General features: G+C 46.1%; 2 protein-coding genes across 2 annotated transcripts in view; both read left to right on the forward strand.

The window, feature by feature from the left end:
• Nucleotides 1-35,871: 35,871 nt before the first annotated feature.
• Nucleotides 35,872-60,027, forward strand: CNR2 (cannabinoid receptor 2). Its single transcript, XM_046663524.1, has 2 exons — nucleotides 35,872-35,936; nucleotides 57,802-60,027. The coding sequence occupies exon 2, from the start codon at nucleotides 57,844-57,846 to the stop codon at nucleotides 58,933-58,935; it is 1,092 nt and encodes a 363-aa protein (XP_046519480.1). The 5' UTR covers nucleotides 35,872-35,936; nucleotides 57,802-57,843; the 3' UTR covers nucleotides 58,936-60,027.
• A 2,888-nt stretch (nucleotides 60,028-62,915) lies between these two features.
• The window catches only part of FUCA1 (alpha-L-fucosidase 1), a 13,039-nt gene continuing 11,889 nt past the window's right edge, over nucleotides 62,916-64,065 (forward strand). Inside the window, exon 1 of the mRNA XM_046663456.1 lies at nucleotides 62,916-63,355. Coding sequence (XP_046519412.1) covers nucleotides 62,937-63,355 — 419 coding nt within the window. The 5' untranslated portion in view covers nucleotides 62,916-62,936. The remainder of the gene's footprint in view (nucleotides 63,356-64,065) is intronic.

Below are 64,065 nucleotides of genomic sequence, written 5' to 3' on the forward strand. Positions count from 1 at the left end.
CACCTTGCTTTTGGGAAGAGAACTTAGGTGTCAGGATAGGTTATGGATTCAGATTCCATCATACTATATGCTTCTGTCAAAAACGTATGACAAATTTAAACTACAACACTGACTGAAGGGTCACAGTATAGCTGACCAGCCCTACAGAATAGGTTCTCTGTAACAACTTTTTGGTTCTTACAGTGCAATGATTTGGGAAAATCCTGTCACCATACTTCCTGTAGGCCAACAGTTGTCTTAGTACCTTTCTGAGAGATGAGATGTTGATAGGATTAACTGTTTATTTAGGTTACCCTTAGCTAGTAAAATTTTTATTGTTTAAAAGCCTTTTCTACTCCCACCCTCAGTTCTCTGAATGCTTTTACCACTTAAGTCAATCCCAGACCAAAAACTACCACAAAGACACCTGGGCTGAGAACTTCCAGTGCCAGTACAAATGAGAATTTGGCAGTCCCTAGCATTGTTCATAGAAATTACACTGGGGATAGAACAGGAAAAGCCTTAAGACTCAAATGTTGTTTTCCTCCAAATCAGTTATTTCCTACAGTATGCATGAAAAAAGGTCCTTGTCCTGGGATTCACTGCTAGTGTAGAACTTTAAAAAGGATTATTCTTGAACTAGCTTCAGCCTATCACTTGGAACCTATTAGAAAGCAAATATGGTTTTTGTGATGCCTTTTTCTCCCAAGGTCCCCTTGTAAAAACTACTTTATATATTAACAAATATTTAAACACAAGGGTTCTTACCAGTTTGAGGAATTCTTTTGTGCCAATTTTTTTTCTATAAACCTAAATATACATTTTAGAATGTAGGAAAGGGAAGAGGTAATTAAACTATCAGGTGGACTCGGCAGCTTTATGAAGTTTCCGAAGTATCCTGTGGCCTTTTACTGTTAGCCCTGCTGGGAGCAGGTTGCTTTTTTAACTCTTTAACTGTTGAACTACTCCAGATGTCTTCATCAGTCAGTAACATCGGTTGTCTCTTAAAACCAACAATCCTGGGGGCCTGTGCCGTGGCCGAGTGGTTAAGTTTAGTGCGCTCTGCTTTGGTGGCCCAGGTTCTGTTCCTGGGCGCAGACTTACACCACTCGTCAGCAGCCATGCTGTGGCAGCGACCCACATAGAAGATAGAGGAAGACTGGCACAGATAGATGTTAGCTCAGGGCGAGTTGGCCTCCTCAAAAAACCCCGCAAAAACCAACACTCCTATTGTATTTCAATTGGGTTAATTATGTACATTTTAAGAATAAATGTCAGGCAGTCATAATTTTTTATAAAATAAAAACAAGCCACTGGGGAGAAAAGCAATTTTATTTAATTTCATGCTTCAAATTCGTATATGTACGTTAAGTACTATATAAACTTGTCTTTAGGATATTGTTTGACTTGGGCAATATTATCTCATCTGAATTTATTTGGAGAAATACAGCTTATTAGCCATTCTGCATAAAAATAACAAAAAAACGCTGCCAAATTAGAAACGATCAAATTTTTAACTGATCCCACACACACATTCTTTTACTATTGGGTTGTTAACTGTTACACTTAGCATTTACCTTTAAGGTAGGTAAAACATTATCAAGGTAGCAAGGAAGAAATGACATCATGTGTATAAGTGGCCCCATGGGTTACACTTACTGGTGACAAAAATACACTGGCATTGTGCACTATACTTGTATCATAGGTTACAAAAACTGTTGACAGCCAAAATGAATCTTTGAAAGGACCCTTTAATAGTTAATCTTTGGGTTTAAGGAATAAAAAATAGTCCCATACTGCATTTCACATCTCTTAAAAATAGGAAGTGTTTTAGCAGCTTAAAACCTTTCAGTTATATAAAACTTTATTACACTAGGATTTACTTTGTAATATAGTTTACAACCAAATCAATTATACATATCACTGGCACTTTAGCACAAGGGCAAACTTTAAAAACAGATTATTTTGGACCTTTAAAATTAGGCCATAGTATAAAAAAGTCAATGGTCTTACATTCAGCGAATTCATACTAAAATATTCTATTTTTGTAGAATAAATGCCAACAAAACTTTACATATGCTACAAGTTTATTACATGTATTTACATGGCTCTTTCCTAGGTACTTTAAACTTTCACATTATACAGCTCCCTGCTTTAAGCGAGCTTCGCAGGGATGATTTGCGGCCAGATCACTGTCAGAATAGCTTGTGCGGTGCTGTAATACAAAAATGTATTTTCAGAGCTACTCAGTGACCGCCAAATATTCTTTCTATAAAAATGGTTTTGGCGCATTTGTTGGCAAACACATACCCCACTGTATGTAAGAAACAGGGCCACTGGGGTATACTGTCTCATCTAAATAGCCCCTAGTGCCCTTTCCACATTCACCACGGTACACTTTACTAAAATGTAACTAAGAAAAATTCACATTTTCTCTTAGCAGTGCATCAGATTGTTGGCATGGTACTGGTTTGGGTATTTCTAGGACATTAAACTTTCAAATACTCAACTAGTTTTCAATCCCTGTGTCTTAACTAGATGCTTATAATCAGACTGACTAGCTTTCAACAAATAATCTAGTGGTCCACGAATGGTAATCTTAAATTAGTATTTTCCCCCAACAAGCAATAGAAAAAGTTGATTCCTTTATCATTCCCCAAATCTAAATTTGAATGGTTTCACTTGAGTTTCAAATTGAAAATACTTAATATCAAAATATCAAGTACAATTATCAATAATTCAGATATTTTAAGTTGCACTGATGCTACCATTAGATCACAGTGCACACAACACAACGAGATGAAGTCTAATTATATTTTTCTATGTTAATTAGCAGTTTTACACAAACAGATTAATTCCCTATTGAATCTGGTCTGAAACAACTGACAACTACCCTTAAATGTAACTAAATTTAAACATTAGCACTTTATTTTATACCTGTACTTTAAGTAAGGTTTTAAGTTGAAATGTCATTATTTCCTTATCAGAAGGATTAAAAGAAACAGGAACCCAGTGGCTTGGTGGTTTAGGAAGAACACTTGGGGATGGCGGCTCACTAAATTTGGCTCCAGCATAGTTCTGATTAGTTTGAGACTTAAAAAGCAAGCTGGGACCTGATATGCTAGAGTGATTATTTGGAAAATTTTTGTTCTTTCCCCCATTTTGCATGGCCTGCCATGCAGCTGCTGATGAGTTATAAGTATGTCCTCTTTCTTTTTTCTTATGAACAATCTTCATCTGGGAATTCTGATCCTTGGTCTTCTGTCTATTAAGCTGTTGTTGGTTCTTACTAACATTTCTAGATTGAGGGGCTGGAATGTTATACCTCTCTCCGCCACCCATCTTCAGCTTCTTTGTCACCTGTAAGTGAATGGAAACAAATACTGAATAAACTTCCAATAAGAAAAGTTCAAACCTTTAAGAAACTTCAGTAGACCTTACTTCTAACTATATGTTGACACATCATTAGTGCACAGCCTTTATCACTTCCTAAGAAAAATGAGCTTCCCCAAAAATCTGAAAAATCCTCTATTTGAAAATACAAACAGTTGGTTTAGGACGAGTCCATCATCACAAGTTTGCCCCATTACAACGTGGACGTCTTCATACCTTTCAGTCTGCTTTTCAGAGCGCAGGATTTCCACTACGTGTCCCCTTCCTTGCTGCCAAGCCCAGGATAACAGATGTTGCTTTCTGACGGATCCTCTCCTTTGTCTCAATGCAGAAGTTTTCATGGGCCGATCTGCCGAGTTCAGCCTAGGCGCTGAGGCCAACATCTGAGTCTCCTCAGCACACAAGTTTGAGAGAAGTCCTAGCTAGAAAAGTAGAGATTACTTCATTATTTCAACTCAAAAACACGGGAGAAAGTGGTCATTTATATTCACTACAGAAATAGTTAAAATGGCTACTTCCTGAACTAAAAGGCAGAAAATAAGCTGTCTCTGAGATGGCTTTCTTTGACCTTTTAGCTGTCATCATTTAAGAACTCTGCTCAGCCTCAAGATCCAGGAACTCCTGGGGAATTTGGGGACAGTGTCTCCAAGTCCCGCAACAAGTTGCTTCTATCTTCTTCCTGGGGACCTTTCAGATGCTCACACGGGTTTTGTGGCCAAAATGTTAAAAGTCAATCCAGGGCAGCAACCACCTTTACAGCCATTGCCAAGAAACTGGCTTAGAATTAGTTTTCTAAAGAGACCGTGTTTTTACAGTCTCTCCAGAATTCTTCAACCATTCGACACATCACCTATCGTTTTCGCAAAGCCTCTCCCAACGTGTCTACGTCATGCGAAGTGTTTCCTTCAGTTCCCAACACTCGCGACTCCTCCCCGCTGCAAGATGAGTTTTCACGAGCCGGAACCACCTAAGCCAGTTTTCCCCCTCGAGTATGTAAAGATGCCTGCCTACAGGGAACGGGGAACGCTCAAGACTTGCTTTCCATCTGATACGCCGAGAAGCCAAGTTACCAAACGAGCCGCCCTCTCTCCGAAAGGGCCAGAGGGCCATCTCACCAGCCCTGGACCTCGACTCACGCCGCACGCGAGCCCGGAAGTGGCTTCTTCCGACGGGGCGGGCTCCCGAGGGGCCCTCCCCTCCCGGGCCCCGGCGCCCGCCCGCCCCCCAGCTCGCCCCCCCAGCTCGCCTCCTTCCCCAACAATGGGGAGCGCGACCGCCAACATGGCCGCGCCCGCGGCGCCGCCGCCACTCACCGACTTCACGCTCGGGCCCCGGGCGCGGCGGCTCCTCTAGGCGGCGAAGCCCCCCTCCCCTCCCAGGGAGCGATGAGGCACGGAACGAACAAGGCCCACGAGCGCCGACGAGCTAGCTGCTAGCCACCTCACCGTCCCGAACCGACCTCCTCCTTCGGCCTCTACCGACAAAATGGAGGCGGCGGCGAACGCAGCAGCGGGGCCGGGAGGCGCCACAGCCAATCAGAGCGCGCCGACGCGGCGCCCGGCCAATGACGCGCGGGCCGCCGCCTGTTGCTGGGCGGCGGGGCGGGGCGGGAGGGGGTGGTGGCGAGGGTTTGAAATGCTCCCGAGAGGAGCATGTCGGGAACGAGCGTGGCGGCCCTCTGCCGGCCCCCCCGCCGACCTCTCGCCAACCCGGGGTTCCTCCGGGAGGCGCCCCCGCCGCTGCCGGGGGCCGGGACGCCGCGCGCTCCGCCGTCCGCCCGGCTGCGCACGCAGCCCCTCGACTCCAGAGCCGCTCTGCCCGCGCGCGCCCGGCGCCTGGGAAGGGGCGGCCGCCCCTCCTGGGGCTCCAGCCCGGGCCCGCGGCCCTGGGAGCCGGTGTCCCCCCCGGGGGAATCCCTGAAGGGGCATTCGGTTCCCGAGTGACGTCTATTGAGCCGCGTACCCCATTTTTACGAATGGGAGAGACTTAAAGTTGCTTCCCGAGGCCCGGCCCCGCCCACTCTGCGCCGACGCCCCTCTCATCCCGTCCCCCGGTCACCGGCACTTTTCGCAGCTCCCCTGCGCCTCCCTCCTCGGCTCCCGCCCCGGCCTCGAAACTCTTGAGAAGTTACCTCGCGTGCGAAGGCGCTTCCGACACGCGCGCGGATCCTCTTGGGTGTCTCCACGGGTCCTTACCTTCAGTTAGGGCCCTCCATCATAGCCTGTTGTCACCACTTGTGACTACGTCTGTCTGTCCGCCCGTCCCTCACACCCTCGAGCGGCAGAGCCACAGTGCCTCGCACAGTGTAAGTGCACACGAAACGTTTGCGGAGAGATTGGGGGCTAGTTTCCCCTTTGGCCCAATTTAAGTAAAGAGCGGGAGAAAAGATACAGGTCAGTTGATTATGCCAGCGAAGTGCAGCGAAGCGGAAGAGGTCAACTTCTGTGATGTAAATGGATAAACACCCCAAAGTGAGGGTTTTAGAAAAGAACACCAATTTCTATGAACGTGTGAACATTTTCGTTATAGGCTCTCTATATACTTTTTATAGGTCCCACATAATTCTTTTTTTAATCTTCAGTTTTTCGCTACCATCATCCCCCACCCCTGTGTTCTTCTAGCCATGGACCTTAAGTTTTCTTAAGAAAACTGCTTAAGCTACCGCATGTTAAGAGAGACGTTTGTTAATCAAATTAATTTGGTAGAAGGCAGAAGGGATATTTTTGAGCATGGGACTTTCTGGTGCTAATCATATTGTAGTAAAATAAGAGGTACGTGGTAAGTTGCTAGCTTACTGAAAGCGTAATCCATTAACTAAAAATTCAAAAAGCTGGCTTAGTCAGCCGGCCAGATAATAGCCAGGCTGTATTTAATGGATTCAAAACTTTGACTTCAGAAAAGACTCTTAAGGTAGGTTTCTTAACGTAATTGTAAAGTGAACAGTATGAGCTCTTTTCCCAATTCTTTTTTTTATCATCATTCAAATTCATCCCTGCTACACTCCCACCCCTCCCTCCTTTCTCTCTACCATCCGTGGATCTGATTGTATTACTTTTTTTTTGAGGAAGATTAGCCCTGAGCTAACATCTGCCGCCAGTCCTCCTCTTTTTGCTGAGGAGGACTGGCCCTGAGCTAACGTCCGTGTCCATCTTCTTCTATGTGGGATGTCTGCCACAGCATGGCTTGCCAAGTGGTGCCATGTCCGCACCTGGGATCCGAACTGGCAAACCCTGGGCCACCAAAGCAGAAAGTACGCACTTAACCGCTGTGCCACCGGCTGGCCCATGTGTTACTTTTTTTAAAAACACTTCACTGGTCCCAAACTGTATTACAGAATTCAGTCGCCCTTGGAATCTTATCTGTATAAACACATAGGTAATGTATTGGATATTTATAAACACACATAATGTACTGGATACTTAAAATTTAGCACCGCTACCCTGTGCTAAATTGTCTTGCTTGCATCATTTCATTTAATTTTCACAAATTATGGGGTAGGTGCTATTTTGATCACTGTACAGGTGAAGAATCTGAGGCTCAGGGCATTTAAAGCTGAAAGCCACACACTAAGATTCCAGAGCCCAGGCTCTATGTCCCCGCAGTGTCTGTGTCTGAGCCGCCTGTGCCCTCTCCAGTACCTGAAAGCTGCTTTGCCCAGAGCAGACCCTTCCTCGACTGTTGCCTGGGCTGCTGGGGCTGCTTGGGCAGTATGAAGCCAACCAGGTTCTCTGCCAGTAGGTCAGAGTCGGGGTGCCCTCGAGAGAGCTCTGTGAAAGCCTTAAGCATGTCCCAGACTCCAGCAGCCTCTCACTAGACCTCCTGCCTCATTCTTCATTAATATTCACCAAGTGCCCACAACAGCCAGAATTAAAGAGCAGCAATTAAATCATGCCCTCTTGAGGACATCCGATAAGCCTCTGCCTGTCCCATACTGGTCTTTAAAGTCCATTCCACCAACACAATCCAATTAGTGGTTCTCAGTTCAAATAGGAAAATATTGATGCAAACAGACAGCTCTCAGGATGTAGATGAGCCACCAATGCTGGGAGCCAAATGCATAATAAATCCGTGGGTGTTTAATGCCAAATATGTATTTAACAAAGATTTATCTGGTGCCTTCTTTGAGCCAGGCACTCTGCCAAGCCCTTGAGATACACCGGTAAATAAGGCTCCATCCCAGCCCTAAAGGAACTCAAAAGCTGTTCTCTTCAATGTTTATCAGAGAGGAAAGCTAGTGTCTGGGAAGATTCATTTCCTTGGTTTTTCCCCTGAGAGTCAAGGACAGACAGTGCCTATTGTAAACACAAATATCAACCTGCTGACATCCCTAAGAAGAGCAGGTTGCAGATGCTACACCCGGACTCTGTGGCTTGGAGGGGAAAAGGATTCCCACACTCCTTGAAATCTTTTCCCAGGAGGATCGGTTTTGAATGATGTATCAAAATCAAGGAAACCAGTTGCGTAAACATTGCCTACCTAATCTGTAAATAGAAGTGAGGCAAAAAGGTAGTTCTGAAAGTCCACCTTTGGAGGACTAGCAAGTTGCAGACTCACGGTTATTCTATTTTCGACCCCACGAGTGCCAGAGCAGTTGGGGCAATCACCCATGTTTGCCAAACCTTTCGAACAAGTCTCTGGTTGGACTGACTGGCTTTCAGCCTGGATCATTTACCTCCCAGTGTGTCTATCTCAAAACAAACTGGTTCGGTTATTTTTCTTTCTCGAGCTCATCTCTGAATTCAGAGTACAACTTTGAACACTTGCAGGTCTATCAGCTGATGGCTTATTTCAGTTAGGAGAGGCAAGTTCTTGGAACCTGCCAAAAGAGTAAAGTGGAATGCCTGCCAGGTGTCGTGATGTGCCTTAGGGCTCTGATCTTGTTGCCACACTGGTATCCAAACACACGCCCCTGCACACACCATGCATCTGTTTCCTGGGGAGGCATCTGTGTGATTCCCCAGTTGCTCACACATTCCCGAGCAGTTGCAAATCAGTTCTCAGCCGTTAGACTCATTTCAGTCTAATTACTAAATGGGGCACAGGAAGTCAATGCTGAACTCCCATACTTCCTGTGACTCTGACCCAGGGGTTCTCAACCTCCGGGACCTTTAAAGGGTTCTGATGCATGGACTCCCACCCCAGAATCAGAATCTGTGAGGATCGGTGCTTGGGTGTTGCAACTGAAGGGTGGAGAATACGCCACTTCAAACTATGCCATTTTGGCTTAAGGATTATTTTGAGCTAAAAGCACTTGAAAAACAGCAGGTGCAAGAAGGGCACTCTGACCCCCTTCCTCTTTTCTTCCTGAAAACAGGAGAGAAAATTCACACGTGAAAGACACCCTCCTATACCAGGAAGAAAGAAACATTCTTATCACCAGAGATAGGGTGGTGAGGCCGAGAGAATTCTGTACAAACTGAGTTTGTCAAAGTAATCCTTATCTTCTTTTAGCTTCTCCATATATTTTAGTTACTTTTCCACAATTGGACCTCTTTGTTTAACCTATTGTAAAAGCATTCAGGCTTTACCACTTCTTTGGGTCTTCATTTCCTTATGAAAGCTCCCATGTCACTTAAAATTGATATTAAATAAATTTGAATGCTTTTCTCCTGTTAATCTGTCTTATGGTCATTTCTCAGACCCAGCTGAAGACCCTAAGAGGGTAGAGATTTTGGGGAGAGGGTTTGCTTCCCCTGAACAGCTGATTCCAGTGTCTCACTCTGGTTGGGAACTACTGCTCTAAGTTTTTCTAAGGGCAGTCCCCTGATGTGGGAGTGTATGTATGAAGGGGACCCCCTTTGTCCTCTGTAATCCTCAAAGGTGGTGATCACACCAAACAGTCAAACCAAAAAAGTGAGAAACTAGCTCCTGAACACCTGGAGTTATTTAGATTAGCTTTTAAAAGTGTTTATCGCATAAGTGGGCTCCCAGCCTGTACCATCAGACTCCTTGCTAGTCTGTTGATCCCAGCTATCCATTTCCTGTCCCACTCCAGGGTGTGAGCTCCCAGTCCTTCAGGCCAGAAGTAGTCTGAACAGGGGCTGGCCCCGTGGCCGAGTGGTTAAGTTCACGCGCTCCGCTGCAGGCGGCCCAGTGTTTCGTTGGTTCGAATCCTGGGCGCGGACATGGCACTGCTCATCAAGCCACGCTGAGGCACCGTCCCACATGCCACAACTAGAAGGATTCACAACGAAGAATATACAACTATGTACCGGGGGGCTTTGGGGAGAAAAAGGAAAAAAATAAAATAAAATCTTTAAAAAAAAAAGAAGTAGTGTGAACAGAAAGGTGGGCAGCAACCTCGAGAAGAACAACCAAAACAGGCTCAGACTGGCAATGGATTGATAATAAGAGGAAATCTGGGATATCCAATACTCACTGAAAAAGAAATGGTGGACTCTGGGAACCACCTGCTTACATAAAAGACCATGACAATACCTGTCTCCCAACTATTCACACCCTTGGCATGAAGAAGAGACACAATCCTCAATTCAGAAATCGCGGAAGGCTCTAAAGAGAATCAAATGAGACGTGGAAACACTCAAGCTCCCACACCAGGGTTGCTCACCTCGACAGTCTCTGAATTCCTATGGACAATTTAGCCTTATTACTGCTTCATGGTGCATTGTATTGTAGCACCTAGCGTTTTTAACATATTCTAAATCTACACTATCAGAGTGCTTTCACATTTATTATCTCCCTCAATCTTGGCATTAGCTCTACAGCACAGGCATTATTACCATTCTACAGATGAAGAAACTGAGGCTCACAGAGACTGGTTCGAGCCCACAACAAGGATTTTTTATCTTAAACATTTTTATTGGAGTTTGTCTTGTTACATAAGTAACATGTATTCGCTGTAGAAAAGGCAGATAAACAAAGAATAAAATAAAAATTACTCAACATCTTACCTCCCAGGGGTAATCACTGTTAAGGTTTGAGAGCGCGTCCTTCCAGTCTTTTTTCTATCCTGAGAAGCAGTATGGAGCTCTAAGAGCACAGACTCCAAAGCTTGTCCAGAGGCAAATCTCGGCTCTGTGGCTTACTAGCGTGTGCCCTCGGCAGGCTTTTTACCCTCTCTGTGCTTTAGTTTCCTTATCCGTAAAGTGAGGATAATAACAATACCTAACAGTTAGTGTAAGGAGCAAATAAGTCAACAGCTTTGAAGTACATGGGACAATGCCTGGCACATAGAAAGCCCTTATTATTGAGCTTTCTTTTTTTTCTGTTTATAAAAATGGGTAATAAATGGTATATTCTTTTGTTACCTGATTTTTTCCACTTTTTAAACTCAGTATATTGCGAACGTTTCTGTGTATTTATATATATCTATATCGTTGTTAACAGTATTTTATGTGATGATCATCTGTCGTTAATTTCGCCATCCCCTACTATTGCGTCCAATTTTTTACTATTATATGCAGAGCTGAATATCCATATAGATAAATCTTCATTTTTTAAAATAAATTTCCTTTAAATAAATTCCTGGAGGTGAAATTACTAGGGTAAATATATAGGGAAGACTTTTGATCTGTGCCACCACCATTAGGGTAAAAGTCAAGTCTCAGGCTCCCGGCTTTGAGGTGACTATTCTCCCTTCCACGTTATCTCCGGCTGCTTCTCTAACACTGGATCTGTAAGAGGAGTTGGTGAATTTACATAGAAGGGAAATAGTGGAAGAGTTTTTAAAGGTATTTTAAAGATTGCGTATTGTAGATAGCCCTGTTCAGAAGTATGCCTGTGGGACAGCTCCTTCTCCGGGAGAACATGATGCTAATGAGAACTACTTGTTCAGCGTTGACAGCCTCCATCGCTGTCGAGTTGGTGGTTCATCAGCTACAAACATCTGAAATTCTCCGCTGACTCAGGTAGGCCGATGTGTGTCCTTTGGCTAATTGCATGTGTTTGGAAAGAAACTGTGAGTCAAGCTCCCGTGACCCAAGAGCCCGTGTTTTGCCACAGCAGAAAAACATACAAATTGACATAGTTTTAACAGATGATTAAAACCACTTGGCCTCACTGACACCATGGGATGACCTCCCCTCTTGGGAACAGCAGCCACCAAGGGAGTCTCCTTAAACCCGCAGCTTCTAAGGCGTGGGGAGGCGAGGTGTCTCTTGACTCCAGTCGCATCTCTTGACTCCAGTTCACAATGGCTGAATTTTCACACCATCTCCTTGCCTTTAACTGGTATAACTTTCTTCTATTTTGTTATAACTGTTACCTTGTATAATTCAACGGTATGATCTCTTGCATATTTCAAATGTACCCCTCATTAGATAATTGTAGTAAGTATTGGGCACTTTACTATGAGCAAGACACTGTACTAAGCACTTTATATGCATTATCTTATTTAGTTAATAAATAATAATTTTATTAATTATTAATTTTATTAATTATTGTTATAATTATTACTTAATTCTCATTGAGGTTAGTAGTATTATTATCCCCATTTAACGGGTAGAAAAACTGAGGCTCAGAGAGATAGGTTAAGTGATTTGCCCAGTCACACATAGAGAATTCAAAGCTGAGTCGGTGTGATACCGAAACCTGTTCTTAACCACTTTGTTACGTTGGCATAGTCTTCAGGGTCAATATTCCTGACACGTTCTCAGACTACAGCTTGCTCTGGAATGGAGGTAGCCACCATTCTGAGTCCAGGCTATCATCAGCCCATTATGCTTGCACATATATTCTTAATGCCTTTTAGAAAGCAAGCAAAGAAAAACTAGAGTTTCTAGTCCCCCATATGTGGGGTTATTTTCAAAGGGATCCTGCTCACAAGAGTGGTTCCTGCAATGAAAGTATGTATACTGCTAAGAGGCAGAAGCTGAGGAAGCTTTGCAGCAGCCAGCCCAAGAAGCACTGCCCACTGCAGAGAAATTGCAGCTGGGTGAGCTCATGAGGAGGAGTTGCTGACGAATCCCTAACAGTGCCCACGAGAGGAAGAGGCGGCTTTCGGTACCCATCAAGCCGGGAAAACATGAAACCATCTAGCAAGAGCTCCAGTCCAGAAGGAACTTTCTTGCTCTCCTTTACCCTTCTTCTCTGACTGCAATCCCAGAAACGTCAAAAAGTATAGTTAGCAAGCTGCAGAAAGAGGAATAAAGAAGAACAGAGCATTCAACTCTCAATGAAATTTAGAGTTCTGATTAAGTCATACACCACAAAATGACATTTGGGTTAACAACAGACCAAATATATGACAGTGATCCCATAAGATTAGTACTGTAGAGACTAGGTGTGTAGTAGGCTATACTGTCTTGGGTTGTGTAAGTACACTCTATGATGTTTGCACAGTGATGAAATTGCCTGACGCATTTCTCAGAACATATCCCCATCGTTAAGTGACACATGACTGTATTACCTGGACTGGCCAGTTTTAATTACTGAGTCAAAATTGAGTTTAAAATTTAAAGTGACCACAGAATTCTATTACCCAAAAGAAAAGATGATGATAAAAATGACAACTGGTATAGCACAAACATCCAATCAGACATTTGAGTAATCAAAATTAGGGCCATCTGGAGCATACTGGCTAAATGTCAGCCCAGCCTAGGGGTAAGCACATAGGTAACCTCCCAGCCCAGCCCCGCCACGTCTTCATCCATTGGCTGGAGAAGAACTATCGACTTTGAGCAAATTTTAAAAAGAATAAGGTTATGCACCTAATAACAGGCCATCAAATAAATGAAGCAAAAATTGATAGAATTGAAGGGAGAAATAGACGTTTCTACAATAATTGTTGGAGACTTCAATACCCTACTCTCAATAATGTGTAGAAGAACCAGACAGAAGATAAGCAAGGAAATAGAGGACTTGAACAACACAATAAATCAACCAAATCTAACAGACACATACAGGACGCTCTACAATTGTTCTCAAGTGCACATGGATAAACCATATTTTATGTCACAAATTAAGTCTCAACAGATTTAAAAATATGGATATTCAAAGAGTCTTCTCCAACCACAATGGGATAAAGTTAGAAATCAAAAACAGAAGGAAAACTGGAAAATTCACAGAATTGCAGGAATTAACACATTCTTTTTTTTTTTTTCCAGGAAGATTAGCCCTGAGCTAACATCTGCTGCCAATCCTCCTCTTTTTTTGGCTGAGGAAGACTGGCCCTGAGCTAACAACCATGCCCATCTTCCTCTACTTTCTATGTGGGACGCCTGCCACAGCATGGCTTGCCAAGCTGTGTGTAGGTCAACACCCGGGATCCAAATTAGTGAACTCTGGGCCTCCGAAGTGGAACGTGCGAACTTAACCGATGCGCCGCTGGGCCAGCCCCAACAACTCATTCTTAAACCACCAATGTGGCAAAGAATATATCGCAAAGGAAATTATAAAATACTTAAGTGGGGCCGGCCCGGTGGCACAGCGGTTAAGTTCACACGTTCCACTTTGGCAGTCCAGGGTTTGCCGGTTCGGATCCCAGATGCGGACATGGCACTGCTTGTCAAGCCATGCTGTGGTAGGCGTCCCACATAGAAAGTAGAGGAAGATGGGCACAGACGTTAGCTCAGGGCCAGTCATCCTCAGCAAAAAGAGGAGGATCGGCAGCAGATGTTAGCTCAGGGCTGATCTTCCAAAAAAAAAAAAAACTTAGAGATGAATAAAAATGAAAGTACAACATACAAAAACTTATGGGACCCAGAAAAGTAGTGCTAAGGGAGAAATTTATAGGTTTAAGCACATCGAAAAACAGGAAAGATCTCAAATCAACAAGCTAACTTTACAACTTAAGGAACTAGAAAATGAACAAACTAAACCCAAAGCTGGCAGAGGAAAGGAAATAATAAAGATTAGAGCAGAGATAAGCGAAATAGAGAGTGGAAAACAATAGAGAAAGTCAACGAAACCAAAAGTTTGTTCTTTGAAAAGATCAACAAAATTGACAAACCTGTGGCTAGATTGACTGAGAAAAAAAGAGAGAAGACTCAAATTACTAAAATCAGGAATGAAAGTGGGAACATTACTACCAATTCTACAAAAATAAACATTGTAAGAGAGTACCATGAACAATTGTATGCCAACAAAGTGGATAACCTAGATTGAAACGGAAAAATTCCGAGAAACATGGAACCTACCAACATTAAATCATGAAGAAAGAGAAGATCTGAATAGACCTCTAACTACTAAAAAGACTCAATCAAAAATCTCCTGACAAAGAAAAGCCCTCAACCTAATGGCCTCACTGATGAATTCTACCAACATTTAAAGAGCTAGCCCCAATCCTTCTCAAACTTTTCCAAAAAATTGAAGAGGACGGAAAACTTCCTAACTGATTCTGTAGTACCCTGATACCAAAGACAAAGATGTCACAAAAAAGGAAAACTACAGACCATATCCCTTATGGACATACAAAAGCCCCCAGCAAAATACTATGAAACTGAATTCAACAGCATAGCGAAGGGATTATACACCATGACCAAGTGGGGTTTATTCCTGGAATACAGGGATGGTTTAACATACAGAAATCAATCTATGTAATACACCACATTAATGGAACAAAGAAGAAAAATCACATGATCATCTCAATTGATGCAGAAAAATTGATGACAAAATTCAACGCCTTTTCATTATAAAAACACTCAACAAACTAGGAATAGAAGGAAATTACCTCAGCATAATAAAAGCCGTGTATGAAAAACCCAGAGTAAACATCATAGTCAATGATGAAAGATGAGAGCTTTTCCTTCAAGATCAGGAACAAGGCAAGGGGTGCTGGCCTGGTGGCACAGTGGTTAACTTTGCACATTCCGCTTCAGTGGCCCGGGGTTTGCTGGTTTGGATCCCGGGTGCAGACCTATGCACTGCTTGTCAAGCAATGCTGTGGTAGGCGTCCCACATAGAAAGTAGAGGAAGATGGGCACAGATGTTAGCTCAGGGCCAGTTTCCCTCAGGGGGAAAAAAAAAAGGAACAAGGTAAGGATGCCCATTTTCACCACTTCCATTCAATATAGTACTGGGAGTCCTAGCCAGGGCAATTAGGCAAGAAAAAGAAACAAAAGGCATCCAAATTGGAAAGGAAGAAGTAAACTTATCTCGTTCACAGATGATATCATGTTATATATAGAAAACCCTAAAGATTCCACACAAAAAAACCTATTCTAACTAATAAAGGAATTCAGCAATGTAGCAGGATACAAAGTCAACACTCAGAAATCGCTTGCATTTCTACACACTAAGAATGAACGATCTGAAAAGGAAATTAAGAAAACAACTCTGTTGACAATCACATCAAAAAGAATAAAATACTTAGTAATTAACAAAGGACGTGAAAGACTTGTGCAATGAAAACCAAAAATATTGTTAGAGGAAATGAAAGAAAACATAAACAAATGGAAAGCCATCAATGTTCCTGGACAGGAAGACTTAACATTGTTAAGAGGTCAGTACTCCCCAAAGCGAGCCAGAGTCAGTGCAATCCCTGTCAAAATCCCAATGACTTTTTTTGCAGAAATAGGAAAATCCATCCTAAAATTCATATGGAATCTCAAGGGACCAGAATAGCCAAAACAATCTCTAAAACAGAAGAAGAAAGTCAGAGGTCTCACACTTCCTGAGTTCAAAACTTACTACAAAGCTACAGTATTCAAAACAACGTGATTCTGGCATAAAGCTAGACATACAGATCAATGGACTAGAATAGAAAGCCCGGAAATAAACCCTTGCATATGCAGTCAAATGATTTTCAACCAGGGTTCCAAGACCATTTAGTGGGTAAAGGACAGTCTTTTCAACAACTGATGCTGAGAAAACTGGATGTCCACGTGCAAAAGAAGGAAGTTGGACCCTTACCTAACTCCATATGTAAAAATTAACTCAAGGGGCTGGCTCCGTGGCCGAGTGGTTAAGTTCGCGCGCTCCGCTGCAGCGGCCCAGGGTTCGGATCCTGGGCGTGGACATGGCACCGCTCATCAGGCCATATTGAGGCAGCGTCCCATATCCCACAACTAGAAGGACCTGCAACTAAGATATACAACTGTGTACAAGGTGGGGGGTTGGGGAAATAAAGCAGGGGAAAAAAAAAAAAAAGGTTGGCAACAGTTGGTAGCCCAGGTGCCAATCTTTAAATAAATAAATAAATAAAATTAACTCAAAATGGATCAGAGGCTTAAACATAAGAGCTTAATCTTAGAAGCTTAATCTTAGAAGAGAAAATCAGAAGAAAACATAGAACAAATCTTTACCACAGTAGTTTGGCAATGATTTGTTGGATTATGACACCAAAGGCACAGACAACAAAAGAAAAAATAGACAAATTGGACTTCATGAAAACTAAAATCTTTTGTCCATCAAAAGACACTATCAACAGAGTGCAAAGGCAACCTATGGAACAAGAGAAATATTTACAATCTTATATCTGATAAGAGATTAATATCCAGAATAAAGAATTCCTAAAACTCAACAACAAGAAAACAAACCCAATTCAAAAATAGGCAAAAGAGGGGCTGGCCCCGTGGCCGAGTGGTTAAGTTCGTGCGTTCCACTGCAGGCAGCCCAGGGTTTCGTCGGTTCGAATCCTGGGCGCGGACATGGCACTGCTCATCAAACCACGCTGAGGCGGTGTCCCACATGCCACAACTAGAAGGACCCACAACTAAGAATATACAACTATGTACCGGGGGGCTTTGGGGAGAAAAAGGAAAAAAATAAAATCTTAAAAAAAAAATAGGCAAAAGACTTAAATAGATATTTCTCCAAAGATGATGTACAAATGTCCAATGAGCACTGAAAAAGATGCTCAGTATCACAGATCATTAGGGAAATGCAAAGCAAAACGACAATGAGGTGCCTACCACCCCATACCCATGAGAATGGCTACTGTTAAAACAATAGAAAATAAGAATTGTTGGCAAGGATATGGAAAAACTGGAACCCAGTGCACTGTTGGTGGGAATGTAAATTGGTACAGTCACTGTGGAAAACAGTATGGTGGTTCCTAAAAATTCAAAATAGAATTATCATATGACCCGGCAATTCCACTTCTGGGTATATACCCAAAAGAATTTTAAGTGAGTTCTTGAACAGATATGTGTTACACCCAGGTTCACAGCAGCATTATTCAGAAGAGCTAAAACATGGAAGTAACCCAAGTATTCATCGACAAATGAATGGATAAGCAAAACGTCATATATACATGCACTGGAATATTATCCAGCCTTAAAAAGGAAGGAAATTTTGACATGTGCTACAACAGGGGTGAACCTTAAGGATATTAAGCTAAGTGAAGTAGGCCAACCACCAAAAGATAAGTACTGTATGATTCCGCTCACATGATGTTCCTTGAGCGGTCAAAATTGTAGAGAGGGAAAATAGAATGGTGGTTACCAGGGGCTAAGGGGAGGGGAGAATGAGGAGTTATCGTTTAATGGATACAGAGTTTCAGTTTTGCAAGATGAAAAGAGATCTGGAGATGAATGCTGGTGATGGTTACACAACAACATGAACGAACTTCATTACTGATCTGTGCACTTAAAAATGGGTAAGTTGGTAAATTTTATGTTATGTGTATTTTACCACAATAAAAACATTGAAAAAAAGAGAAACAAAATAAAGATACTTCTTTATAGCATGCATCTTCTTTTTCAACATACTGCTAAACTTGCTGAGGCCTGTCCCTGATGTTGGGGGGCTCTGGGGCAAGGACACAAATGGAGACCCACGTATCATTTGTTTAGACATTTAGATGGGAGAAGCTAACAAACATCTACATAAAAGGTGCTCTGTCTTCCTGCCTGGACAAATTTACATTCATAACAACAAAATCAACCACAAACCTTCACACCGCTTGAATTCAGTTGCCTCTTGTTTCAAGGTCATGGGGCAAAAGATGCGGAGAAGCATTTCCCCAGGGCATGAACAGTGTTGGTCACAAGAGTGGATGTTGAGGGTTGTGTTGTGCCAGCACTGAGTGCTAGAAGTGCCCAAGTGTTGGTGTCATGCAGAGAAAGCCATGTGGCCACACAGTCATTCAACTCCTATGGCTGGCAGAATTATTTTTTTTTAGCCATTCGGGGTTTTTGTGCCTATATTCATTCATTTGGAAATAGAATGATAATTGCCTAGCTGTGTATTTCATTCTTAACAATTATTTTTTGTTAATTTGATTTTGATATTTCATTTTTATCTCTTATTCAAAAAATGTGTTTCATGTACGTTGTGATAAGGGGCCCTCTAAATTGTGGGGCCAAGAGAAAGGGCCTCCCTTGCCTGATCCAGGAGGTAATGTGTTTGCTTGTACATCCCTAAAATCTAGTAGAAATGACACAGAGATCAGTGGGGGTATCTCATAGTCCTGCGACAGCCATCTCCATTAGAAAGACCCTGAAGCAGGTAGTGGGCACATAAGAGGACCACAAGTGCCACCAAATACTGTGGCTCAGGGTCTTCTCTTTGGCAGCCCTCATCTGATAAGATCCTGGCAAAACTAACACCTCAGCCCTCCCTCTCTTCCTTTTCCTGACACATAAGAGTCATAGGCTCTGTGCCCCGGGACTTTCCTTCATGGAAGCCCTGTAGAAAATCCCATTATGGCTGCCCAAATGCCAATCCATTCCCTCACCTGAATGTATTCAAACATCTTTATGAGTTTGCTGAATAAACGCATGTATGGAAAAGGCATGGCCCCACATAACTAAATTATGCATCCACACTATGACTTAAAAAAATCAAGTTGTGGAAAAGTATATTTTGTTATGGATAAGTGTCAAAATACATTGCCAAGTGAAAAAAAACAGATTACAAAATGGTGTATATAATATGAAACCGTTATTATAAAAATAGTAACAGCTATATTTGTTATTTATTGCTGCATAACAAATTGTCCCTAAACTTAGAAGCTTGAAACAACAAACATTTATTATCTCACAGTTTCTACAGGTCAGGAAGCTGGGGGCAGCCTAGCGGAGTCCTCTGGCTTAGGGTCCCTCACAAGATGGCAATGAGGTGTCAGCCAGTCCTTTCAAGGGCTGCAGTTATTTCAAGGCTCGGCTTGAAGAGGATTCAGTTCAAGCCTCACTCACATGACAGTTCACAGGCCTCAGGTTCTCACTGGCTGGTGGCTGAAGACATCATTTCCCTGCCACGTGGGCCTCTCCGCAGGACAGCTCACAATACGGCAACTGATTTCCCTCAGGGTGAGTTAAAGCGTGAGAACCAGCAAGACGGAAGTCACCGTCTTTCTGCAACCTCATCTCAGAACTAACATCCCATCACTGTTCGTTTTTTGTGGTTTTTTTAAGATTTTATTTTTCCTTCTTCTCCCCAAAACCCCCCCGGGTACATAGCTGTATATTTTTAGTTGTGGGTCCTTCCAGTTGTGGATGCCATCACTGTTTTTTTTTATTGTGGTAAGACATATATAATATAAAATTTATCAACTTAACCATTTTTCCATGTACACTTCAGTGGCATTAAGGGCTTTCACGTTGTACCATCATTACCACCACCCATCTCTGGAATTTTTTCACCTTTCCAAGCTGAAACTCTGAGCCCATCAAACAGTAACTCTCCATTCCCCCTCTCCCCAGCCCCTGGTAACCACCGTGCCATTTTCTACCTCTATGATTTTGACTCCTCTAGGTACCTCATATAAGTGGAATTATACAATATTTTTCCTTTTGTGTGCAGCTTATTTCACTTAGCATAATGTCATCAAAGTTCATCCATGCTGTAGCATGTGTCAGAACTTCCTTCCTTTTTAAGACTGAATAATATTCCACTGTATGGATACACCACATTTTGTTTATCCATTCTTCTATAGATGGACATTTGGGTTGTTTCCAACTTTTGGCTATTGTGAATAATGCTGCTATGAACATGAGTATAACAAATATCTGATCAAGTCCCTGTTTTCCCTTCTTTTGCTTATACTCAGAAGTGGAATTGCTGAACCATACGGTAATCCTATGTTTAATTTTTCGGGAACTGCTATACTGTTGCTGCATAAAGTAGCTGCACTATTTTACATTTCCACCAGCAATGCACAAGTGTTCCAATTTCTCCACACCCTTGCCAACACTTGTTATTTTCTGTTTTTTCATTTTGATAATAGCCATCCCATTGGTTGTGAAGTAGTATCTCATTGTGGTTTTGATTTGCATTTCCCTAATGATTAATAAGGTTGAGCATCTTTTCATGTGTTTATTGGCCATTTGTATATCTTCTTTGGAGAAATATCTATTCAAACCCTTTGCCAATTTTTGAATTGGGTTGTTTTGTTGTTGTTGATTTTTAGGACTTCTTTATATATTCTGGATATTAATCCTTTATCAGATATACAATTTGCAAATATTTTCTCCCATTCCATAGGTTGCCTTTTCACTTTGTTGATAGTGTATTTTTATCTACAAAAGTTTTTAGTTTTCGTGAAGTTCAATTTGCCTACCTTTTCTTTTGTTGTCTGTGCCTTTGGTTTCATAATCCAACAAATCATTCCCAAAACTAATGTGGTGAAGCTTTGTTCCAAGTTTTCTTCTAAGAGTTTTAGGTCTTAAATTTAGGTCTTTGATTCATCTGGGTTAGTTTTTGTGTATGGTATAAGATGAGACAGCCCAACTTTGTTCTTTTGCATATGGATATTTTCCCAGCATCATTTGTTGAAAAGACTATCCTTTCACCATTGAATGGTCTTGATAGTCTTGTCAAAATCATTGGACCGTATTTGTGAGGGTTTGTTTCTGGGCTCTCTAATCTAGTCCACTGATCTGTATGTCTTTCTTTTTGCCAGTATCACATTGTTTTGATTACTGTGGCTCTGTAGTAAGTTTTGAAATCAGGAAGTGTGAGACCTCCAACTTTGTTCTTCTGTTTTCAAGGTTGTTTTGGTTTTGCAGGGTCCCTAACATCCCCTCACTTTTGCTATAGTCTGTGTGTTGGAAACTAGTCATAACCCACAATCAAGAGATTACAAAAAGGACGTGAATACCAGGAAGCAGGGAACGCTGGGAGCCATCTTAGAGGCCGCTATAGCTAACATTTACTGGGGAATTAATATACTAAGCCATATGCATACATATCATTTAATCCTGACAATAACCCCAGCAAGCTGGAACTATTATTATACCTAGTTTGTACCAGAGGCGATTGAGGTTTAAAGAGATTAAACTACTTACCCCTGATCCCACAGCTACAAAATTATGGAGCTGGCATTCAAACCCACCTGGTCCAATTCCAAAGCTGTGCTTTTAAGAGCTGTATTATCCGTGCACACTTGGCTGCTTCAGCACCTCGGGTGAATGTGAAATGCTGTTGGTTCTAATTTACAGCTTAGACTGCGATTGGCAAAAATCTCAGATGACTGCTCATGAGTAGAAGAATGAGCTCTTTCAGCTGTATTTAGCACTAGTCAAATGAATTTGAGAAATACTTCTATTTTGGTTCGATGTCAACTTGTTATGAAAGTTTGCTACCCACTGTGGAAAAAGAAGGACAGACCCACTAACATAAACCTGTTGGAGAATTTCCCTTCTTGCTGCACTGGAAACTATTTAGATTCTCCAGGTTTCTGTAAGGACCTCAGCTTGGGGGAAGCTTCTGGACCTAACTTCACGGGCAGCTGCCCCATAAAATCAAATGTCTCTGGAACTTCCCCAGAGTTTCTGGGTCAGGTCACAAACAAGAGAACTTTGTGAAAACAAGTTTCCACAGAACCTCCTCGCCTCAGAGAGTTCTGCTTTCAAATAACTCCAACCCCAGCTCGTCCCCAGGCAGCTTCTGCCGCTTGTGCTGGAGGGCTCCTTCCGCCGCCAAGGAAGGTGTCGGGGAGCATCTGACAGAGCCATGAAGACCTTCTGCTTCTCTTTTTCTCCTTCTTTTGTGACCACATCTGCAAACTCTCCCAACGAAAATATTGGGTTGAGTTTGAAAGCCCAGGATAGAAAGCTTATTTTAGAAGTGTTTCAGGAATGTTGACAATGTTTTTAAACATGTTTTTAAAAGGTGTTGTTGTTTTGATTACATTTTTATGAGCACGTATAACGGCCTTAGTGCTTCAGAGTAAAAGGGGAATCCACTCCACCCGCATTTTTTTCTCAAAGCCTCAATTCAATCCTTGGAGCCGGGCTGGGTGCTAGGCGGGTGCAGAGATGAATGGGGACGTGGGTCTTGACTTTAAGGAGCTTTGACGGCAGGATCCAGAAACAAGAGCAACTGAGTACACTGGAATGCACAACAGGCCAAGTGCCATGAGGGAGCTGCAAATAACCGTAAAAAGATTTCCTCACCTCCATGCACAGCACTCCTTTCATTTACAGCAGCCCCTTCACTCACTTCCACAAGCTCCCCTTGAGTTTCCCCCGCAAGCTCTGGAGCTGAACAGCTTGGCTTTGAAGGCCAGCTCTGCCACCCAGGCAAGGCACAACCTGGGCAAGTTGCTTCACGTTTCTGGGTCGGTTTCCTCATTGGGAAAATGGAGATGATCATATTCTCTATCTCATTGGGTGGTTGTGAGGATTAAGTGAATGGTCTGTTTAAAGAGCCCAGTGCCCAGGATGTACAGAGTGTTCAATAAATGTTAGCAGTAATAACATTTCCGTTTTATAAATGATGAGGCTGAGGTTTAGCCAGTCAAACTGACTTGCCTAGAATCATTCAGATAGTAAGTGGTGGGGCAGGACTTGAACCCAAGACTTCTGACTCCAAGTCCAGTCTCCTTCTGTTGCTTAGCAGCCTGAAAGCTTTGGGAGTTCAGAACCCGACTCGGGGTCTGACGAAAAGAGGTGGAGGCTGGGAGTGGAGACCCAGGGAGGTTTCCTAAGAAATCGAATGGAGGGGCAGGCCTGGTGGCTCAGCGGTTAAGTGCATACATTGCACCCTGGCGGCCCAGGGTTCTCAGGTTCGGATCCCAGGTGCAGACATGGCACCACTTGGCAAAGGCCATGCTGTGGTAGGCGTCCCACATATAAAGTAGAGGAAGATGGGCATGGATGTTAGCTCAGGGCCAGTCTTCCTCAGCAATAAGAGGAGGATTGACAGCAGATGTTAACTCAGGGCTAATCTCCCTCAAAAAAAGAAAAGAAAAGAAAAGAAAAGAAAAGAAATGGAACGGAGACTTTTCTTGAGTTCCAATAAAAGCTTTCATCTTACTTCCAACAACTGAATATGGTGATGTATCTGTAACGATGCAAGTGCTCGTTCTGCTTGCTGCAACCATGAAGCCAATCAACCACAGATGAGTCGGTGGTCACGAAAGGGACTCATTCGATTAGCCAGCAAAATCAGAAGATGGTGGAGTCGAGTCCCAAAGACCATCTTAAACAAGCGTATGATCTTGAGGCAGTTGTACAGGGACTAGTGGGCTGTGAAGGAGGGGCTCAGGAATGTTGACCATCTAGCATCAGCGACTGGAGATGCCACACCGGGTCTTTTAGCTGTCATCGATGATGGAGGCCAGAATAGATGTTCTCTGAGGAGGTCGTCATGTTCCTAAGAAACTCAGAAGAACAAAGTTATCATCTATCACTATTTGGAAGTACATGCGTCAGCCAGGATTATTTCCCAGGGGGTGGCTATTTATCTCCTAGGCTGCATGCAAGATAAAACATATACCGCTTGGGTGAATTACTCAGAGGTTATTCTAAGTTACAACACGGCTTCCCTCATGTCAACCTTGCTTGAGGCTGGTGTCATATCTTCTTAGATATATTAGTGTAATTTCTTTCTTCATGTAGAACATTTAAGTACTTTCAATGGCTTCCTCCTCTGTGTTCCCAAACACCCTGTACAAACTTGTAGTATAGCCCTCACTGTAGGGTATTTGGGTTACCAACTATTCTAGTTACTGTTGCTGCATGGTAAATCACCCCAAAGCTTAGCGGTTTAAAGCAACAGCAATCATTTCATTATGTCAAGGTTTCAGAGGGTCAGGAATCCAGGAAGAGCTCGGCTGGGTGGTCTGACTTGGTTGCTGGTGGTAGATAGTGGATGGAACCGGAACAGTGGAGACTAGCTGGGCATCTCTCTGTCTTCATGTGCTCTCAGAGCTTCTCCCTGTGGTCTCCCCATGTGGGTGAGTTTGGTCTTCCTCACAGCACGGCGAGCTCAAGGCAGTCAGATTGCTTACATGGTAGCTGAAGGCTTCATGAGCGAATATTGCCAGACTTGAAAGTCACATGGCGTCACTTCTGACTTACTGTTGGTTGAAATAGTGACAAAAGTCTTCCTAATTTAGAGGGGAGGCAACATAGACCTCACCTCCCAATGGAAGAAGTCATATAGACGGGAGATATCGTTCAGGTCGTCCTTGGAAAACAAGATCTGCCAGAGTTGCTTTGGGGCCTGCCTTCCTTGCCAGAACGCTCATTCATTCAATCACTCATGAATTAATTTGTACATTCATCAAACATTTGTCGAGTGCCTACTGTGTGTCAAACACTAAACTAGGCTCTTTATGTAAATTATTTCACCTCATCTTCATGTCTACCCTTTGAAGTAAATGCATTATCCCTATTGACAAGTGAGGAAACTGAGGCTCAGAATGGTGCGGTGATTTGCCCAAAGTCACAAATGAATAGGGAAACCATGATTTGAACTCAGAACTGCCCGTTCCAGACCCCATGTCCACTCCTGACATGAGGCCACAATCCTAGTATCAACATAACCTGGTCACCTCTAGGGCCTTTGGGTCTGTACCTTGGTGAACCTCCTTGCCCTTCCTTCCCGCAGAGCAGATCAGTGGCTGGGGAAAGGAATGAGGGAGACACTGTTTGGGGACAGTGGGAAGGAACCCCAACTCCTGTGCCAGCCGTGGGACTTCCCTTTGTGGTCCCAGAGGTTCTGGCCACACAGTGCGTGGTTAGGATTCATGCCCTTATTGATTCCCCTATTTGCACATGGTGATAGGGTTTACTCTGGTGTCAACTCTAGGAGACACTGCAGCCTGGAGTGCTACACTGAGGCAGATCCTGAGCAGCATCTGGGCTCGGCAGGAATAAGGGCCTCGATCAACTAGTCATGTCTGCCATGGATAGGTAACTAGGAGTGTCAGCACTCTCTCCTTGCATCTGCCTTCCTGGTCTTATAATGTTATGTCTCCTTTCACATGAGAGGCTACTAGGATGCAAGCACCATGAGAGCAAGGATTTCGTCTGTTTTGTTCACTGCTGTATCCCCAGCACCTAGATAGTTCCCAACAGGAATGAGGATCTCAATAAACATTGGCTGAATGACTGAGACAGTTTTGGTATAGAGGTGAAATGGATAGACTCCAGGAGTGTCACAGTCCTCAGTTTGAATTTCAGGTCTGCCACTTGCTGGCTGGATAACATTACATAAGTTACTTTATTAACCTCTCAAAGGCTCAGCTGCTTCATTCATTCACTCGTTCATTCATTCCACAAATGTTGGTTGAACACCTAGTATGTACCAAGCACTGTTCTAGGCACCAAGGAGGCAGAAGTGACCAAAACATAGATCCCAACCCTTGTGGAGTTTATATTTCAGGGAGAAGAAACAGACAAATGAACGAATAAGTGAAATGTATAGTGAGCGCCAGACGATGATAAGTGCTTTGGAGAAACACAAAGCGAGGAAGGGGACAGGACATTCTGGGGTGAGGTGGGAGGAGATGTGCCTTCTAGCTCACAGGACCATGTGAAGATTAGAGTCCAGGGCATAAAGGATGGGGGAGCTGGTCTTACCCAAAGTACCTGGGGCGTCTCCTACCTCCTTCCTGGGGAATACTATATTTCCATATGGAATATAACATGGATAAAAAATCCTTACTGCTAAGTGTTTGAGGATTAAAGGAGAAAATGTTTCTGAAAAATTTAGCTCTGTGCCTGGTACAGTGAGGGCTCGATACGTGGAGGTTGTTATTATTTTCCTTTCATTTATTCAATGGACGTGTACTCAGTACCAACAGAAAGTCAGAGCCGGACGGTCCATCCCATCCTCTGATGTTACAAGAGAAGAATCTAAGATCACACAGCCAGAACAAGGCAGAGCCAGAACTAGAACTCGGTCCCTGATTCTGTCTTTCCTCCACTGCTGTTTCTTCGTCCATCCAAGAATTCCCCACAGCCTCTTCTTGTTGACGCTTTCTTATGTCTTTTCATGGGTCCTGCAAGCTATTGTTAAAGAAAAAATTATTTATGACAAAAGTGTCATAAATGGTAAGGAAGACTTTATGTAAGGGGGGCCATCATGACAAGTGTAGGGACACTGCAATGGGGGTCTTGCAGTGGGGGAGAGATTGAGCTCAGCTCTGAATACAGCATGGGCAAGCGGGCATTTATAGCCAAGGAGCGGGGTCGGGGTCGGGGTCAGGGTCAGTGGACGGAAAATTACTAAGAAACTTCAGGTGTAAGGAGGGATTCTGGCTAAACCGACCTAACAGGATTCCTGCTGAAGGCAGGCCAGGGTGATCAGATGTCGCCTGGAGGGGAGGAGGAGGATCCTGATTAGATATCGATGGCGATCAAACAATGAGAATGGCGGATTCTTGCTAAAAGTGGACGATGCAGAGACAAACACGGAAATCTAAAAGTAAAGGCCTCGTTGAAAAGTTCCGGGGAGTCTGAGTAGAGTTTGGCCAAGGAGAGAATCTTTGAGGCTATTCAGTTGATGATTTAAAATCATGAAGTAGTTCAGTCAACTTTCTTTTCCTGGAAGGTTCAAGATGAACCTATCCACAGCTTCTGGAGCAACTCTGGGTCAGGAGTGTCCAGCCACTTGGACACTTTGGCATCTGCCCAGAGTGGAAACCGCAGCTGCTGACCCCAGGGTTTCTCAATCGCTGGGACGCAGCCAGTCAGGCGGCAGGAAGCGCCTCCCTCTGACCCACTTCCCTTGCCCTCTGCCCTGGGACCTTGGATGCTGGCTCTTCTTTGTTTAGTGGAGCTCTTCCTGCCTCTCCCTGCCTCTGTGCTCATTTTGTCCTCAGCCCTAAATTTCCTTGCCCTCCCTCCACTTCTCTAATTCTTTCAGGCAGGGGTGGGGTGGGGCAGTGAAAGGAGGGTTCTCCGCCTGCCCTCTCCTCCGGGAGCTTGTCATCTGCTCACCGGCTGCCTTTTCACGTTCCCTGTTCTCTGTGTCTTGCTGATCACTCCAACCCAGCGCCTGGACCCTTAGGTCTCCTATGCCTTTTTGACTCCTCCACAGTCCCAAGCACAGTTCTAGACATGTAAGTAGATAAGTATCTACCAGCTAATTGACAGACATGGCCATTTCAGAAAAAAAACCCAACAGATTGAGAGGTGGGACTTGTGACAAAGCAGGGAAGACCTCCTGTAGGAGAAAGGATTTGGGTTAGGCCTGGAAGAAGGAGTCAAGATCGAACAGAGGGGCTGGCCCCATGGCCAAGTGGTTAAGTTCGCGCGCTCCGCTTTGGTGGTCCAGGGTTTCGCCAGTTCAGATCCTGGGCACGGACCTAGCACTGCTCATCAGGCCATGCTGAGGTGGCATCCTACACAGCACAACCAGAAGGACCTACAACTAGAATATACAACTATGTACTGGGGGGCTTTGGGGAGAAGATGAAAAAAAAGAAAATTGGCAACAGATGTTAGCTCAGGGCCAATCTTTAAAAAAAAAACCATCAAATAGATGAGCAGGAGGGAGGAGGTGAGCCGGAAGAAGGCCAGACGCAGAAACACAGGAGGCCCCTTAACAAGAGTTTTTCAAGTTTCAGTTTGTGACTCGTTGGTGGGTGATAAAAATTATTTCTGTGGCTACAAATAGCATTTTTTAAATGAAATAGAACAGATTCAAAAAGAATAAAATAGAAAGGAAAATATCAGAGTGTATCCCAAGTACTAAGGTTTATTATTGTTTCATGAACGTGATGTTGCAATTTTATACACAGTATTTAAGTGTTATATGCATACTGGGTCATAATGTAAAATAAGTTTTTCATAGACGACAGTTAAAAAAAATTTCTTTTTTTTAAATCTCTTACCAAACCCAGTCTGTTCATTTCACAGATGAGGGGACGGGGGCTCACAGGGAAAGCTAGGGCAGAAGTGGGGACTGGACACAAACCTCGTGACTCCCATTGCTCCCCTGCAGACCCTCCCGCCCTCCCCAGCTAAGGGGACAGAGGGAACTCAGCTCTTCCACACTATGGCTCCCATCGTTTTTACCATCCCAAGGACACTCCACCTTTATTCATTCAACAAACACCTGTTGAGGCCGACCCTGGGTTGGGCATTTGTGCTGGGGTAGCACAGAGTCTACAGTGGGAGTGTAGAATTTACTGCCTGACAGTGGTTTCTCTTGGGTTAACTTTTTAATTTTTTTGTTCAGATTGGGCATGTGAAAGAACAAGTATTCCGACTTCTGTTAAAATGGTGAGGAAGACTTTATTCATAAATATTGCAATGGAGCAGAGAGACGGGGCTCAACTCCAAATCCAGCAAAGACAGCTGGGGATTTGCAGCCAAGGAGCTGGGCAAGGGGATCAGTGGATAGACAGTTCCTACGAAGAGACACCAAGAGTAGGAGGGTTCTTGCTAAACTGACCTAACAGGATTCTTGCTAGAGGCAGGCCATCAAAAGGAGAGAATGAGGAACTTGATCAGATATCAGGGCGGGAGGTTGACTTAGCAGGATTCTTTGCTAAGACTGGGCTGGGCAGGCCTAAGACAGAACAAGGGCCAAGGTCAAGGCCTAGTTGAAAACAGGACTTGGGCTGCTTCACTGGCCCGGGGTTCGCCTGTTCGGATCCTGGGTGAGGACATGGCACCGCTTGGCAAGCCATGCTGTGGCAGACGTCCCACATAGAAAGTGAAGGAAGACGGGCACAGATGTTAGCTCGGGGCCAGCTTTCCTCAGCAAAAAGAGGAGGGTTGGTGGCAGATGCTAGCTCAGGGTTAATCCTCCTCAAAAAGAAAAAAAGAAAGAAAGAGAAAAAGGACTCAGAGGAGCCCATCTACAGTTTGGTTGGGGACAGTTCTTGTCAGTGACAGCATCTATATATGTCTTATTAATCTTGTGTTTACACTTATCCCTGACATTTATATGATGCTTTCCATTTTTTGCATTTAATTGCTGTGTAGTATTAGGATAAGGGAAAACTGAGGTTCAAGGAAATTAAGTAACCTTTTTGTTTTCTTTTTCGTCTTTTTTTTTTTTTTTGAGGAAGATTAGCCCTCAGCTAACTACTGCCAGTCCTCCTCTTTTTTTTGCTTAGGAAGCCTGGCCCTGAGCTAACATCCTTGCCCATTTTCCTCTACTTTATATGTGGGACGCCTACCACAGCATGGCGTGCCAAACGGTGCCATGTCCACACCCGGGATCCAAACCAGCAAACCCCAGGCCGCTGAGAAGCGGAACGTGCGAACTTAACCGCTGTGCCACTGGGCCGGCCCCCGGAAATTAAGTAACTTGACCAAGGTCACACAGCTGTTCAGTGGCAGAACTGGGGACAGAGGCCTGGGTCCATCCAGCTTCAGAGCCTAGACGCTTAACCACTGTGCCGTGCAGCTTCTAATGGCCGGAGCCCACCTTGAAGATCGACATCTAGTCGTCTCCCCCTGCAGTGGCAGCCACAGTCCTGTTCTGGAGCCCAGATGTAATCTGTGCTTGTGCTGCCATCAGAGCCCAACAGTGAGAGTCGAGGCTGTTATTAAACCCTCTCAGGTCTCTGAACCTGGCAGGCTCAGATCTGCTCTCACTGTTATTTATAGGGTTGATTGTTTACTGCTGGATGGATCAAAATGCCCACATGCTTGGCCCGGGCACCAGAGCCCAAAGTTTGGCTCCAAACTCGGCTTCTATTGATCAACCCTCTGATTCATCTCTTCAGTTGTCCTCTCTCTTCTGTCCCCATGGCCCCCATAGGCATGCTGCGTCCCTCAACACCTCTGGCCTGGATGTGTGGCAGCCTAGTGGCAGAAACACATCTAAAAGTTAGCAGTGGCTGCCTCCCTACTGTGGGATCAGGAGGCATTTCTGTCTTCTTTATATATTTTCAAATTTTCAAAATGTCTGCAATGAGGGGCTGGCCCGGTGGCACAGTGGTTAAGTGTGCATGTTCCGCTTCTGTGGCCTAGGGTTCGCGGGTTCGGATCCTGGGTGTGGACATGGCACCGCCTGGCAAGCCATGCTGTGGCAGGCGTCCCACATAAAAAAAAAAAAAAAAAAAATGTCTGCAATGAGAATTATCATCCTTTCAGGGGCCCCTTGGTGAGTTTACTGACTTACGCAGAGCCCTTCCGTCTATGGCTCGCCATCGTTGTACTCTGTGCCAGGCTCCTCTCGCGCAATTGATTCAGTGATGTACTGAGTTTCTTTTATCCCCTTCCTCCTCCCACTACCCCACCACCACCTCTTCAGTCGCTAAGTATCCTTGACTGTAAACGCATCCTTGTAAAACATGCCGCACTGTTCTGCGTGTGCAGGTGTCTTGTAATCTACAAAAACAGTAACGTGCCACACGTCTTGTTCTGCTCCTTCTCTTTTGAACTTGGCACACGTGTGGCCATTGTCTGTTACTTCTGTTTACTTTCATAATCAGGGGAAAAAGAGCCAACACGTAGCAAAGGTTGAGTCTCATGGATTTCAGGGGTAGCTGTGAGTGGCTGTGAAGTCACGTGTTCCCTTCTTCTGAAATAAAGGCAATGCCTTGGAAAGGGGACAATAGGTTCCCTCGGGGAGGGGATGTGGGTGTAGTCCCCTCTGAGAAGTGTCCGTCTGTCCTCTCTGGGAGGGGCAAGAGAGGACGAGGATGGAGCAACAAGGAAGTGTCAGAGCCGGATTGGTGCTTAGGCAAAGAGGCAAAGGTCGCAAACTGGAGGCTCGCGGGATAGATCATCTGGCAGACACATGTCGTTTGCTCCCCACAGTGTTTGATTTAAAAGATCAGGGAATTTCATGTACAAATCCAGATTTTTGGCTTCTCTTAAAAAAATCACATGGTTTGGCCACTTGAGCCCACTCCCACAAGGCACTGCCTCCTTCAGACAGGGCGAGGGCGGGCTCTCCAGGGGCCGCAGGCCTCCACTCTGACGCCACACTCGGCCCTCTACCTGTCCCTGCACAGCTGCGTTTGTAATACTTGCTTTAAATTTCATCAGATTCTTCAAGGAGGCCACGGCGAAGAAAACCTTAACAACTATATTTCAAGGATGCCAAAACTTGGCATGCAAACCCACCTCCTCTCTTACACCGTTGCAGACCTCATTAATTGAGCATGACACCTTTTCCTACTGAGCTTAGACTCAGCTTCAGAATCCTTCTCAACACTATGCTCTGGCAACAACCACCAAAATACCAGACTTCAGCACTCAAAATAAAAATCTGTCTGCCATTCCTGGAAACCCGATCATCTCATTTTCGAGAGGAGGCGACTAAGGCCCAGAGAGGGGAATTAACTTCCCTGAGGTCTCCACAGCTTGAGGACAGCGTTGCCTAAGGATTAATATGACGCTCACTGAGTCTCTTCCCAATTCCAATTTGTCTCCCAAGTAAAACCTGAGTGACCTCACCCAGATCTACTCATTCACAATTATTTATTGAGCACTTACTGTGTGCCAGGCACTGCGGCCATTTGTAGAGGATGCGGCAGTGAATATGCTAGATGGAGCTAGGCTGCTGTGCGGCGTACCGTTCTCCGAAAGGGAAGGACAAGAATTTCAAGTGTAAGAAGTACTTCTAACAGTGGGGCTTAACCTCATCTGGGTAGTCAGGGAGGGCTTCCTAGGGGAGGCAATGACATGGCAGCTAACATCTGCAGGACGAATTAGGAGGGAAGAGCTTTCTAGTCAAGGAGACCGGCATCGAAGGCCCTGAGGTAGAGAAACTGTGGCATCTTTGAGAAACTGAAATAAGGTCCCCAGGCCCCAGTGGCTCAAATATAGGGGGGCAAGAGGTCTTAGCCGCCCCTCAAATCCCCACCTCCCACCCCGGATCCTGCTGAGCACCTTCTTGCATGTTTAACATTTGGTGTCTTTCGATGTCTAAGTCTTTTTGTCCACTTAAAAATGGTTTTTGCATTTTGCTCTTTTCTCTTAATTTTATGTTGTGAACATTTTCCAAAGTCATCACAATTGATTTTGAAAACTTCATTTTTAACAGCCGCATTACATTCTAACACATGGATGCACCATAATTTACCAAATGATCCCTCTGTCATTAGATGGTTAAAATGTCTCCCGATTCTCGCTATCAAAAATAATACCACTCTAACATCTTTGCTCCTATGAGGAATTTCTGAAAAGAGATTTCTACAATTATTGATTCAGATGCTATGACCATATTTAAGATTCACGAGAACAGCAATAGCTTTATGCACATTATCCCACATGATACCTACAGCCAGCCTGTGAAGATTCCCAGGGAAGGCAGCTAAGGCTCAGAGGGCTGGTGACCAAGGTCGCTTATTCAGAGGTGACAAGGGAGCTGGTTGGAAATGGGGACCATCGGGCCCACCTCAGACCGGCTGAATCAACATCTCTGTGCTTTGAAAAGCTCTCCTGGCGATTCTGATGAAACCAAAGACATTGACCTAAGTTCCTCATTTGCAGTTGAAGAAATTGAAACCAGAAGAGGAAAGTGCTTTGGTAGAGGTGACATGGATTCCCCCCCAAGCCAGGATTTAAACCCAGGTCTAACCCAGTTCCAGAGACTCGCTCAAACCACGACACGGCGCTGGAAGCCTCGTGTCCACTTACTTTCAGGTTACACTCCCATTAAGTGTACACGAGTGTCTGTCTCATCCCACGCTTGCCAACGCTGCTAGTGGTTTCTTTTTCCTTTTTGCCTAATTTGATAAGTGAATCACCACGTTTTAAACATGCCTTACGGAACCACCTAAAAGGATGTCTATTGTAAAAATTTGTAAAGATACACAAATCCTTTTCCACGTAAATATCACCACCAACATTTGCATTTAGCAAATTAAGATAACCGTGTGTCAGGTTTTTAAAAGCAGAAAATAGCAATGGTTTGGTGACAATGTGTTACCCCACATGCTTGCAAGAGCATTTCGTTTTCATTCTCCCAGGTTAATTCAGGCTCCAGTATCCATATTGGAAACTGAGTCATCGGAAGGGGTCAGAGAGCCCAGACATTACAAAGGCTGCTTCCCTGGGGCCTGATAGGAAAGACACCACCCCAAACGTTCCTCCTTCAGTCAGGCCCTAAATATGGCAACACTCTGGGCCCAGCATGGAGTGGAGGCATCCAGTAGATGGCAGCATCTCACAGTGTAAGGGCTGGTGAGGATGGCTGTCCACAAGGAACTGAGAAAACCAGCTCCTGGACCGCCCTAGCCCTCCCTGGGGAAAAGGAGAACAGACCTCCTGTGTGGGTCCATCAGCCCTGTCCAGGGGACCCAGCGGTCTTGGAGATCCTGGACCAACTGAGCAAGAAGGGCCCTTATCCATCGTCTCTTCCAGTGCTACCCAAGATGTGTCCAAGGACCAACGGCATCACCTGGGAACCTGTCAGGAAGGCAGAGTCTCGGCCCCAACCCAGATTGCTTTAGTCAGAAACTTGGGGTGGGGGGCGGCAGTCTGTGTTTTAACAGCCCTCCAGCTGATTCTGATGCATGCGGAAATTATAGAAGCATCTATTATCTCCAGCTTCCTCATTTGAGGAGTGGAGAAATTGGGCCAAAGGAAGTAACTTGTCCCACAGCCAGGCAGTGGCAGGGATCACACTGGAACCCAGATTCCCAATGTTCTTCCCACCTTAGCCCTTAAGTAGCTTCCTTCTTTTCTTCATTTATTCATTCATTCGTTCGTTCCTCATTCACACATTCGGACTGCTGCTGCACATTTCGGGCAGGCACTTAGGAGCAGCCTCACCCTTCTTCTCCCTGGTGGGGCTTCCTCAAGGCCAGGGGTCCAGGATTCAGCATCATGGAAGCATCTGCTGGATCTTTGCCGGCTCAGCCCTGGTCCAGACAGACGGCTGGGGTAGGCTGCAGGTGGCCTCCACTCCCCAGCTACCTCCTGACTCTTCTCTCCTTTTTCTTGGTACCTTGGACTCTCTGTCCCATTCCTTACTGTCAATGACTTGCTCTAGGGAGAGGCACAGAGCTGGAGGTTGTTACTGTGTCCTCTCCCCAAGGGACTAATTATCAAATTAAAGGCCTTCCAGGGTGGAGTTTGCTCTGAAGGGACCAGGGCCAGGTCCTCAGCACTATTAACGTTTTGAACTGAGTGATTCGTTGTGTCCTGCACACTGCAGGATGTTCTACAGCATTCCTGGCCTCTGCCCACTCAGTATCAGAAGAATTCCCTCCTGGTTGTGACGTCTTCAGACATTGCCAAATGTCTCCCCTGGGGGGGGGGGTTGCCAGATCAAACATAGACTGCCCCGTTAAATTGCAATCAGATAAACAACAATAATTCTTTAGTATACGTTTGTCTCAAATATTGCCATCCTATATTTTGTTGAATCTGACAACTCTGCCTCGGGACCAAATGTCCCTTCTTGAGAACAACTGGCCCAGATCCATCCCTTGGGGTCTGGGGTGTGAAGGGCAGTAAGTGAAAAGATCTCATGAGATAATCCAAGGCCATTAGCCTAGGAGGGCAGAAACCTTATCCTGTTGATCTTCGTACCCCTAGGAAGAAGTAGGCTCTGATTAAATATTCTATCTGATAACAGGTGTGCAGCACTCTGAACTGTAGCAGGGACCTGAGTATTTACTGAGCCCAGGACTGGGCGTTAGGGACACAGTCCCTGCCCTTAAGGAGCCAGTGTTCTAACAAATGTAATGAAAATGGTGTTTGGTTTGACCCACATGGCATGTTTTAAAGATTTGACTTTCTGGTCAATATTCTAAAATTGGAAGCCATTATATTAAAGTCAGGATTTCTAGGAAAATGTGGCACATCTTCCAAATGCTTGGCACATCCAGCAATTGGGCCTGCACTCCCAAGTGTCAAGGCTTGGCTGGAGCTACAAGATGCCGGCCCCCAGTGGCTGGGTCCTGTGTTCCCCTCTCCTCCACAGTCCCCACCACTCCCTATTGCCCCATACCAGCACCCTTCATGCATTTATGCTATCTGCCTGGCGCCTGTAGGCATTTGGATTTCAAAGCTTTGGTCCGGTGGGGAAGAGGCATTGGAATGGAATGTCCGTTTAGGTGATCTGTGTAAAGCTGGTGCCTCGTCCCTAATTTACAGGTGAAGGAACTAAGATTTAGGGAAGTTAAGTCAACTGCTCAAGGTCACAACAGCTAGGCTGGATTAGAACCCAACTCCCTTGCCTCCAGGGCGTATACCCACACCCCTGGTAACAGGTATAAAAACACTTTGAACTGTGTCAGATACTGGTGATTACCGCCTCTGTCCTGACTGACCGTGCTGGACGGGAAAGCCCAGTGCTGATTCTTGGTCCTGTCCAAGGCGGGGACTGCACCAGCGTTCAGAGTTCCTCGTGAGAAACAGCTCAACGTCAGGGGCAAGAACGTTGTGGCACTGGGGACCCGGGGGGGAAGTGGTGACAGGGACGGAAGACCAGACCTCCCCACGCTCACTCGTCCGTGAGACAGAACAAAAGCAAGAGAAGGCTGGCTCGGGGACAGCAGTTCAGCTGGGACACACAATCGCCAGGACTCCCCAAGGCCCGGCAGGGTCAGAGCTCAGCCACAGACAACCGTGAGTAGCTTTTTTGATTGTTTTATTTGGGGTTTCTTCCGCATTCCAGAAAACCAGTGTTCTTACCCTACCTTTCCCTCCAGGGGTGTAGAAGCTGGGTGGGCCTGCCTGGGGCCAGGAGGTTGTATCACAGGGGGATGCCTGAGGTTCTTGAGGACCAGTTACAGGAAGACTCAGGGCTGGTGTGGTCCCCTCCCTTGGATGGGACCAAGAATCAGCACTCAGCTTTCATGTCCAGCCAGGTCAGGACAGAGGTGGTCATCACCAACACACAGATCGCTTGCTGTGCTGGGCACTGCTCCAAGAACCTTTCATGGTTTGATTTACTTAATCCGCACAAGTGTCTACAGTAAGTACTATTATTATTCTCCACTTTACAGACAGGGGCTGAGTGATTTACCTAAAGTCACACGGGCTTTAAAGGAGAGCGCTGGGCTTGAACTCAGGAACCTCGCTCCACAGCCCACTCTTTAACCACTAGGCCATCCTGCCTTACAAGGTGCAGGCTTAATTAAACAGCAGATGGTGGGCCAGGAAAGAATCCCAAAAAACTAGGGCTGGGGGCTGGCCCCGTGGCCGAGTAGTTAAGTTCGCGCGCTCCGCTGCAGGCGACCCAGTGTTTCGTCGGTTCGAGTCCTGGGCGCGGACATGGCGCTGCTCGTCAAGCCATGCTGAGGCAGCGTCCCACATGCCACAACTAGAAGGACCCACAACGAAGACTATACAACTATGTACTGGGGGTCTTTGGGGAGAAAAAGGAAAAATAAAGAAAAAAAAAATCTTTAAAAAAAAAAAAAGACTAGGGCTGGAAGAGGTCTTAGAGATCATCTGGCCTTTGCTTTACAGGTGGGGAAACTGAGGCACCGAGAGACACAGCTTACCTGATTGGGGCAGCTTGGTAGAGTAGTGTAGGCTAGTCCACGCTAGACCCAGGAGGCCAGGGGTCTGCTTCTGTGGAGGTTACACCGGACGGAACAGTTGTTTTTATGAGTGTGCCCTGAGGCCAGCACCCGGGCGTGAGTGCCAGAGCCTCCACCGATAACTCCACGGCCTCAGGCAGGTCGCTCCACTTCTCTCCCACTCAGCTTCCTCTTCTGAGAATTTTGGGCTCAAGACCATCATTCACAGGCTTTGGGAGGGTTGCTGGGATGATGCTGGCTCCGGGACGGGTGCCTGCACTGCGCTCGGTGAATGGCCATGGTGGAGATTCTGATTGTCACCCCAGCCGCCCTCCTATGGGTGAGAGATGAGGATGAACAAGGCTGCAGGCTCCTTTTCCCAGAGTGGGTGGTGTGTGGACACCTTGAGGGCACGAAGGCCAGGGCCGAGGCAGAGGAGGGGCTGGGGAGAATCTGGGGGAGGCCCTGGGAGGCGGCGCCCCAACGACCCTGGCCCCAGCTCTGCAACCACACTGTGGCTCACCTAGAGGTGGCCCCCTAACCTGTCCTGGGCCCCGGCATCAATTTCTCCCAGTGAAGCGGGTCCTTTACCCTTTGGCTGGTTAAGGCCAGGTTAAGGCGGGGAAACTGGTAGCCCGGCTCGGCTGGGCAGAGCCCTCCAGCCCCGATCTCTCCTCTTCCCTCCTCATCTTGTTGCACCTGTTAGTCTTACTGCATGCTCTCAGATGCACATAAAACATTCTTTTATTCATTTTCACGAAAGCAAATCAAAGGGCTCTGAGCCTCCTCCTACTGGGCTGGTTAGAAATGAAATCTCAGTGTTTTGAGCTTCCCTCGCCCCCACCCGCACCTTCCACCTTCACACATTGACTCCTAGGGCACACAGAGAGCACAGAGTGAGGGAGGCCACTGGCTTTCATGCCCCCGGCTCCTCCTATGATGGATGCTCATGGTCCAAAGGAGCTTGATCCCAGAATTCCAGCCCTGTCCGCTTCCCTGGTGTGCCTGGAGGCTGCATTCTTTGCCAAGACTTGAATCCACTGTGCCTTGGGTTCCACCTCAGGGTTGTGCCAACCAGTGACTTCCTCCAGAGGTCCCGCCCACTCCCCAAGGCACTTCCCGGGAGCAGAGCCCAGGTCCCCAACACTGAAGGGACCCATGACCTCTGGTCCCTTCCCTGTGTGGGGCCATGACGCCCCTCTCCTTGGCTTTGGATCACAGATGCAAGCTCTTCTCTCCCCACCCACCTGGGACACCAGCTTAACTTTCTCACTGAGCTCAGGTTTTCACAAAGGACTAAAGGAAGTCACAAAGGAAGAAGGGCTGTCTTCGAATAGCTTCTGCTTTCTACCCCAACCTCTGCAAAAAGTCCCTGAGCCCCAAGACGCGAAGGGAGACAGGCAGCCCTTATCTTACAGAAAAGGAAAACTAAGGCTCTGAGGCAACGGTGACTCGCCCAAGGTCACGTGGCTGAGGACTAGTGGAGCCAGTGTGGAGTCCTGCTCTGTGGGCTCCAAAGCCTGTGCCATCAATCGCTGGAGCCTGGGGAAGACCCAGTCTTCCTCTCCAAATTGTCAGGTGACCTTGGGTGAATCTCAGTACTTCAACTCTAAAAATGAAGCTATAATAGCATTACCAACCTGCCTCAAAGGGATGCTTGTTTATTTTCTTAAGATAACACTTATTTTGCATTTGCTACACACTAGAGCTCTGTGAGCACTGTGACCTTACCTCCTTCAATCCTCACAACAGCCCGCGGGAAAGATGCTATCACCACCCACATTTGAGAGGTGAGAAACCGAAGCTCGCACAACCTTGAGACCTTACCCAAGGTCACGTAGCTGGTGGTAAATGGCAAAGCCAAAGCTCAAACCCAGGTCCATCTGAATCCAGAACCATGCTCTACTGCGGTGAGAGTCAAATAGGAGAATGGGTGTGGAAAGTTCTCTGAAGCGCTGAGGTGCAATACAGGCTCAAGGAATGGTCAGTCCTCTTCCAGCAGAGCTCAGAAAAGGATAAAACCACTTCCTCTTTCCTCCATCTCCTGGGGAGAGAAAGGGTCCATAGAGCATGGGTGTGTCCTGCTCCCACCCCCATGCAGCGAAGACCCCCAGTGCCAAGGAAAGAAAATGGCAGACAAGATCAATGGGGTGGATCAGATGGGGAGGATCAGATGGGGAGGAGCCCCCCAGTGTCATTAGAGCCAGGCATGGATGTGAAGGCTCCTGGGATCCCATCCAAATGAGGAGGATGTTGGTGAGACCCTGGGGCAGAAGTGACTATGGGGTTGGGCCGAGCGTCCTGTGGGCTTTGCTGCTTCTCATTTCCTCCCTCACCTGCTGCCATCCCTAGAGGGGAGGCCCCTGATCTTCTGCTCACACAGTGAGTCAGAGGCAGCCCCTCCCACCAAAGCCCCTCTGCTTTCCTCTCCCTGGGGATTGGGGCCGCCCCAGAGTTCCTCTTTGAGGACACCTGTGTTCAGTGTGTTGCCTCTGTCAGAATTCAATGAGTCCATCCTCTGTATGTCTCTGTGAATCTGTTTGGGTCCTGGACGATCTTATGAAGCTGAAAGCAGGGGATGGGAGCCTGCTGAAAACCAGGGCAGGAGCGAGGTGCTTCGTGGTCCTTCTCTAGTCCTAACACGAGGCCCATCTTAACAATACCTGCTTGACACATGAGGCTACCAAGGCTCAGACACAGCAGATAAATGGCAGAGACAAGAGTCAAGCCCCGGTCTGTCTTCCCATTGCTTTGCATCAGCTTTTCCCAACAGAGAGGGAGATGTTCCAGAAGATCCACATCATGAGAGGATCATGGCACCTATTTCCATTTTTTAAAAATTAGTGAATAATTATTTTACAATTTAAAAGATCTTTTTCTTGGTGTGGGAGCTTCTTCGATAAATGGAAGACTCAAAAACAGCAGGTAGTGGTGATCAAAACACGATGATCTCCTGACTCCCAACCAGGCTGTTTATCATTTGGCCACTGGAGTGGCTTTGGCTGATGTAATGGTTTTACACTAGTCTTATTCTTTTCTTTTCTTTCTTTTTTTTTTTTGAGGAAGATTAGCCCTGAGCTAACATCCATGCCCATCTTCTTCTACTTTATATGTGGGATGCCTACCACAGCATGGCTTGCCAAGTGGTGCCATGTCCAAATCGGTGAACCCCAGGCCGCCGAATCGGAACGTGCGCACTTAACCGCTGCGCCACCCGGCTGGCCCCAGTCTTATTCTTATACTGTTTAATTTATACCCTCAATGAACCAATGGTTAAAGATAGGAAGCAAAAGGAACTCTGAAGTAAAAAAATACAAGGAAGTAAGGAAAAGGAAGATGATGACTCCTCTGCAAATTTGCCTCAAGATTTATAAATTGCATTTATCTGATCAAATTCCTTACATAGCTTATCAGGGAAATTCCTGTACTTTACAGAATTTCAAAGACTGCTAAAAGGAGAAAATAATATGTACCCTTTCTTTTCCTGTGTTGGGCAGAAAGGCGATCTAGACCTGCCAAATAGATGCAGAGAGGTGCTTGCAAATAGTGACCTGAGATCTATTTTATCTTGCCCTATAACAAACATAAAATTCTTTTTAAAAGATGCCAATTGACTTTTTAATCATCAAATGAAAGAATTCAGGCCCTGAGGTCATGAAACTGATTTCTGTCCTCTTGTTACACTTCAGTCCATTTTAACGTCCATTTGGTCCTCCAATAAAAGCCACTTTAAAATTTGTTCAGTAACACACGTTTTCTTCCGTCATGATTTTAAAGGAAATCAAGTACATACGCCAAAGTGGGGAGAGGTCGAAATTTCTCACGTATCACGCATGTAATTTAAAGGGTTTAAAATAAATGTTAGGGAAAAGTCTTGAAAGGACGTGCTTATTGAAAATAGTACATTTGACTTAAATCATTTCCTTTTTCATGGACCGTAGAAAATTATGAAATGGCTCAAATGATTCCCATTGGGATTTGGAACACTGTGTATTACTGTGAACAGTTCCTGAGCGAGAAGAGATCAGAGACATTCCATGCAACCTCCTCATTCTATTTTATTTTACTCTCCAATAAACATAAAGCTCACGTTACGGAGGGTTTATTAAGTGCCAGCCAGGCCCAGGGCTATGCATTTCTACATGCCACTCGACCTATTTACTCTTCACAACAGCCCTGAGTGAAGACACTTTCATTATTCCCATTTTACAGATGAGGACACTGAGGTTCAGAGAGGTTAGGTAATTTTCCCCAAAGACTACAGATTCAATAAGGGGCAGAACTCACCACTGTGACTCGGGGCTGCCTCTTAAACCTCCGTCTACATATTTCCTTCTTAGTCTCTACAGGTCTTTACCTCTTAACCACCTGTCTTCACAGAGGCAGGAGACAGAAATCCAGGTCGCCTTGCAAGTTAGTGCGATGAAAGACTCAGTACTGCTGGGTCTGATCCCAAAGCCCGGGCCGGAAACCGTAACATGCTTTCCTCTCCATGGCCCCAGAGACCAAAAGCCAAACAGATCCGCAAACGCACATTCATTCATTCTGTTATAGGCATGGGTAGATGCAGCGTGCATGAGGATCAGCTCCCCTCATGTCTGCCCCAGCTCTGGCCTCTCCTCGTCTCTCCATGGCCTGAGTGCACACACCGGGTTTAATTTACCGTTGGTCTCTGTCCCACTGTCCCTCTGACCCTCCAGCCACTTTGTCATCACTCACAGATCTTAGTGGTCTGAAGCCCCACGAGTCAGCCTCTTTGCTGATGCCGGCTTCCTCAATTATAAAATGGGAGTGACGCCAGTCCCCTCAATGGCTTGTGGTGTAGACCATAAGGGATAATGTGTAAAGTACATAAAACGGTACCTGGTATATAGTATACAGTAAGTGCTCATTCATTGTTTCGTGCTATTATTGTCATGATCAATGTGTGTTTCAAGTGCTGAGCCTCCAGGGTTCTCCCCATCATTACCCCATTGCTCCCGCCTCTGCTGGGCGAACCAACCTGAACTGCAACCCTGCTCCCTCTGCTGCAACCCGAGAAACAACCAGAATCAAAGTTAGGACAAGGACCCTACCCCTTGGGTTCGGCCCAGAGGGAAGAAGCAGAGGGGTTCCCGGAGGGAAACCTCAGGTAATTCGGAATTCCCACCATGAGGTTAACCTTTCCTACTCTCTGCTGGAGAGAGGAGCCACCATCAAAAGTCGTCATTCTCATTCAAAGCCCTCACTGCCCCCTGGTCATAATGCTTTGCTTTGTACGAAGGGTTCTTTCCCTGCAGAGAGCACTTCATGGGCACAAGGAGTGACCAACCGCTTTCAGGTGTCGTTTTAATAATTTTAACGATGCTCCGCCAATCTGCTCACTCCCCACCGACACACACACTTCCCAGTGGCTGATGACCAAGCTCCCACCAGCAGCAAGCCACGCCCAGGGTGAGGGAGAGCTGCACACGGTTACCAGTCATTTATGCTTTCACATAACCGAGTGTCCAAAATTTTCTGTAGCAAGTTTTCTTTGAAAGACTGGTCTAGGCCTTTTAGTTCCTGTTATTAAAGTGAAGATACAGGCCAGAGAAGCAGAGTGACATGCCTAGAATCACAGGGGAGCTCCCTGCAGGGGCAGAACTAAGACACGTGTCTTCAGAGAGCATGTCAAGGTGCCCATCTGGAGACCCTGAACCCTGGGATCTGGTGCAGCAGGAAACAGAGAAACTTACGATACTAACAGTATTTCAAGAGGCCCCAGAAAGGATAGAGGGCCTGGGAGGAAACCACAGGAGCTGGCTGAGCCACCAGGAGCAGGAAGGACGATGATGGGCCTGGGCCTGGGTTCAAATTAGACTTTGCCTTTTTGTATGACCTCCGGCAAGTCACTTCATCTCTATCTGGTCCTGTCTCCTTATCTGTAAAACAGGGACGATGATAATAGTACTGCCCTCCCTGGCTTCTCGTGAGGATTAACTGAGTTTACACGCAGAGCCCAGCGCTTGCACACAGCAAACCACTGTTCTTAAGGTGCAGCGGCCCCATAATCCCGCTGTCACCTGCACATTGACGGTGCGCCAGGTTAGGCTCTGAAAAACTGCTCCTAAGTCCTCTTACCACAGCTCCTTTGGGAGGCATTTCTGAAATGTTAAGCAGGCATGCCCTTCTTGCTGATGTCTATTCCCTCAAGCCATCTTTTCCCCCATAAATGGATCACTTGTGTCCCCTTTGAAAATCTTGGGAGAAAGTAACCTTCCTTGAGGATTTTCACGAGTGTCAGAGAGAACTCCTTCAGTCAATTCGTTCCTCCAGTACGTACTGAGCAGCTGCCGTGTGCCAGGCAGGGTTCTGGATGCTTGAGACAGAGCAGGGAACAAAACAATGAGCCCTTGCTCTCTGGGAGCTGACACTCCAGTGTCCTGGCAGCTAATGATGGTGCTGGAGGCCCTGGTAAGAGAAAATGGTCCAGGGAGGAGAGGAGGAAAGGGAGAAGCCAGGGAAGAGATTGTGGCCCACAGCGTGAGAAAGAACCCCTGCCCCTGCATCTAGGCAGCCTGCCTTCTAAGGCCAGAGTCTGGCAGCAGGTATAGCACAGCAGCTTGGGCTTGAGTTCTGACTCTGCCACCTACAAGCCATGTGACCTTGGGCAAATCCATCCAGCTGAGCCTCATCTATAAGATAATGAAAATCAGACAAGCTTCTGCAAGGGCAGTTTGGAGGGTAAAGGAGACAATGCAGATAAAAAGCCCCTTGGAGTACCTGCCGCAAAGGAAGCACAAGGAGAAGGTGACAAATTTATTTTCTTCATATTCTTTAACCGCAATAACATGTCACAACAGGTTAAGTGTCAAAGCAGCTATGAGAATCAAGCTGCCAGAAAATAAACAGATTTACCACAAAAATTATTTTCATTAAAAATATGTTATTTCAGGGGGCCAGCCCAGTGGCATAGCAGTTAAGTTCACGCGCTCCACTTCGGCCACCCGGGGTTCACCGGCCCGGATCCTGGGCGCAGACCTAGCACCACTTATCAAGCCATGCTGTGGCAGTATCCTACATACAAAATAGAGGAAGATTGGCATAGATGTTAGTTCAGGGTGAATCTTCCTCAGCAAAAAGAGGAGGATTGGCAGTGGCTGTTAGCTCAGGGCTAATCTTCCTAAAAAAAAAAAAAAAAAAGTTATTTCTGAGTTGGCCCCATGGCCAAGTGGTTAAAGTTCCCTGCACTCCACTTCAGTGGCCTGGGTTCGCAGGTTTGGATCCTAGATATGGACCTGCTCCACTCATCAGCCATGCAGTGGGTGCATCCCATATGCAAAGTAGAGGACAATTGGCGCAGATGTTGGCTGAGGGCTAATCTTCCTCAAAAAAAAAAACAAAAAGAGGAGGCTTGGCAACAGATGTTACCTCAGGGCGAATCTTCCTCACCGAAAAAATATAAATATATGTTATTTCTATTAACATGTGATAGGCTTATTAAATATATTTTTAAGTTGTCAGTTTTACTTTCTAATAGAGGAGACATTGAGAGACGTAACCTACATCAATAAAAGCTCTTTAGGGCCTGGGTAACTTTTAAGGTGGTGAAGAGGTGTTGAGACCACAAGGTTTGAGAACTGCCACCACAGGCTTTCTCACACCAGCTCTTTTGCAACCTGACAACACCCCCACCCCGGCCCTGTGTGGTTAATTGCATAACTTCCAAGGTGGAGGGATCCTTCAGGATCTCATCAAAAACCCCCTCCTGGTGCAGACAGACATGCTGACAAGAGGACTGTTTTGGCCAATGTTACCCAGTCATCACTTCCACCCCAAACTGAGTCAGAATCCAGACTCCTGTCTCCTTGGTCCAGGAGGTGCTGACTTCTCTACCCAGCCTGGTTAATAATCCATCAGGCTCTCTGGCACGTTCTCAGCTTCCTGTTCCCTCAACTCCAAAAATCCTAATGGAAACAGGATCTTCTCCTTCTGCTGTCCCAACACCGCTCCATGCCTGCCTGCTGCCTCTCATCTGCCTCCTTGACCCCACACCAGCCCAAGGGCATGACAGAGATGACATCACTCTCATTCATTGCCAACTAGCAAAGAACTTGGGAAAGTGAGGAGAAAGCTAGAATATGTATACATATTGGTTATGAGATAGATAACAAATAGCCAGCTAGCTAGCTCATCTGCCATCGCTGGAGCGTTTACTGGGTGCCAGGCGCTGTATTACACAACACTATCTCAGTTAATCCTCATGCCTCGTCACCACCACTGATGAAATAAGTACTACCTGTGATTCCCACTTTCCAGATGAGGGATGTGAGGAAAAGGAGTGAGTGGCTTTATCCAAGAGCATAAAGCTAAACCTTGTCTGAGCCAGGCCCGGAATTCAGAGCCGTCTGACTCCAAAGCCCAACGGCCTGACTGGCAAGTCCTTGGGAGTAAGGAGGTCAGGACTCCACCAGGCTGGTGAGGACAGATCTAAAATCCAGCCAGCTACTGGTAGCAATGGAGGCATTAGTGAGCAAAATTGGTCAGAAGAGGGAAAAACCAAAAAGAGAGAGAAAAGAGATGTGATTTGCCCCCGGGACTAAAGAGAAAAGATTACCTCTGTCTATTGGCAGGGCCCCTCATCCTGGGCAAGGGCATGCATTAGATCCTGTCCCTTTACCAACCTGAGCCTGTCATAACACAAGGGCTCAAGTTCTGCCACTTGCTGTGGAATTTGGGTCAAATGACTTGCCCTCTCTGAATTTGTTTGCTCAAGAAATGTTGCCTGCCTCAGATGATATGAATGTGGGCATTATTAGTCCATTCTCTAAAAGGGAAGTTGCTGGAGGTGAGGTAGTTGAAAAGAGGAAGAAGATATTTGAAAAAACTCAACAAAAGTGTCCTGTGGGCAGATTTCAGATTAGTCAGTTCATTTACCCAGTATTTGCTGGAGGATGTAAAGAATGTACAAGCAATAGGATGAGACCCCGAGTCTTGAGAGCAATGAACCAGAGCACAGGCTCCCAGTGCCCCCAGCGAGTTTCTTAAGATCTCTGGGCTCCAATTTCCTCATCTATAAAATACAGAAAATAATAATAATACGAGCCTGCAGGGTTGTTTACAGGTTTAAGTGAGATAACGTGTAGAGCGTGGTAGTGCAATGCCAAGCGCTCACCACCATTATCCTCCAACCTTCTTTTCAGATGGCAGTACTGGGGCGAGAGAGAGTGAGTGACCTTTCCGTAGAACTAACTAGGGGCAGAGCTGGGCTCAAACCCTGAGTATCTGGTTCCTACCTGGGGACCCTTTTCTTTCTACCACAACACACACACGCTTCTTAGTTCAATCAGGCAAGCAAGCTGCTCCTCAGTTGTTTTAAATAATTATTTAATGTGCGTGTCAGGAATACAGCTATTAGTTTCCCCAGTCACAGATGAAGAAACTAAAGCTCAGAGAGTTTGAGGAACTTGCCCCAGGGTCACACAGCCCACCAATGGCAGGGCTGGGATTTGAACCCAGCAATATTTCATTCCAGAGTCTTGGTAGTTAACCTTCACTCCAGTGGAAAGAGGCCTCAGGCATCATTTAGCTCAGTTCCTCCCAGGAGGGAGGCTGGAGATGATACAGACAGATGAGAAAGGAAGGTCCAGGGAGAATGAGTGTCCAGAAAGCAGGTGATGACCCCACAGACCCCTGGATGGGGATGATGAATGGCGAATGGACAGCTGACTGGGCATGGAATCCTGCAGCCCCACAGGGAAGACTCACGGGGCCTGGGTTTCCTTGACAACCAGTAGAACATTTGAGAAAGAAATTCTAGAGGAGATCTTGATGATGATCCTTTGCCCCATTTCTGTAAATTATGAATTCTTTCCTAATAGGACTGGAAGTAGCCTATATTATGAATTAGGGCAGTTGAAATAAAAGCAAAGCATTGGAAACCACCAACAGGAGCAATGAATGAATCAGGAACTAACCCCTAGTGACCTGGGCCTGCAGGCCTGCATTGCATTTAGCTCTGAGCTTCCTGGTAGCTGAGGGCAAAGGAAACACAGAAGCCTGTCTGAAAAAGCTGCTTTTCTCCTGATAAACATTTGTTTATTCATTTGTTCATTCATTCGATAAGTCAATTTTTGAACGTCTAAGTGCCTACTTTGTGCCAGGCCCTGTGCTGCAGTGCTGGAAATCCCAGGAGAAGTGTATTAAAGAAATTGAAGTGGGAAACAACCCTTTCGGCAGCCCTTTGCATCTCCCCCTAGGAGGTTTTTACATTTGCCTTGCATCAATAAACTTATCCTGCGGACTCTATTGCTGGAGAGACTTTAAGTTCTCTCCCCTGCAGGTTGTCCCGCCTCCCCTGCCAAATCCATTTTGGGAATGACTACCCTGGTGCTCTGTTTGCAAGGTCAGTTGCCAACCTTCCGGTTCACTTTCTGCTTTAGACCTGCTGCTCGTGGTTCCCGCTTCTTTCCGGAAGTCTGGTTCCCTGGGTCAGGAGCACTGTGGTGAGCGGCTCCTGGTGAGGCTCAGGGTGAATGAGGCCTGGGCCCCAGGGGCAAGGTCTGCCATGGCTTGTGAACAGGAAGTGGTGGCTCGAGGCCATCTAACTGCTCACGTATCTGGGCTGAGTTCCATCTCCGTATGGGCTGCTTCGCTTAGCTCGGGCTTCCCGTGAAAAGATCTCCAAGAATCTACCATGGGCTTTTTTTTGGTGTGACGGGGAGTAGAATGCAAAGATGTCTCCACTTCCTGACCCAGATTCTACTCTCAAGATTAGACGCTCACAGTCAAGGAAGCAAGATGAAGAATGGACACAAATAACAGAAGGTAGATGGTGATCCATGCAGTAGACCTCAATGTCTCAATGAGTTTCTGTGCCTGGAGGGGTAAGGGGAAACCGGAGAACACTTCCTGGAGGAGGTGGCTTTTGATATAGGGCCTGAAAAAATAGATAAGATTTGGGCAAAGAAACATAGCTGACAGCCCAAAACTCCAGGGAACCTCCTTGCAACTGCAGCCACATGCTGCCAAGCACAGAGGGGGACCAGGAGAAGAAACATGGAGGGAAGGCCCCATGATACCCTTCCCGTGGCTGGACATGGGGCCCAGAGCCCAGCCTTCTGAGAAGCAGGTCAAGGGGGTCAGCTGTGTCTATTATTGATGGATCATTCATGCAGGTCAAACAGGTTCTTAAAAATGTGATGGTTTGGCCTTCACGGTGATAAAGTGTCAGCTGGGGAGGAGTGAGATCTTTCTATCTGCCTCAGCTCTCAGATGAAGGTCAGACAGGACTCAAGCACAGAGGCCTGCAAGAATCCTATAATTGATATGGAACCTGACGTGAGTCTGCTCGCCCGTTGCACAGCCAGCCAATCTCTGACATGGAGTGTGGTGGAAGAAAGCAGGAATTTTATTATTGCACAGTGCTGAGCAAGGAGAAAGGGCAGCTAACGCTGAAATCCCAAACTCCCCAAAAAGCTACAAGCATGGGTTTTTATTTGGAGTTTTAGGTAGGGGAGGGGGCACGAGGCCTTGCTGGCCAGTGTTTTCCTGGTTTAGGCTTGAGAGGCTGCTTGCAGAAAGGGGAGGTAAGGGATTCTACAGGAAGCCACCCTTGGTGGATAATGGATTCCAGTGCCAGGAAACTCTGGGAAGCTTGAGTTTCTTGATGTTCTCTGGACATCAGTGTCCCTGTAACAGACCTCAAGGACCTGTAATGAGTCAAAACTGTAGTGTGAGCCCAGCTGAGCCCCCTGGGCTTTAGCCATTTGTAACTCCTATTTGGTTGTAAAGCTCGGGGAGTCAGTTAAAGAAACAGATATTTACATGTGAGTGCTTTTGGTTTTAACCTCATATATGCTGGGTTGAATGTAGGACAACTGATATCAGGGCTGGTATCATAAGCTAACTCTATCAAGTATTTCCTGCCTTCCATTAGACACATACTATAAGCCAGGCATAGCACCACGAACTTAGTAAACTTCTATCACTTAATCTGCACAACAATGTGATAAGGGTAGTATTTCTCCCAGTTTACAGATGAATGAAACACAGACTCAGAGAGGTGAAGTAACTTGCCCAAGGTCGCACAGCTCATAAGGTGCAAAGCTGGATTTGAATCCAGGGAGGTCTGGTTGCACAGCCTGTGACACTGAGATCCAACACAGTGAGTTTCCCAGAGGAAATCTAGGAAATCACCCAGTCAATACACCTGCTTTCAAGATGAAAAAAGAAAGACCCAGGAAGCAGAAGGGACCTGCCCAAAGTCACTCAATAGCAGAACAGGGACGGGAAGCCCAGCGTCCCCACGCCTAGTCAGAGATCAAAATGGTGGCTCTTGGCCTCCAATCTCAGCTTCTCACTGCAGGTGTGGTGGCCACAACTAAAGGGTCATGCTCCTTTCCACCCGACATGTGGCCCCAGTGCCTTCGGGCTTGAAACACAGCAGGAAAGGCAGGGCCACCTGTGACCGTGGCATCCTTTCACTTCGCACTTTCACTTCGGGTCAGAAAAACCCCCAGGCCCACCTTTTCCTGAGCCGCTCTCAGCCCTTGTGGTTCCCTTCCCAGACGCTCAGTGAGAGTCAGGGCTCCAGGCTGCAGGCCCGGGCACCCACTGCAGCCTGGACGTGCCCTCTGGGGAAGGTCAGGTAGTTCCGGGCTCCGGCATTTTTCTCAGGTGGGGAAAACACTTGGTTGGTTGGTTCTCTGTTGATCTTACAGTTTTATGGTGACAGGTGACAAAATGTTTTTGCAAGCCTCAGTGGTTCTTAATGTTTGGAACTCCACTGACACACTGATAAAAATATGAACTGTTTCCGCTTAACAATGCACAGACAAAAAGTCCTACAAACCCTTTGAAAGGACTGATAGCCCGTCACAACCTATCTGTGGATCTGGTTAGAAAGCCATGGTGGCGATCATCAGCTAATTTGGTTTTCCCAAGGAGAATGGGACAGGGATTGTCATTTCACTGTCATTTCGCAAATGAGAAAAGAGGCTCAGAAAGTTGAAGGGACTTGCCCAAAGTCACATGACAAGCCACGGCAGAGGTGGAAATAGACACCCGTGCTGGACAGCAAACACTGAGTCTGTCTGTGCTGGGCATTCAGACGAGTCCTTGCATGAAGCCAGATCCTCTGACTATCTGCCCAGAGGGAAGGCAGACAGGGAGATGAGTGTCCTGTTGCTCTGTGCATCCTTCTGTTGGATGTTGTCTTCTTAGGACCTCCATCCAAATGCCTGCATTTCCTGCTCTCACTTAATTTGGGCCATAACCACAGATTGGTGGCCACGCCAGGCTCGGGTGGGACACAGATGTCGGCCACCACGACCCCTGGCATCCTCTTCTAGGCTGGACTCTGCATGGGGTGAGCCATTCTCTGATGGGAGGGGCTGGTTTTCTAAGGGAAATATGGGAAGAGAGTGTAGGGGTGAGGGGGTGGGCAGCAGGGGTGCAAAGAGGAAGCTTCCAGAAGTGGCAGGGCAGGAACGTGCAAGCTGAGAAAGGCTTGCACTGTCTGTCACCCACTCATGACCAGGCCTGAGAACTCGGCTGGCACCATTTCCTGTCTCACTCAGGTGTGACCTCGGCAACAATCAGCAAAGGGCACCTGTCTTGAAAACACTGCTTTTCAGCTTTTCTCTAGGGAGGGTCATCTCAATGCTTACAGCACGAGAGTTCTGTCTTGTGATTTGGGGGGTGTGAAATCTCATTCCAGCTCAGCTGCTGCTTTGTTGGGTGACCATAGAAAATCCCATCCCCACCCTTGGACTGTTTTCTCGATGGTAAAATGATGGAGTTGGGTTAGATGAGAGGTTTTCCATCTGTTCCTCGGAGCCTGAGGGTTCCCCAGAGGAACCTGGGCTGCCTTGAAGGGAGGACATAGGTGACATGAACTCAGATTTTACCCGATTTATGAATAGGAGTTAGGGGCCGGCCTCGTGGCTGAGTGGCTAAGTTCGTGCGCTACGCTTCGGTGGCCTGGGGTTTCACTGGTTCAATCCTGGGCGCGGACATGGCTTGCAAGGCCACACTGAGGCGGCATTCCACATGCCACAGCTAGAAGGAACCACAACTAAAAAATATACAACTATGGGGCCAGCCCTGTGGCCAAGTGGTTAAGTTTGCACGTTCTGCTGCTGCGGCGGCCCAGGGTTTCACTGGTTCGGATCCTGGGCGTGGACATGGAACCGCTCATCAGGCCACGCTGAGGTGGTGTCCCACATGCCACAGCTAGAGGGACCCACAGCTAGAATGTACAACTATGTACTAGGGGGATTTGGGGAGAAAAAGCGGAAAGAAAAAAATATATATATATACAACTATGTACTGGGGGAACTTGGGGAGAAAAAAGCAGAAAAAAAAAGAAAGAAAGAAAAAAGAAGATTGGCAACAGTTGCTACCTCAGGTGCCAATCTTTAAAAAAAACATAATAAACAATGAATGGGGTTCCATCGATTGTAAAAAGTGTTCCTCTCTCTTAAAAATTTAAAGACACTGGATTATAATAAGGGCTACCATTTGTTGAGCTCTTATGAAGCTCCAGTCATATTATTCTTAACAACTTCACAGAGTAGGTGAATAATCCCCATTGGAAGATGCTCCTAATAATAATAACAACAACAACAATGATAAGCACTTTTCCACGTAATATGTTAATTTACTTAAATCCTCACAAAAACCCATTTGACAGACGAGAAATGGGAAAACCGAGGCATTAGATGTCTTTTTTTTAAAACAGAATCTTTTTTTAAAAAAAGATTTTATTTTTTTCCTTTTTTCTCCCCAAAGCCCCCAGTACATAGTTGTATATTCTTAGTTGCAGGTCCTTCTAGTTGTGGCATGTGGGACACTGCCTCAGCATGGCCTGATGAGCGGTGTCATGTCCGCACCCAGGATTTGAACAGGCAAAGCCCTGAGCCGCTGATGTGGACCTCGAGAGCTTAACCACTTGGTCACAGGGCCGGCCCCTAGGTGTCTTGAACAAGGCCACCCGGCTGGGATTTGAACCTTCACAACGTTCCCCCTCCCCCCACACTCTTACTTGGGGTCCACTCCATTGCTACAGCCCCCTTCCATCCAAATGGGTTCCATTCATTCAGTGGTTTCTGAGCACCTACGATGCAGCAGGCGTTGTGTAAGGCACTGAAGGCCCAGAAATAACGAGAGCTCAGTCTCTGACTCGACAGGCTATGAGGCCTCTGCCAAGTGGTTGAATGCCTCTGAGCCTCCATTATCTATGAAATAATAACCATAATTCTTCTATAATAGAGTTGTGTGAATTACATTAGATTGCGGCTGTGAAAAATATTTTGTAGAATTCAAATTCCATACAAATGCTGGTTAGTGCGGTTTTTAATCTGGTTGGAGAAAAGACTAAGGCAAAACTGGTTACAACATTTGCAGAGCAAGGCTGGGAGCTTCGTGTGTGACCAGGGGGTCAGTGAGGGCTTCACTGGGGGAAAGATGAATCCAGAAGGAAAGCGAAGAAGGAAGGTGAGCCAGAGAGAGAAACCCTGGGGCAAAGGTGTGGGAAAAGTTACAAAAAACAACTATCTGGGGAATGGTTAGGCATCTAGCTGAACCGGACTGGGGCTGCCTGCAGGGGCTGCTGAGGACCGTGTCCTGACCCTGCTGTCAACAGGCAGTACAGCACGGCAGGGTGGGGTAGCGCTGTCCCGTAAAAGAGTAACATGAGCTACACGCCATTTAAAATTTTCTACTAACCACATTAAAAAATAAACAAAAAGAAACAGGCAAAACAAATGTTTATTTAGCCCAAAGTATCCAAAATATTACCATTTCAACTTGTAATCAATATAAACAATTATTAATGAGACATTTTACATTCCTTTTTCCATTCTGTCTTTGAAATGAGGTGTGTATTTTACCCTTAAGGCGCATCTCCATTTAGCCACATTCACAGCGCAGGTGTAGACAGAACTGGGGTTGAACCCCAGTTCCCACACTTAAATAACTAGGTCATCTTGGGCAAGTTCCAAATTAAGAACAGCTACCTCCAGTGTCAAGCTCTCTTCTAAATGTATTTTACATATTAAGCACTTAATCCTCATAACAGGAATTATCTAAAAAGGGGGGTCGCTGTGAGGTGACATTTGAAAAATGCAGTGAAGGCTTCTTCTCCAGCCACACCAAGATGCCCCTGCTGGGGAAGCCACAGACCTCTCTTTCCCCAACTCGCACTCCCTGAGAATCTCTAGCAGGACCAGAAGTAGGGTGAGGAGAATGAGGCACTCACTGTGGGCGCAAAATTTAAACGGGTGCCAAGAAATTATAGTAAATTCTCTTTTGAATGTAAATAAAATATTTAAATTTTATAAAATATTTTAATGTTGTGAATTTTAATAAAAGCTGCTTTTCAATTTTTCAATAGTAACTACTTTAGTGTTTTAATGTTAAATGTTTAAAAAAAAATAATAGACACTAAGGAACACATGGAAATGTCTAAATGGAGACATACATTTTCCTTTTGCCGTTGGCAAGGCCCTGCTTTTTAGTCTGGTCCACGGGAAAATCCTGTCCTGCCTCCTGCTTCTCAAGATGCCCCTGCCTGCAAGTTCTCTTCTCTTTAGCTGCTTCTTTATTTTTAATTTAATTTTATTTATTTATTCATTTATTTATTTTCATTTCTATTTTTTTGAGGAAGGTTAGCCCTGAGCTAACATCTGCTGCCAATCCTCTTCTTTTTGCTTAGGAAGACTGGCCCTGAGCTAACATCCATGCCTATCTTCCTCTACTTTATATGTGGGACGCCTACCACAGCATGGTTTGCCAAGCAGTGCCATGTCCACACCCGGGATCCGAACCCGTGAACCCTCGGCCGCCGAAGCAGAATGCGTGCGCACTTAACCGCTCTGCCACAGGGCGGGCCCCTAGCTGCTTCTTAAATCCTCTGAATTCTCTTAAGGGATTAGGTTTTGGGCTCAACATTGTGTTTTTAAGATTTATTCTTGTTGACACATGTACTTGTAGTTTATTTTTACTGCTTCGTTATTTCTTTGTATGGATGTACTATAATTTATTTATCCATTTTCCAGTTGATGGATTTTTTTTTTTTTTGCCGTTTCAAAAATGCTGAAATGAACATCCTTGCACCTGTCCCCTCATGCGCATGTGTAAGTGTTCCTCAGGAGCACATTCCCAGGAGTGGCATTGGTGTGTCCAAGGGCAGTGGCACATCTTCAGCTCCACTAGATTTTGCCAAACTGCTCTCCAGAGAGTTTGTCACGACGCTGAAAGTTCTCGAGGCTCCAAGCCTTCTCCAACACTCGTGCATTTTTTTGCCAATCTGATGGGAGTGAAACTTGCATTTTTGTGGATGCTGTTGAAGTTAAATATCTTTCCAAAGGATTACTGACCATTTCTCTTTCATGCCTCATATTTTTCTTTTTTTTTCTTCTTGTTCTCCGCAAAGCCCCCCAGTACATAGTTATATATTCTAGTCGTAGGTCCTTCTGGTTCTGCTATGTGGGAACACTGCCTCAGCATGGCTTGATGAGTGGTGCTAGGTCCGCGCCCAGGATCCGAACTGGCGAAACCTCAGGCTGCCCAGGGGAGCGCGTGAACTTAACCACTCGGCCACGGGGCCGGCCCCAGCTAGTCATCTTTTTTAAGTTCTTGACTTCTAAACAAATTTCACTGTGGTTAGAGGATATGGTTTGTATGTTAACAGATTATTTTAAATTTGTGGAATTTGTTTTTCACCCAAGACTTAGCCAATTTTGATAAACGTCCACATTTGCTTGAAAATAATGGATATTCTCCAATTATTGAGTGCTGAGTTCCACAATGACTGTTAGATTAAGCTTGTCAATTGCATGCTCAAATCCTATACATCCTATTTATTAGTATTTTGTCTGCTTAATCTATTGATTTCTGAGAAAAGAATGTTAAAATAACTCACTATTCAATTTCACTTCAATTCCACAAATATTTATTGAGTACCTATTATGTACCCAATACTATTCTAAGCCTTTATATCAGTGAACAAAATAGTCAGTTCCTGGACCTCGTGGAGTTTAAACTCTAGTGGGACAAACAGACAATAAACAATAAAACATAAAATAGGTAAGTTATGTAGGGTAATTATATGGTAGAAGGTGATATGTGATATGGAAAAAATAAAAAATAGAGCAGGGTGAGGGGGACCAGAAGAGCTGGAGAGAGGGGTGCATTACAGTATTAAATAGGGTGGAAGGGGAGATGTCATTGAAAAGATAGAATTTGAGCCAAGACAGGAAGAAGGTGAGAGACTGAGCTGAGCATATTTCTAGGGAAAGAGTGTTCAGGCAGAGAGAACAGCCAGTGCAAAGGCCCCGCAGCAGGAGGGAGAACCCATCGGGAAGCCAGTGTGGCTAATCTAGAGCTGGTTGACCAAGGGGAGCATGGTAGTAGGGAGGTCAGAGAGTTAACGGGACCAGAATACATTTGGCTTCTAGGCCCTTGTAAGTACTTTGGCTTTACCCTGAATGGAAAGGGCATTACCTGTGGTTTGGAACAGAGGAGTGGCATGATCTGACATATTTTAAAAGGGTCACCCTGGCTGTTGTGTTGAAATCAGGCTAAAGCTGGGTGTGATTTAAAGCAGGAAGTCCATTTAGGAAGCTATTGCAGTAAACCAGGTAAGAGATGATGCCTGATTTTTAAAAGCCTAAATTAGATCAATGCCTTCACTCACTTCCTAAATAAAGCTTCAACTCAATTCATCTCTCTCTTGTGTTACTGTCATTCACAATTTAACTTCCACTTTCTTTTTATACCTTCCAGATTAGTCATTATCGTTATTAGTTATTGCTTTATGTAGACATCTGTTTTTATTTATTCATACATTTACTAACATTATTTTTTTTAAAGATTTTAGTTTTCCTTTTTCTTCCCAAGCCCCCCAGTACAGAGTTGCGTATTTTTAGTTGTGGGTCCTTCTAGTTGTGGCATGTGGGATGCCGCCTCAGCATGGCCCGATGAGCGGTGCCGTGTCCGCGCCCAGGATTCGAACCAACGAAACACTGGGCCGCTGAAGGAGAGTACACGAACTTAACCACCCGGCCACAGGGCCGGCCGGCCCCCATTTATTAACCTATTTGTTCACAATTCCTTCTCGCCTTTTCTGTCCTTCCCTTTGTGTAGAATTTCCTTCTTCTGATGGTGTACCCTCTAGATGTCCCTTCAGTGAAGGTCTGTTAGTGGACAATTCTATTTGTTTTTCTTCACTTTGAGCGATAGAATTGCTTTTTTCCCCTCTGTCTCCTGGCTACTATTGTTGCTATTGGGAAATCTGCTTTTAAATTTAACTATGATTCCTTTGCAGATATTGTGTCTTTTCTGTCTGATTTCTTTTAATTTTTTCTCTGTCTTCAGTATTCTGGAGTTTTATTACGATATATGTAGATGTGGAATTAGTTTGTTTTAAAAATTCTGCTTGGAAGTCACTGCAACTTCTGAATCTGAGGAGTCAAGTCCAGGAGAATTATCAATTCTCTACTATCGTCTCTTTGAATATCATTTCCCCAATGCCCACTACCAATTCTCTTTCTTCTGAAACTCCAATTAGATGTATTTTAAACTTTGTCATTCAATCCTTTATGTCTCTTAACCTGTCTTTCATATTTCCCATCTCTTTATCTCCTTGTGCTGCATTTTGAGAAATTTCTTTAGATCTACCTTCTAGATCACTGCTTTTCTTTTTTTAGATTGATTTTTTTTTCTCAGCAGCTACGTTTTTATTTATTTATTTATTTATTGAGGAAGATTAGCCCGGAGCTAACATCTGCCACCAATCCTCCTCTTTTTGCTGAGGAAGACTGGCCCTGAGCTAACATCCATGCCCATTTTCCTCTACTTTCTATGTGGGACGCCTGCCACCGCATGGCTTGTCAAGCGGTGCCATGTCCACACCTGGGATCCGAACCAGCGAACCCTGGGCCATCGAAGCGGAACCTGTGAACTTAACTGTTGCGCCACCAGGCTGGCCCCTAGACCCCTAGGCTTTTCAACTAGCCTATTCTGCTCTTTAATCTACTCTTAAGGGTTTCTTTTTTCAATGGCTATTTTCCATTTCTAGAAATTTTACTTGATTCTTTTTCCAATCTGCCTAGATAGTCTCTCATTATGTACTCACATTTTTGATTCCTTTTTGTTTAATAATATTAGCTATATTTTATAATATACATCAAGTATTATGTGAAGTTCTTGGAAGTCGAATTCTACTGTCTGACATTTCTGCTAACTGTGGTTCATATTTCCTTATGCATTTTGTAATTTTTGCATTGTGAGCTCAAATTCCATTGGCCTTTATCTGTGGAAATCTCGTGCAACCTGGAGAGAAAGTATATCCCTCTAGAGAAATTTTGAGTTTGCTTTCTAATAATGCCCCATACACTATTTGGGTGCCCTGTTTGTTTGTTTGTTTGTTTCTCAATATTTAGGAAATACTTATACTAAAAAAGGATTCATTATCTGACATTCAAATTTAGCTAGACTCCTACATTTTATCTGGCACCCCTACTGGTGTGAAGCCAAAGTTTTATGTCTCATCCCTAAATTGTTGTTAAAACTTTAGCATCTTACTTACCAAAACTGGGAAACAAAACACCAGCACAAAAAACCCCTCTACCTGATCACTCCGGATTCCATTTTTTTTGTGGTTTTGATTTCCTCTTGGTTTTTGACCCTTGGAGATTTCCCTTACTTTCAAAGGGAAGTCTTGGGATTAGTCTTTTCGAAAACAAAAGGCCGAAGAGCTTGCAGGCCACTTCTGCTTCTTCAATTCCCACATACTTCTCCTAAGGCAACCAGTACAGACCGAGAACCCCACTAGAACAGAGAAAGGGCAAAATATAGGGGAACAAAATATAAACTGCTATTTCAACATATGATCCATCCACACAGGTACAGGGTTTGAATGGATGAATCAGTGATTGTGTGAGGTCATTATTTCCCTGATTGAAACAGACTCGTTTCTTCTTTTCATTGCACTGCAGCAGGGTCTTCTTGGCAAGCTCAGCAGAAGCAGAGGGCCCTATCCCATGGAGAGATGCTGGGTGACGGAGGCAGCCAATGGCTCCACGGATGGCTTGGATTTCAACCCCATGAAGGATTACATGATCCTGAGCAGTTCCCAAAAGATAGCTATTGCAGTGCTGTGCACCCCTCTGGGCCTGCTAAGCGCCCTGGAGAACCTGGCTGTGCTCTATCTCATCCTGGCCTCCCGCCGACTCCACAGGAAGCCCTCATACCTGTTCATTGGCAGCTTGGCTGGGGCTGACTTCCTGGCCAGTGTGGTCTTTGCCTGCAACTTTGTAAATTTCCATGTCTTCCATGGCGTGGACTCCAAGGCGGTCTTCCTGCTGAAGATCGGCAGCGTGACCATGACCTTCACAGCCTCTGTAGGCAGCCTGCTGCTGACTGCCATTGACCGCTACCTCTGTCTGCGCTACCCACCTACGTACAAAGCCCTACTTACCCGTGGGAGGGCCCTGGTGACCCTGGGCATCATGTGGGTCCTCTCAGCATTGGTCTCCTACCTGCCCCTCATGGGATGGACTTGCTGTCCCAGTCCCTGCTCTGAGCTTTTCCCCCTGATCCCCAATGACTATCTGCTGGGCTGGCTCCTGTTCATTGCCATCCTCTTCTCTGGCATCATCTACACCTATGGGCATGTCCTCTGGAAGGCCCATCAGCATGTAGCCAGATTAGCTGAACACCAGGACCAAGACAGGCAGGTGCCAAGAATAGCCCGGATGAGGCTGGATGTGAGGTTGGCCAAGACCCTGGGGGTGGTGCTGACTGTGCTCGTCATATGCTGGTTCCCAGCGCTGGCTCTCATGGTCTACAGCCTGACCACAACTCTAAATGACCAGGTCAAGAAGATCTTCGCCTTCTGCTCCGTGCTCTGCCTTGTCAACTCCATGGTCAACCCCATCATCTATGCCCTGCGGAGTGGGGAGATCCGCTCCTCCGCCCACCACCGCCTGGCCCGCTGGAAGAAGCGCCTGAGGGGCCTCGGGCTTGAAGGGAAAGAAGAGGCCCCGAAGTCCTCAGTCACTGAGACAGAGGTTGATGTGAAAATCACCCAGTGGCCAGATTCCAGAGGTCTATCCTGCTCTGACCGCGGATGAGGCCTCTTGCACAGTTTTAAACAAGCCAAGTCACAATCATTTCACTCCCTGGAGAAGAGAGAGGGATCTTGAGCCTCTCATCTTACTTGTCTTGCTTGAACCAGCCCCCGGAGCCTGGACACTTACCCCTTTTCACTGATGACTATGGGCACTGACCCCTGGAGGGTAGCCTAGTCATGCCTATCTGCACACAGTCTGCTGGAGAGCCAGGCTTGGCAAGGAATGGCAAGGAGGGCAGGAGGCAAAAGGCCTGGGACAGGCTCAGTGCATGTCAGGTCAAGACAACCTTCCCAACAAGATGCTTGGTGCCTGCATCTTCCAGAGACCATAGGAGCCAGACGGAGGCTTCAGGCTCAGACTTGAAGGACGAGGAGGAAATCTGAGAAGACTGGATTATTCTCCTAGAATATCTCCAGGGTATCACATGGGATGGACAGCCAGCCCCTGTTCCTGCTTAACTGTTGGGGCCTCCTTGGTTCTGGAGCTATGAAAGGCCTCACCTTCAGGTCACCCTTTCCCACTGAGGACCAAGAGCTGTGACATGATGAGGACCAAGAGTGTTGATTCGTCTCTCTCAGAGGTAACAGACAAGCCTCCAGTTCAGAGCATCTTGTTATTAGGGCAATGGCCCTTCTTGGCACCCTGATAATTGCCACTCACAGCCACTGTGACCTCTTGGGTCCCTGGGGAATCCAGAGGAGGCTGGGATCACTTGAGACACAGAATCTTCAGAGAGTTTTATTGACCTTGTGAAGTCCTATTTGGTGATAGGAAGCAGGCAGCATCCCAGTCTAACTCAACTCCAAGAAAAAGGAAGATATTCACAAAGATTTTCCAAATCCCCAATTGTTCCCACTCACCCCTCAATTCAGCCCCTTTGTCTCCTTCATACCCCTATAACGAAGAATAAACAGCGCAACTGAGAGGAGGGGGAAATTTCCTCACCACGTGCCAGGCACGGGGCTGACATCCCACAGTCCATTATCTCCAGCAAAAATACAGCCCCACGCTTTTGAAGATTCCAGGACACCCATATTTCACTTGTCAGGGAGGCTAGGCTCCTACCAGAGGGACCTAAAACAGTAGGCAAGAGGAAACATTGGTGGCAGGGGGAATCGCAGAGGAGTTCTTCTGCAATTATTTGGGACCACAGACGGAATAAAAGGAAAGATCTTCATTAAACATGTCTTCATTTAATACTTACAAGACAAGGTGTCCACTATTCATTCACTCATCCACCCATCTTACAAATACGCACCAGGCTCTGTGCTGGATCCTGGATGTTCAGCCATAAATGAGACTCGGCCCCTGTCTAATGGGGCTTACGTTCTGCATTCTGGTGGGAAGAGAGCCAATAAATAAATGAAGAAGATAATTACTGGTAGCACAATGAAGGAAACTGTCAGGGTCATGGGATAGGGATTAATTGAGGCGAGTTTAGGTAGACCTACTATGTGTTTTGATCATAAATGCCGGCTGGTTTTACTGAATCTTTATTATGCACCAGGCACTGGGCTAAGTGCTTTTAAATGAGGTATTTCACTTAGTCTTCACAATAATCTGATGAAGAGGGTTTGGTACCATCATTTTACAGATGAGGAAACCTCTAAGTGACAAAACCACTTGCCTGAGGTCACACTGCTAATATGTACCCACAGCTGGGGTTTCCATCCCAGTTTCTGTTTGACCCCAAAGCCTGCCCTCTTTACCACTAAGCTCTTGGTGTAGTTCAGTCAAGTTCTGCTTGATTAGGAGACATATTAGATGTCTGTAACGTCAGATTGCTACAACCTTAACTCATCATTATTTCTCAGTGTATGTCCTTTTTTGCCCTGTGTTAATTTCCTGTAACAATTTTCCATAAACTGAGTGGCTTAAAACAACAGAAGTGTATTCTTTCACAGTTCTGAAGGCTAGAAGTCCAAAATCAAGGTGTCAGCAGGGCCAGAGGATCCAGAGGTTCAAGGGGAACCTCTTCCTACTTCTGGCAGCTCCTGGTTCCTTGGCTTGTGGCAACATAACTCCAGTCTCAGCTTCCATTTCACATGGCCGTCCCCCACTTTGTCTCTTGGTGTCTTCTTTTAAGGACACCACTCATTGGATTAAGGCACACCCTAATTCAGTATGACCTCATCGTAATTTAACAAATTACATCTATAAAGCCTCTATTTCCAAATAAGGCAACATTCACAGGTTCCGAGTGGATGTGACGTTTTGGGGGCACTCTTCAACCCAGTTGAAATGGCTTTTTAAATGTGAATTTGTGGGTTCTTAAAGTTGGGCCATGCCTTTATGCATTGGTGGGATCTTTTCTCATTTTAGCAAAGAAAATGCCAAAGTGTCTGGCATAAATTGATACTCAATAAATATTTGTTTAATGAATAAAACTAGAGTTTAAAAAGCATTGAATTAAATGCACTTCCACACTTTCTACCTCACTCTTTTCACAATCACACTCTATTTCTGCTTTAAGTAAAGGACTAGAGTTTATGGAGCCCAAGAGCAAGGGGGAAAAGGGATCCTGGATATCTCTGAGCCCTGCTCTCATTGTTTAGATGAGGAAGCGGGCCCAGACAGTGGACAAGTCCTGCCCAAGGTTACCAAATGGGGTAGTGTCCCGTGCACGAAACATACGCTTCCCAACTTGAGTTTTGTCCACTCTATGGCAACGCCTCTCATCTGCCCCTGCAGGTTTACATTTTGATTATGAGGATAAGGACAAATGAATGTCACAGTGTCCTATTTTATCTCCCTCAAGATGAGTTCTGTAACATCAAGGACCATTACTCACTCTGATCACTAGAAGATGTGCAGATGGCCTTTTTGAAGGCATCTGTGCTTACTATTTTGGACAATGTTTCAACATAATCCTGCAGAGGAAGAAACACAGAAAATAGCTGTTCATTCAGCAACAGCCATCAAGTTTCCTTATGACTCCTAGAAGGAGGAAGTGTTTGGTTCTGTCAGCACAGACTCTGACCCCACCCCAGGGCAAGAGAGAAGCAGCCTGTTGAGAGGCATAGATTCCGCATCTGGAGACCTGCATTCTGGTCCCACCTCTCACCCAAACTGGCTTCATGATCTTGGGCGACTCCCATCCCCTGTCTGGGTCCCAGTTTCCTCCTCTGTAAGATGGGAAGCATAGGGAAAGGGATGGTGTCGAGGATCCCCAGAGTCCCTTCCAGCTCTGACATGCCGCAGTCCTCTCACTGATGTGTGAGGACTGGCTGTGCCACACGGGGTCATTAGACTTCCCACACCTGGTGGCCTCACCTCCTGTTTGAGCACACAGGGCATGTATGAAGTGTAGAGGAACTGGTGACTCCCCGTCAGACAAGGTTCACACAGGTACTCCTTGGGCCTGGGGCTCTCAATTTTGTCAACTTGCTACTCTACAAATGTTCCTTTGTGGCGCCCTGTGTCTCGGGCTTGTTTTTCCAAAAAGACACTAAGTTCGTGGAATCGTCTCAGATTTCTCAAAGCAAGTTCAGTAAATATTAGACAGGCAAAATGGTTACACCTGTTCCTCCTCTTTCAGCGCCCACTTTTCTCCCTCTTCTCTCATAACGCTTCCTCCCATCATCCCTCTACCCCATTATTTGGGCCAGGGCTGTTACATGCCCTTCCATCTGGTAGTCCTGCCTCCAGGTTTGCTCTTCTCTACTACAGTTCAAAAAGTACCCCATGGCTCCCAACGGCAAAATAAGACTACTCTCGCTTCTCTGCACACAGCGGGCCTTCCACGCCCCCACGATCTAACCTGGCAGGGAAGTCCCTTCTAAAGTTTTCATTCGTCCATCAGCGGAGCGCTGTCTACGCCCCCTTGCGTCGTTCTCCCTTTGAGCGCCAGAGGGCGCTGCAGGAATGGCCCATCGCTTTGGGAACAGAGTCGGCAGCCTGGGTTGACCCGCCCCTTTTTCCTTCCGAGCCAATCATCAGTGAGAGTGGGCGGGGCCGCGCGTCCCGCACCTGCGCGTTAAGAGGGAGGCGCCGAGGCGTAGATGAAGTCTTCCGAGATGAAGGCGCGGGCGGCGGGGGTCGGCGTCCTGCTGCTGCGGTTGCTGCTGCTGCTGCATCCCGCGCTCCTGGCAGCCCGGTCGGCGCTCAGCACTCCGCCGCCCGCCGGGGCTCAGCGCCGCTACACCCCGGACTGGCCGAGTCTGGACTCCCGGCCGCTGCCGGGCTGGTTCGACGAGGCCAAGTTCGGGGTGTTCCTGCACTGGGGCGTGTTCTCGGTGCCGGCCTGGGGCAGCGAGTGGTTCTGGTGGCACTGGAAGGGCGAGGGGCGGCCGCAGTACCAGCGCTTCATGAGCGACAACTACCCGCCCGGCTTCAGCTACGCCGACTTCGGGCCGCAGTTCACGACGCGCTTCTTCCACCCAGACAGCTGGGCGGACCTCTTCCAGGCCGCCGGGGCCAAGTGAGTGTCGCGGCGGGGCGGGCCGAGCGCCCCTTCCCCGGCCCTGGCTGCCCCGAGCAGCGGGAGGGGGCTGGGCAGGTGGGACCCGAGCGCGGGGAGGTGAGGCGACTTGCCCGGGTGGCACAGCTGTCCATCTGGCGTGATACCTCCGGGGTTGTGTTTGCCTCCTGCAGGATGCAGAACTGAGTCTGGCACGCCTGATCATAAGGAGAAGGTGCCTCTGTTGGGGATCAGAAGAACAGAAAGGTTTCGGGGAGGTGGTGGGCCAGAGAGCCCTCAGCGTCCACAAATGTATAGGGAGACGATTGAGCTAGGTCATAGCTAATGTCCCTTCTGGGTCGACCAGACAATCAGGATTCCAGGATTTTAAGCCACTGGTGTGGAGTCTGGTCCTAGTTCAGCTGTGAACTTGAACAAGGCATTTCACCTCCCTGCAGCTTCCTTCTATGGTTATAGAAAGGGATTGTATTGGTTCCTCTCAGCTTTAGTCTCTCTGAGAGGGAACAGGAAGGAAGGGAGTTCCGGTTGCAGTGAATTTGGGTAGAAGTACAGATTCTCATTCATTTGCTCCTCTCAATGCCGTATCCGTAGAAAGTGCTCAGGTTGGAGCTTGTGTGTGAATGGTTCAGAGAACTGATAGTGTATCTGCCGGCGCTGGGTTGAGGGGAGAGAGGCGCTGGGCTGGGGGGAGAGAGGCGCTGGGCTGGGGG

Source organism: Equus quagga, chromosome 5 (assembly GCF_021613505.1).
Source record: "Equus quagga isolate Etosha38 chromosome 5, UCLA_HA_Equagga_1.0, whole genome shotgun sequence".
NCBI lineage: Eukaryota > Metazoa > Chordata > Mammalia > Perissodactyla > Equidae > Equus > Equus quagga.

Bases quoted from the DNA above. Each gene is read 5' to 3' on its own strand.
- CNR2 (XM_046663524.1), top strand. From the start codon at position 57,844: ATGGAGAGATGCTGGGTGACGGAGGCAGCCAATGGCTCCACGGATGGC.